Below are 72,089 nucleotides of genomic sequence, written 5' to 3' on the forward strand. Positions count from 1 at the left end.
GGCAAACGTGGCAGATTTCACCGAGGGATCGGATTTCGCAGGACCGCCTCGGAAGCAAACCAATCAAGAGGGCGCTGTTCAGTACGGACTGTGACTTCACAGGGAGACAGGAGGAAGCTATTTCTGTCTCACGTCCCGGATTGCTTTTTGTGCATGAGGCAGAGCGTTGGGGACCCAAGGGATTTCTGGACTGTCATAGAGGGGTTCGAATGGTACTTCAAGCCTCCTTTCCCTTGCCAGGCACACAGCGCTCATGTGAGCGGACTTCGGACTCCAGGAGCGGTACTTACCGAAACAGGGAATCATGGTAGTTGCAGTCTTTCATCACCCGACTGCAGCTGTTTCCAATCAAGTGGAGCCGTAACACCTCCTACTATTGGGAGGGGCCGTAGCATTACAAAGGAAAATGGCGAAGTGGACCCTGATTTTGCAAAGGGCATCTGAGGAAGGCAATATGAAGCCGAAATGCATTATGCCAAGCAATGGTCATTAAAAGAACTCCCAAAGGTTTCCCCATTGTGTCCTCTGGTTACTTGCTTAAGTGATCGTCTGTTGATACTTTTCACACGCGCCGCCTACACGCGTGTTAGAGGACCTGCTCTACAAGAGTCCAGTGGATTGTTGGCAAACGTGGCAGATTTCACCGAGGGATCGGATTTCGCAGGACCGCCTCGGAAGCAAACCAATCAAGAGGGCGCTGTTCAGTACGGACTGTGACTTCACAGGGAGACAGGAGGAAGCTATTTCTGTCTCACGTCCCGGATTGCTTTTTGTGCATGAGGCAGAGCGTTGGGGACCCAAGGGATTTCTGGACTGTCATAGAGGGGTTCGAATGGTACTTCAAGCCTCCTTTCCCTTGCCAGGCACACAGCGCTCATGTGAGCGGACTTCGGACTCCAGGAGCGGTACTTACCAAAACAGGGAATCATGGTAGTTGCAGTCTTTCATCACCCGACTGCAGCTGTTTCCAATCAAGTGGAGCCGTAACACCTCCTACTATTGGGAGGGGCCGTAGCATTACAAAGGAAAATGGCGAAGTGGACCCTGATTTTGCAAAGGGCATCTGAGGAAGGCAATATGAAGCCGAAATGCATTATGCCAAGCAATGGTCATTAAAAGAACTCCCAAAGGTTTCCCCATTGTGTCCTCTGGTTACTTGCTTAAGTGATCGTCTGTTGATACTTTTCACACGCGCCGCCTACACGCGTGTTAGAGGACCTGCTCTACAAGAGTCCAGTGGATTGTTGGCAAACGTGGCAGATTTCACCGAGGGATCGGATTTCGCAGGACCGCCTCGGAAGCAAACAAATCAAGAGGGCGCTGTTCAGTACGGACTGTGACTTCACAGGGAGACAGGAGGAAGCTATTTCTGTCTCACGTCCCGGATTGCTTTTTGTGCATGAGGCAGAGCGTTGGGGACCCAAGGGATTTCTGGACTGTCATAGAGGGGTTCGAATGGTACTTCAAGCCTCCTTTCCCTTGCCAGGCACACAGCGCTCATGTGAGCGGACTTCGGACTCCAGGAGCGGTACTTACCGAAACAGGGAATCATGGTAGTTGCAGTCTTTCATCACCCGACTGCAGCTGTTTCCAATCAAGTGGAGCCGTAACACCTCCTACTATTGGGAGGGGCCGTAGCATTACAAAGGAAAATGGCGAAGTGGACCCTGATTTTGCAAAGGGCATCTGAGGAAGGCAATATGAAGCCGAAATGCATTATGCCAAGCAATGGTCATTAAAAGAACTCCCAAAGGTTTCCCCATTGTGTCCTCTGGTTACTTGCTTAAGTGATCGTCTGTTGATACTTTTCACACGCGCCGCCTACACGCGTGTTAGAGGACCTGCTCTACAAGAGTCCAGTGGATTGTTGGCAAACGTGGCAGATTTCACCGAGGGATCGGATTTCGCAGGACCGCCTCGGAAGCAAACCAATCAAGAGGGCGCTGTTCAGTACGGACTGTGACTTCACAGGGAGACAGGAGGAAGCTATTTCTGTCTCACGTCCCGGATTGCTTTTTGTGCATGAGGCAGAGCGTTGGGGACCCAAGGGATTTCTGGACTGTCATAGAGGGGTTCGAATGGTACTTCAAGCCTCCTTTCCCTTGCCAGGCACACAGCGCTCATGTGAGCGGACTTCGGACTCCAGGAGCGGTACTTACCGAAACAGGGAATCATGGTAGTTGCAGTCTTTCATCACCCGACTGCAGCTGTTTCCAATCAAGTGGAGCCGTAACACCTCCTACTATTGGGAGGGGCCGTAGCATTACAAAGGAAAATGGCGAAGTGGACCCTGATTTTGCAAAGGGCATCTGAGGAAGGCAATATGAAGCCGAAATGCATTATGCCAAGCAATGGTCATTAAAAGAACTCCCAAAGGTTTCCCCATTGTGTCCTCTGGTTACTTGCTTAAGTGATCGTCTGTTGATACTTTTCACACGCGCCGCCTACACGCGTGTTAGAGGACCTGCTCTACAAGAGTCCAGTGGATTGTTGGCAAACGTGGCAGATTTCACCGAGGGATCGGATTTCGCAGGACCGCCTCGGAAGCAAACCAATCAAGAGGGCGCTGTTCAGTACGGACTGTGACTTCACAGGGAGACAGGAGGAAGCTATTTCTGTCTCACGTCCCGGATTGCTTTTTGTGCATGAGGCAGAGCGTTGGGGACCCAAGGGATTTCTGGACTGTCATAGAGGGGTTCGAATGGTACTTCAAGCCTCCTTTCCCTTGCCAGGCACACAGCGCTCATGTGAGCGGACTTCGGACTCCAGGAGCGGTACTTACCGAAACAGGGAATCATGGTAGTTGCAGTCTTTCATCACCCGACTGCAGCTGTTTCCAATCAAGTGGAGCCGTAACACCTCCTACTATTGGGAGGGGCCGTAGCATTACAAAAGAAAATGGCGAAGTGGACCCTGATTTTGCAAAGGGCATCTGAGGAAGGCAATATGAAGCCGAAATGCATTATGCCAAGCAATGGTCATTAAAAGAACTCCCAAAGGTTTCCCCATTGTGTCCTCTGGTTACTTGCTTAAGTGATCGTCTGTTGATATATATATATATATATATATGTATGTATATATATATATATATATATATATATATATATATATATATATATATATATATATATATATATATATACAAATATATATATATATATATATGTATATATATATATATATATGTGTGTGTGTATATATATATATGTGTATATATGTATACATATATTGCCTACTGACGGTTGCCAGTAGGTAGTTATAGTTAGGACCTATTTTCCATAGGAAATCCACAACATTGTATTTGCAATAACTTTGGCGCCGGTTGACGAATGTTCGTGAAATTTTCAAAACTCGTGAGGTGCTCCGGTCCGCTCCTATCCTGAAAGTTTGGGAGTGATTCATCAAGGAGTGCCGAGAAAAAAGTGGGTCCCAAAACGTATTTTCCCAATGCAATTTCCCATAGGAACCTTTAGCCGCAGCTACAGCCCGAACTGCTGAACGGAATTACACCAAAGTTGGTAAAAAGGTAGTCCTTGGTTCAGACTCGTGCCTTTTTGCTAAATGGTGTAAATCCATTCAGTAGTTCCTGAGAAAATCAAAAGTAAATTCACATTTATATCTATGGCCGCGCAGGATCGGCGCACCCTCCCGATGACAAGCTGGATGCTAATTGGCTGCCAACACTCCAAACCAGGAAGTGTTGGCAGCTATCTTGTGCCTCGGTAGAACCAAGGCACAAGAAAGCAGAATAAAAAATGTGAAAAATGCAAAAAGGGGGCAGGGTAGAAACACCCTGACCCCCTAGGCCTGCTTAGGTCCCACAAGGACCCCCAGGGCCAACGCCAATTCTTTTTTTTTTTAAATCGGCAAAATCCACGCAGGGTGCGCTTCCTTGGTAATTAGCCCCAGGGGGTAAATCCCGGGGGCAATGTGTTTTATGTAATGAGGGGCCCAGAGGGGCCCCCCAGCCCCGGGGATCACAACCCGGGGCTTTTCTGAATGATGTGAGGGGGTCTCAGCACCCCCAGCCCTGGGGACCACCACCTCAGGGTGTCTAAGACATGGGTGGGGGGCTCAAAGGACCCCCCAAGCCCCGGGGACCACCACCCCCGGGGCTTTACAAAATGATGTGTGGGGGCCCAGCCCCGGGGACTGCCACCCCCCTGGGCTTTTTGAGAATATATGCCGGCGCTCACGGCCCATCCGAGCACCGGGGACCACCACCCCGGGGCTGTTTTTTAAGAAATGACACCTGTGTGGGGGGGCTTGAGCCCCCCCCACATGCCCCGGTGACCGCCACCCCCCGTAGCACTAAGAGTTTAAATTAGAGGGTCCGTTATGGACCCCCAAGCCCTGGTGACCACCACCCCCGGGGCTTTGAAAATGTTGGGAGGGGGCCGCTCGGCCCCCCTCCTGGAGCCAATGATGGCCCTGGGGACCACCACCCCCCAGGGCCAGCTCCTGCAGTGTCCTGGGGGGCCCACCCCCGGGACACTGTAGTTTGCTATGGCAGGGCAGGAGCCTTGCGGCTCCCGCCCTGCCATAGCAACCTTGGTTTGGATTTTGAAAGAGAGAGCAGGTTTCCCTGCTCTCTCTTTCAAAATGCAAACCAATTTGCTTTTCCACACGGGGAGCTGCATCTTAGCAGCTCCCCATGAGATGCAGCTCTCCATGTGGAAAAGCAATGTCGGCTCCCGCAGGAGGTGGGGAGCCGGCGGGACCATGGGGGGATTGGGGACCCCCCCACAGTCCCCAACAGAGAGGGCTAGCCCCAGGGGATGGGGTCCCCTGGGGCTACAAGTAGCCCGGGAGGGGGGCCACACGGCCCCCCTCCCCAAAATTAAAAAACATAGAAATACAAAAAAATACAGAGGCTGGCCCCCTCCAAAAAGATTATTTAAAAAAAAAGGCCCATGCCCCGGTAGATGGGGTCCCCGGGACCGATTATGGCCACAGGAGGGGGGCCGCGCGGACCCCTTCCTGAATTTAGGGTATTTTTAAAAAGAATTATGGTGCAGGCCATGGGGGATGGGATCCCCAAGACCCAAAAATTAGAAAAAAGGGGGGCTACACAGCCCCCCTTCTTAATCTTTTTTTTTTTTTTAAAAAGACAGGCATTGCGCCGGAGGCATGTCCCCTCCTTTCAGCACTCTGCAAACGCGCCCCCTGGGGGTCAACTAGCCCACCAGGAACCTGCAGTATGCGCCAGGGGGCTGCGTTGCAGAGAGGTGTTCTGAAGCCACGCCCCTTTTTACACCTCTCTGCAACGCAACTCTATGGCGCTTATTGGAGGTAGCTGGACTAATAGTTTGACTGTAGGGACCCTTAGGATTCAAGGGACTCTCAGGATTGAGGAGGAATTAATTTGATAGAGCACGTAGGTCACCCAACTAGAATTTGTACCAATACTCACCTGGGCCCATAATTCCAAATCGTATACCTTAACATTTATTTAGGTATCTCACGCTCTACTACAAGTATATTGTGATTTTAACCTCTAATTCCTATACCAGTAACCTACTAATCTTTGTCACTAGGTACCTAAACACAATGAATCAGGGAGTTGAGTTAAGGGAAAAGGCACTCAAAATATCATAACATTTGTAATAATATAATAACCACAGACTCAGGGTAGGTTCAACATCTTTATCTAATCATCATCATCATAAGTCATAAGCCACAAGTTAAATGCTATTAGACTATCAATAACCAAAATCAGAAACAGCGTATAGCTATGAATAAGATAGATTATATCAACCATTTAAAAGCTTTGAAGTAAAGCGAAGGTGGAAACAAGGAACATACTAAATTTAGATAACGGACTTACACAACTTGATTAAAGGAGGGTAAAGAAAGGGAACATACTAAACCCAAGAACTTTCGTAATTCATTGGCAGTTTGAAAAGCGAACACAATTATGCAATTCAAGAATTCAGATTTAGCACAATAAACTATAGGGAAGGTAAACTTGGAACATACTATAGATTCAGCTTATCTCCTTAAAGGGAGGGTGAGAAAAGGAACATATACTATATAGAAACGATTTAGCATTGACTAAAGGTGGGTTAAAAGTGGAACACGCTAATAGTCAGTAATACATGAAAATCCCATTCACCAAGGGACGGGAAAGAAAAGGAACATATGTAATCAAAGCTTTGCAAATTTTAGGGAGGGTAAAGAAAAGGACGCAATTTAGAAAGACAATTACCCACACAGATTTATATTTACCTAGAACAGTGTGAAGACCAACCCTGGCCACGGGTCAGTTGAAAAGGACAGGAGAAACCCCAAAGACTTCAGTGCCAGTAGGCAAGCAGGTGCAGCTCATGGACAATCAGGACAGGATAACCCCAGATTTTGGATCAGGACCGGACCATCGAAGGTTAAGACCAGCACCCGCAGTTTCGGTTGCAACGCCTGCGCTACTCCCTCTCTTCAAGGAATCTGCCAAAACCCCGATTGGGTTACAGCTTTCACCAGCAAAGTGCTTCCCAGCACTTTCACTTCCCAAAAACCTGATTGGGTTCTCGAACCTCCCGACAGAGTGCTCCGCAGCTCTCTGCTCTTAGTAACCTATTGAGTGCGTTGGGTCATTGACAGGTCAGCTATTCAGACAAGTCAGACAATTGCTCTAGCTAAAACTACGCTAATTATACTGTTTTTCAGGTCAGTGTACCACCCCCCAATGTTGCAAGTGTAAGGATCCCCAATTTTGATTGGACAAAGGAGGAGGACAGGTCCTCACACCACTTAAAATTTAGACTTTTTCCGTCTCTTTATTCAAATTCCGTCTCCGCCCCTTAAATTTCAGGTTCTCATGACATCTTCAGTCCTTCATACAATGGATGTTCTATTTACGAATACAATGTATTTTGTCCGGGTTCAGGAGGGCAGCTTCCCAGGAGCATCTTCTAGTTAGTCAGGTCCTTGGCAATAGTCCTAAGGTCGCAGTTTCAAGAAAGATGGAGTACAGCATTATGCCACAGGCCAAGTTTCACAGTTTAACATGAAATGAAAGAGAAACAGTTTTAGAGTACAAAATAAATGATTATACTGTATACCATGAATTTCTACACTATACCCATTACTTTATAATGAACTAAGCATTAGGATTAAGCAGAACGAACAGCTTAGCGACAGCAGCAATGCAAGCCTCTCTCATGTGAGAACACAGAACAGCCATTTTAGCACTAGTGTGCAGATGCGAAAGGGTTCCCTCCAAAGCTGCGAGTCCGTCATGTCACGTGGGTATGACAGACGCATGCACAGTAGAAATTCCTGCGTAGCAGCAGCCATTTTAGATGCAAGTGTATTAGGATTAGAAAACGCATAAGCAAGCTTTACTCGGATTCCCAATATAGATGAAGAAGGGGTGAATTAGTAAGACAAACATGTTGATTACATAGTTAGGGTTATTTGAGGCTCATGATAAAAGCAAGTTGCTTTACGTGCGAATCCTTGCTCCATCAAATTCTACAACTTAAAACGCGCCACAGGGCGTGTTTGCAGACATGTCACCTCAGGACACGCCCCCTTCCTTCACCATTGTGCAAATGCGCCCGGTGGCGAGTTGTAAATTGGGGAATTAATTCTCTTTTAATACTGGGGGTCCCTGAGGACCAATTAGCCTAAGAGGTTTGTCCAGTATGCGCCAAGGAGCTGCGTTGTAGACAGGTGTTCAGAGGCCACACCCCTTTTTACACCTCTCTGCAACACAGCTCTGTGGCGCTTACTGGAGGTACATAGTGGGCTAGTTTGACCGTAGGGACCCTTAGGATTCAAGGGGACTTAATCTCTCAACTTAGAACGGCCACAAGGCGCGTTTACACAGTGGTGAAGGGAGGAGACAGGGCCTGAGGTGACATGTGCAAACACGCCCTATGGCGCGTTTTAAGTTAGGGAAATAATTCCCCTTCAATCCTGAGGGACCCTGGGGGTCAACTAGCCCACCAGGTGCTTCCAGTAAGCGCCAATGCACTGTATGGCAGAGAGGTGTCGCAGGCTGTGCCTCTTTTTCCACCTCTCTGCAATGGCGCTTACTGGACGTACCTAGTGGGCTAATTTGCCCCTAGGGACCCTCAGGATTCAAGGGGACTTAATATCCCAAATTAATACTGCCACAGGGCATGTTTACACAGTGGTGAAGGGAGGGGACGGGCCTTAGGTGACGTGTGCAAACACGCCCTATGGCGCGTTTTAAGTTGGGGAAATAATTCCCCTTTAATCCTGAGTGACCCTGGGGGCTAACTAGCCCACCAGGTGCTTCCAGTAAGTGCCACTGCGCTGCGTTGCAGAGAGGTGGTCCAGGCTGTTCCACTTTTTACACCTTTCTGCAACGCAGCTCTGTGGCGCTTACTGGAGGTACCTACTGGGCTAGTTAGACCCTAGGGACCCTCAGTATTTAAATGAACTTAATCTCCCAAGCTAAAATGGCTACATGGCGTGTTTACACAGTAGTGAAGGGAGGGGACGGGGTCAGAGGTGACGTGTGAAAACACGCCCTGTGGCGCGTTTTAGGTTGGGGAAATAATTCCTCTTCAATCCTGAGGGCCCCTGGGGGACCACTAGCTCACCAGGTGTTTCCAGTAAGCACCACTGCACTGCGTTGTAGAGAGGTGGACTAGGCCATGCCCCTTTTTACATCTCTTACAGCTCTGTGGTGCTTACAGGAGGTACCTAGTGGGCTAGTTGGACCCTAGAGACCCTCAAGATTCAAGGGGACTTAATCTCCCAACCTAAAACTGCCACAGAGCGTTTGCATAGTGGTGAAGGAAGGGGAAGGGCCTGAGGTGACGTGTACAAACACGCACTGTGGTGAGTATTAAGAGGTAGTTTTAATCCGCCTGCCCTATTATATACTAGGGGCTAACTGAGGAGGTCATGCTAATCACAGGGAGACACCAAAGCTTAGTGTTCCCTAGTGTATGTAGGTGTTTTCACTGTATTCTAAGTGTCTTTTAAGATAGCACTGGCACTAGGACTGGTTAGTCAGAGTCAGTTACCACCAGTACCTGTCTGAAAAAGTTGAGGGTACAGGATGATTTTGCAAGAAGGCTTCTTTCTGCTCTTCTGTTTGTTCTTTCTACACGTTTTCCTTCTTCCTGCACTTTTCTTCGTCTTTGTTGACTTTACTAGTGTGCAGATGCGAAAGGGTTCCCTCCAAAGCTGCGAGTCCGTCATGTCACGTGGGTATGACAGACGCATGCGCAGTAGAAATTCCTGCGTAGCAGCAGCCATTTTAGATGCAAGCGTATTAGGATTAGAAAACACATAAGCAAGCTTCACTTGGATTCCCAATATAGATGAAGAAGGGATGAATTAGTAAGACAAACATGTTGATTACATAGTTAGGGTTATTTGAGGCTCATGATACAAGCAAGTTGCTTTACGTGCGAATCCTTGCTCCATCAAATTCTACAACCTAAAACGCGCCACAGGGCGTGTTTGCAGACATGTCACCTCAGGACACGCCCCTTTCCTTCACCATTGTGCAAATGCGCCCTGTGGGGAGTTGTAAATTGGGGAATTAATTCTCTTTTAAAACTGGGGGTCCCTGAGGACCAATTAGCCTAAGAGGTTTGTCCAGTATGCGCCAAGGAGGTGCGTTGTAGACAGGTGTTCAGAGGCAACACGCCTTTTTACACCTCTCTGCAACACAGCTCTGTGGCGCTTACTGGAGGTACATAGTGGGCTAGTTTGACCGTAGGGACCCTTAGGATTCAAGGGGACTTAATCTCTCAACTTAGAACGGCCACAGGGCGCTTTTACACAGTGGTGAAGGGAGGAGACAGGGCCTTAGGTGACATGTGCAAACACGCCCTATGGCGCGTTTTAAGTTAGGGAAATAATTCCCCTTCAATCCTGAGGGACCCTGGGGGTCAACTAGCCCACCAGGTGCTTCCAGTAAGCGCCAATGCACTGTGTTGCAGAGAGGTGGTGCAGGCTGTGCCCCTTTTTACACCTCTCTGCAATGGCGCTTACTGGACGTACCTAGTGGGCTAATTTGCCCCTAGGGACCCTCAGGATTCAAGGGGACTTTATATCCCAAATTAAAACTGCCACAGGGCATGTTTACACAGTGGTGAAGGGAGGGGACGGGCCTTAGGTGACGTGTGCAAACACGCCCTATGGCGCGTTTTAAGTTGGGGAAATAATTCCCCTTCTATCCTGAGTGACCCTGGGAGCTAACTAGCCCACCAGGTGCTTCCAGTAAGTGCCACTGCGCTGCGTTGCAGAGAGGTGGTCCAGGCTGTTCCACTTTTTACACCTTTCTGCAACGCAGCTCTGTGGCGCTTACTGGAGGTACCTACTGGGCCACTTAGACCCTAGGGGCCCTCAGTATTTAAATGAACTTAATCTCCCAAGCTAAAATGGCTACATGGCGTGTTTACACAGTAGTGAAGGGAGGGGACGGGGTCAGAGGTGACGTGTGAAAACACGCCCTGTGGCGCGTTTTAGGTTGGGGAAATAATTCCCCTTCAATCCTGAGGGCCCCTGGGGGACCACTAGCTCACCAGGTGTTTCCAGTAAGCACCACTGCACTGCGTTGTAGAGAGGTGGACTAGGCCATGCCCCTTTTTACATCTCTTACAGCTCTGTGGTGCTTACAGGAGGTACCTAGTGGGCTAGTTGGACCCTAGAGACCCTCAAGATTCAAGGGGACTTAATCTCCCAACCTGAAACTGCCACAGAGCGTTTGCATAGTGGTGAAGGAAGGGGAAGGGCCTGAGGTGACGTGTACAAACACGCACTGTGGTGAGTATTAAGAGGTAGTTTTAATCCGCCTGCCCTATTATATACTAGGGGCTAACTGAGGAGGTCATGCTAATCACAGGGAGACCCCAATGCTTAGTGTTCCCTAGTGTATGTAGGTGTTTTCACTGTATTCTAAGTGTCTTTTAACATAGCACTGGCACTAGGACTGGTTAGTCAGAGTCAGTTACCACCAGTACCCGTCTGAAAAAGTTGAGGGTACAGGATGATTTTGCAAGAAGGCTTCTTTCTGCTCTTCTGTTTGTTCTTTCTACACGTTTTCCTTCTTCCTGCACTTTTCTTCGTCTTTGTTGACTTCTGTTGCTTCTTTCTGCATTTCTTTTTTTTCTTTCAGTGCGTTTTCTTTTCTTTCTTCACATGCCCTATCTCTGTAGGCATAGTTAGAAATTAGCATTTTAAAAACCTTATAAATTCACTGATAAAGCCATAGGTTTCAGAGGCTTTATAGTTAGCTGGACATTTAACTCGTACAAAACCATAGAAATTCCCACTTTAGAGTTAGTTCAGCTAACTATAACTCCCGTGCCCGCTAGGCACTGCTGATGACGTCACATCTTACATCACTCATGCCATGGTCAGTGACATCACATTGCCTCAGAAAATTATGGTCTAATAAAGAATTCAATACTTTTAGTTCAATAATTTGTTATACATAGTAAAAACTCACCTTTACTAATATTTTTGTTGTTGTTAATATTCAGTAACTGAGGTAAAGGTATATATATATATGTATATATATATATATATATATATTTACAAAACGCAAAACCCCAGACTTTGGGTTTAAAGAAATGAGAGCACTCAAAGCCAATACGGCGTAGGTTCGCCAAGTCTTTTATTATTCAAAGACCTCCTCAGCAGTCAGTTTGCAAACGCGTTTCGGCGTTGCCGCCTTCGTCAGTGTAAACTGACATTATTTACACATTACATTTAAATCAAAGACCGTGATCATCATCAGTCACGTGGTCTACCGTCATGAAAGTAAACATAGAAAACGGTACATAAGGCAATTCATTCATTATTATTGCGGCGGCCATCTTTTAACGGATAGTTTACTATCTTACATATATACAATTGTGAGAGAAATAAGATAACTAATTCATTGTTAAATAGAATCAAAACATGAAATCACATTTTCTCCAATATTTGTTCTCACTTATTGACCATAAGTCTAGATGGTATTTATGCCGCAAGTACCTAAGTCTGCGATTTCCACTTATAATTTTTAGTGAGAATCACATCAGTTCACATAATTACAAGTTACCAAAATGGTGTAGCAGTTGAATTATTAACAATTTAGCCCTGAATGGGCATTGGCATTGTTAACAGTCTAGCCCTGGATGGGCGTTTCTGTTCATGAGAAACTGAACATGTTTTACCCAATTCTTTACTGCATTACATCAAAATTTACCAAATTAATTAAATAATACAAAAAACATTTGTGGTAACAGGTCACACTACTCTGTATATGGAAGAAACTATGTACATGTCTATATTCCTGATTCTGTAGAAAGGAGGTAAGGAAAAACAGGAGGAATGCTCAGATGTGAGTCCACATCTCTTCTTCATTATTCATCCCTCCCGGGGTCTTGGTCTGCAACTGGATAATGAATCTTGATTCTAATGTTCTCAGTTTCCTTATCCAGTTGCCCCCTCTTTCTGTTCTGACTAGTTGGTCCAGAATGAAATAGGTCAATAGATTGCTATTGCTGTCATGTCTCTGCTCAAAATGGCGGGCTACTGGGTAGTTTGGATCCTTTGACGAGATAGCCCTCATATGCTCTAGGACCCTGAGTTTAGTTTGTTTCACTGTACTCCCTATATACCTCTTCCCACAGGGACATGTCAGACAGTAGACTGTGTAGTCAGAATTGCAGTTCACCAGTTTAGTTATTCTGCCTTTCCTCTTTCTACCAGGGATATAGTATTCCTTGACTTTCTGAGAATTCTTACAGGCCTTGCACTTCATACAAGGAAAGAAGCCTGAAACAGTTACTTTTCTCTTTTTTCTTTTTTCATAGTGGCTATTTACAAGATGGTCTTTGAAAGACTTCCCCTTTCTGTAAGTAATCAGAGGATAGTCAGACAATGACTTCCCGATTACAGAATCAGATTTAAGAATCTTCCAGTTCTTGCGTATTATATTGAAGATTTCTGGAGATTTTTCAGAGAAGTCAGTAATTAGTCTGATCTAAAAAAAAAAAAAAAAAATATATATATATATATATATATTCACTGTTTTTATCAGACCACTAGGACTAAAGACAATGGGGACGGATACTTTATGAAACGCAAATGGAGACAATTCTCCAAAGAAAACTTTGTAGGCACCATCCAGAAAGCTCAACTAATAAGTGCTCTGGATAGTGACCAGGCGAATAAGGAATTTAACCTACTTGTCACTGCCACCCTGGATGAGCTAGCTCCTATGTGTAAAGGCAAAGTTAGAACTGGTAGACAACGCACTGCCCCATGGTTCACGATTGAACTCCAGCAAATCAAATCGAAATGCAAAAAGCTAGAAAGAACCTGGAGAAGGAATCCGAGTGAGCAAGCAAAAAATAGCTACAGCTCAGCACACCGGAGCTATCAATATGCGGTGCGTAGAGCTAAAGCCAAATATTTTCAGACTCGTATTGAGGATGCCGAGAGCTCCTCGCGGGAACTGTTTAAAATATATAAAGAAATATCGTTGGTTTCTAGCTCCAATTCCCCTGTAAACTCTTCCAAGGAGGGATGTAATAAAGTCGCTGACTTCTTTTCTAGTAAAGTCAAGAAGATTTATGCTTCCTTTTCCCATATACCAGCTAAGGGCACTGATTTCAGAGCAAACAGCTCATTGGCAGCCCCGGACTCCTCACTCCTAACCTTCGAGGTTCCGGCAGCTGACAAGCTAGCAACCATCTGTCGGAGCGTCAAGTCCGGCTCCCCCAATGACCCGGCCCCTGCCTGGGTCTTATCTGAGGGTCTGACAGCCTTGGAACCTCACATTAGACACGTCCTTCAAACCTCCTTTTCCACTCAACAAGTCCCCAGAGAGTGGAAGAAGGCTATAGTACTCCCAATAAGGAAAAACCCCAATGTCAGCATGGAGGTACTAGAAAACCTCAGACCGATCTCCTTATTGCCGTACGTGGCGAAGGTAGCCGAGAAGGTGGTTAATGCTCAGCTCACGGAGCACTTGGAAAAATGTAATCTACTCCACCCCTCGCAATCAGGTTTTAGGGCAGGCTACTCTACAGAGACGGCCCTCCTAAGAGCCACTGAGACTCTAAGAGCAGGGGCAGATGCTGGTCATACAATGGCCCTGATCATGCTTGACCTAAGCGCGGCTTTTGACACCGTAGCGCATTCCATCTTGCTACGGTGTCTGAACGAAGCTGGGGTCGCTGGTCCTGCGCTGGGCTGGCTACAATCTTTCCTTACAGAGAGATGTTTCCAGGTTCAGCAGGGGACATGCCGCTCAGGGGAGATGTCACTAGACCAGGGAGTGCCTCAGGGCTCGGCCTTGAGCCCCACTCTTTTTAATTTATACATGGCCTCCCTGGCGAAAGTTGTACACTCTTTTGGGGTGGAACTAGTGTCGTACGCTGACGACACTCAGCTGCTGATCTCCCTATCTCAGAGTACCTCCAACACCCCAAAAAATTTTAAATCTTGTATGCAGGCACTAGCAGAGTGGATGGATGCCCATTGTCTAAAACTCAATGGCTCCAAAACAGAGGTGTTGGTGGTAGGGGGAAAAAGCGAAAAATGGTCGGATGAGTGGTGGCCGTCATGCCTGGGCCCTACCCCCATACCATGTCAGGAGGCTAAGAATCTGGGAATCTGGATGAACCCTTCGCTCTCATATGAAGGCCACATAAGGCGCCTGGTGGGCAAATGTTTTGGAGTCCTAAAGACCCTAAATAAAACCTTAGACCTCCTGCCTTTATCAGCCAGAAGAACTCTAACGCAGGCACTGGTGACCTCGCGGTTAGATTATGGCAATATTCTGTTCCTTGGGGCAACCGAGGGCAGCATAGGTCGCCTACAAGTCATCCAGAACTCCTCCGCCAGACTGGTGTTAAGAAGACCCAGGAGAGCTAGCTCGAAACTGGCGCTGGATGCGCTTCATTGGCTACCGGTGAAGAAGCGTGTGCTATTTAAGTGCCTCCTTTTTTGCCACCGTATTGTCTGGGACAAGTCACCAACATATCTGAAGGAGCTAGTCAGCCGTTATGAGCCTACCAGGACCCTCCGTTCAGAGGGTACCGGTCTGCTGACAGTCCCCAGGATTAGGAAGGCGAGAATAGGTGGACGTTCCTTTGCGTTACTGGCAGCTCAAAATTGGAATAAATTACCTCCTGTGCTGCGACTGGAGGACAATTAACTACGTTTCAGGGCTCTGCTCAAAACTCACCTATATACTGCATAGAGGCTGGGTGTTCTAGGCAGGTTCGCTGGTAGCTTAGCGCGGGGACACGCCGTGATGGCGTTACTGAGCGCTCTATAAGCTCTTTATTATTATTATTATTATTATATATATATATATATATATATATATATATATACATTTTCCAAAACCTATACCAAGGTACAGGGGGACCACGCCATGTCTTGCATCAAATACAAATGTATTTACAAAACGGCTGCTGGACGCGTTTCGCCTGGTTGACAAGTGTGTTTCGCCTGGTTTACAAGCCTGTAAACCAGGCAAAACGCGTCCAGCAGCCGTTTTGTAAATAAATTTATATTTGATGCAGGACATGGGGTCGTCTCCCTGTACCTTGGTATAGGTTTTGGAAAATATTTTACGGACTTTTTCAGGTCAGCCCGTGCAAGATGACGCACCCTTTGTTTTGGAGCAGCGGCAGTTAGTGGCTTGGTGTGTGGAGCTGTGATATATATATATATATATAACACATCCAGGAGGGTCCTTCCGGGATCGGCTCCCTCATCAGGTGGCGCAAAAAACTGCGAACCCAAGCCGTCTAATTACAATTCAAATCCACAAGTTGCTTCCAAGCAAGCGCGCACTCAGGGGTTAATTTTTGCAAAAAAGTTTTTATTCTAAGGTAACGCGTTACCTTAGAATAAAAACTTTTTCTCCAAAATTAACCCCTGAGTGCGCGCTTGCTTAGAAGCAACTTGTGGATTTGAATATATATATATATATATATATATATATATATATATATATATATATATATATATATATATATATATACTATTATTATAAAGAGAGAACTGTGTCCTTTGAGCCAGGTAAACTCGAAAAGTACACCACCAATCCAAACACCCAATACATATTTGAAAACATCAGGGCAAGCAGAAGGACATAGGCTATATAAATTTAAAAAATAAACGTTATTTAGAAAGTTTATATTAAAAAAAAAGTAGTCCCTCCAAAGTAGTGCTGGCTCACATCAGGAGCACTGTGAGGAGCGGCGTCCGAGGAGCGGCGGACATGGCTTGGGGGAGGAGCGGTGACCTGAGGAGCAGCGGACAGGCCAGCCGCGGTGCGAGCAGCGGAGAGGAGGACATGGCGCGGGGGAGGAGCGGCGGCGGACAGGCGGTGAGGAGCAGGGAGGCGAGGAGCGGTAAACTGAGGAGTGGCGGATCAGGTAAGCCTCCGGGGACAATGTTGGGGCAGGCGGGTGTCGGGCCGCGGTAAGGAGCAGAGAGGCGAGGAGCGGTAAACTGAGGAGCGGCGGATCAGGTAAGCCTCCGGGGACAATGTCGGGGCAGGCGGGTGTCGGGCCAGGCTGGGGACGGAGATCGGCTGAGGAAAGTTCACAAGATGCACAGATATTCCTGCTACCATTTGGGGTTAGTGCAACACGCTGCAGTATGTCGGACCAGGCGGGGGACGAGATGTTGGGATGCACAGATACTCCTGCTACCGTTTGGGCTTACTGCAACATGCTTTAATAATGAATAGATGCATGTGTGTCTTTATGGAGCACAGAGGCGAAAGTCAGAGTCTCAGGGGCATAACAATCACCACCTCATCTATCTTCCCATTCACTGTCAGAATCTACTTGGTAGTAGACCCCACCACGAAGACAGGTGAACGCACCTTACACTGGAGCAGCCGGGGGTCGGGGCAGGCGGGGGACGGGGGCACAGGCTGCTGGGCAATGTCGGGGCAGGCGGGGGTAGGGGAAGCCTGAATGCTCCCGGACAAGGTCGGGACGGGCTGCTAGTATATATATATATCCCTGCAAATAGCGCAGAAAAGACCGCTTTTTGCAGGGATATATATATATATATATATATATATATATATATATATATATATATATATATATATATATATATATATATATATATATATATATATATATATATATATATATGTCCGAACTGGTCCCACTCCGTGAAGAACAGGAGAAAGGCCACTCAGGGGGTAACTTTGGAAGATATTTATTCAATTACAGCTGCGCATAATGCATTTCGGCTCCATTGCCTTCTTCAGATGCTGCTGCCTGAGCAAAGAGTGACTCTATGGTCGCCACAATTCGCTGTGATACACGAAAATAGACGGCACTCAAAAAAGTCTCTTATCCAGATGAAAATTTTATTGGCAGACCTCCTGGCCCCTCGACAAAAAAAAAATGAAAAAATAAAATAAAATATACATATATAAATATATATATATATCCCTGCAAATAGCGCAGAAAAGACTGGCCACACCAAGCTGCAGTTTGATGAATTTGCTGGTTTATTTGGCCTATATATATATTTATTTATTTATTTGATGAGTTTTATATAGCGCTGGCTAGACCTGAAGGTATCAGAGCACTTTACATAAGGAAAATGCGAGTTACAAAATTTCACATAAATTACAGAATGATTACAAAGTCAAGACAGGAGTTACTAGCGAACAGAAAAGTCAAGACTCAAAAAGACCAAGAGAGCTGGAAGCTCACAGGGGGAAGACAGTAGCAGGGAAAAACAACAAGACATATATTCGAAGTCCGGCTGGGTAGGTGACGACCATAGCGGTGCGCCGGAGCCAATCTTCCCTATGCAGCTCCACCGGGAATCGGCCATGTGGTTCAGGTTCCACAAAGTTAAAATGAAGGTCATGAAGTGGCTGAAAGTCTTGAGTCCAGAAACGGGAGGGTGGAGATGATGAGGATGGCATGATAAGAAATAGTATGTAGCTTGGCTACCATGTTAGAGTAGCTTCACTTCTGCATGTTGCTCCTCTTCTATACGGCGGGCGCCAAGTCAGGGTCAGGCAAGTCTCGTCTTGGGCGCCATATTGAAGTCAGGCAGGTCTTATCTAGATGTCCACACTGTCATCTTAGCCCCCAAGCCCCTACGATCCAATAAATCAGGTATTTTTAAATAAATACATAAATAAATGTGCCCTGTCTATATATAATTACCGGTGCCTGTAGATAGTTATAGTTAGGACGTGGTTTCCATAGGAAAAGCATTTTTTGACTTGCTTATATCTTTGGCGCTGCTTGACAAATATTCATGACATTTTCCAAAAAATTCCTCTTGTGCATGAAAAGTTTCAGGGTGATCCATCAAACAAGGGCAGAGGAAAAGGGGAAGGGAGTCCAAAAATGTGCATTTCGCATGTTAATTCCCATAGGAACTTTAGACACAACTACAGCTTGACCTGCTGGAAGGAATTCCACCAAATTTGGCAGAAAAGCAGCTGTTGGCCCAGAAGGTGACCTTTTTGAAAATTGGTGTAAATCCATTCAATCGTTTTGGAAACATTAAAGTAACTCCAAATTTGTATATATGGGAACACGGATCCTCTGAGATTCCGACAGTCCCTGGACTGAAAATTGGCTGCCAACACTTCAACTAGTAAGCATTGGCTGCCATCTTGGGCTTCAGTTGAGTCCCCGGGTTCTGCATGTCAAAAAACAATTTTTTAAAACAAAACCAGCAGGAGTCATGCTTGATCCGCGGCTCCGGAGTAGGCCAGGTCCCGGGGACATGAGGGATTATAAGAATATGTGGGAGGTACCCGTGCAGGACTTGCCACGCCCCGGGGGACCCCACCTCCCCGGGGTAAATGTTTATAATAAATGCGAGGGATGCCCATGTGGCCCCCTTGCATCCCCGGAGATCGCTGCCTCCCCGTGGCATTTAAAAATATGTGTGCATGTGGGCCCACTGGACCCGCCCGTGCCCCAGGGACTGCCACCTTCTCAGGGCTGAACATATAACATTAAAGTGGCGGTCCACGTAGCCCCCCGACAGCCACGGGGACCGCCGCCTCTCCGGCCATTTAAAAATATGTGTGCTCAGATAGAAGCTGTGCCCAAGGTGCCAGTGGCATGGTCTGATCATTCCATCCTTCCATTTAAGATCAGGAAATCTTGGAAACCTTCAGGCCAGTCGAAACAGCATACTGTGCCCATATTGATCTGAAAATGGTCACAAATAACTCCAGACACCTTTACAGCCAAGCTGACATTGAGCCCCACAAAACTAAAGGGTTGCCCTCAGATAGCTAGCAAACAAATCACTTCTTGGATTAAGGAAGCAGACGACTCCTTAGTGCCTCTGAAACCCTGTAATAGTTCCCGCTTTAATCCTTCAGCGGAATGGGTTTCAGAGGAATTATTAACTCTTGAAAAAGAATGTAAACGTCTTAAACCTCTTTGGAGGAGGAATTATCAACCTGATGACAAAGTGAGATACCTCTCTAAAACACTACTACAAGCTGATCAGGAGAACATGTTGGGATTTTTATGTGCATAGAATTGAATTTGCTAAGGATGCTCCCCAAGATATTTTCAGTATAGTTAAAGAACTCACCTTCTTGGAGTGTATTACAGAACTGATGCCTTCTTCTACTGATTATTGTAACAAAGTGGCTAGCTTCTTTGCAGAAAAAAATCGAGAAGATCTTTGCCACTTTTCCAGAGGCCAGCAGAAATTTAAATTTCATCCCTCCTAAGGATGAATTATCTCAAAATTAGCTATTTAACTTCCAAGCACCTACGGTAAGAGATACATTGCAGCTTCTTTCAAAAGAAAAATTGAGTTCTCCCATGGATACTATCCCCCCCTAACATGCTGTTACGAGGGAAGGAAGTTATAGCGCTGGTGCTAACAAATCTGATGAATTCCTCCTTTATCTCTGGGCAAGTCCAAAGCCACTGGAAACAAGTGATGGTGGTCCCTTTGGTGAAGAAACCCTCCTTGGACCCCGCGCTCTCAGAATATTTGAGACCAGAATCACTGCTCCCTTTATTTACTAAAATGGCAGAAAATGTTCTCAACCTTCAATCGACCAAGTTTATTAAAGAAAACCATGTGCTTCACGAAACTCAATCAGGCTTCAGAGCTTTTGTAAAGCATTGAATCTGCCTTACTTTTAGCCTCTGAATCAACTAAAATGGCCGCAGATGAAGGTATGACAACAGCGTTGATCCTGTTGTATCTAAATGCAGCTTTTGACACGGTTTGGAATGGTTGTGGGATGCTGGAGTCAGAGATGGTACATTTAAGTGGCTCAAGCATTTTCTTCAATATTATATAGATCTTTCCAAGTCCTCCAACCCAACGTCCTTTCATGCCTGAAACCCGACCCCTGTTCCAAGGGGTTCCACACGGCTCTGCCCTTATCTCGATGTTATTTAATGTCTACATGCAACCTCTAGCTAGAACAGAATGAAGTGGAGGCAGCGCCTCAACTGAAAGCTTGCTTAATTGACCTGGCCATCTGGATGAAATTCAGTTGTCTTCAACTAAATGCAAGCAAAACTGACATTATGGTAGTCTTTTGGCTTTTCTAGCAGCAAGATTTTGGAACCAACTACCGATGGATCTCAGGATGCAGGCCTCAGAAGTGCTGTTCTGTAGGAAACTTAAAACATGGTCCTTTAGGTCACCCCAATTAGACTGGTGCCAAGGTACTTTTTGGACGGAGGCTATCTCGAACTAGAGGAAGAATTCTTACCGCAGGGACACTCCGTTGGAGTAATCAGGCGCTCTACAAACTACTAATTTAATCTAAAAGCAAATATAACTCCGCTTTCTGCAGGCCAGAGAGTTTTCATTTGTTTCCCGGCATGCAAATATCAGGGTAATGGCGGCTCCCGCAGTAGGCGGGAGCAGGCAGCGATTGCGAGGGCCTTGAGGCTCCCCCTGCAGTCCCATTGCACACTGGGCTCCCTAGGTGCACCTAGGTGGCATTACTGGGCCACAGGGATCGGGTTCAAGGAGCTGAAATCAGCCTAGGGCCATACAGGCCCCCTCCCCAATTCAATAATGGCTGGGCCCCGGGGGATGGGGTCCTTGGGTTAACAATTGGCCCAGGTAGGGGGGGGCCGCGTGGCCTCCCTCCCTATATTATAATGGCTGGGCCATGGGGGATGGCTGAAATAGGCCCAGGGATGGGGACCAGGCAGCTTCCCTACCCATGGTCCAAAGACCAGGCCCTGGGGAATGGGGCTGAGGAGGGGAATCCTGCGGCCCCTCCCCTAGGATGGGGTCCCCAGGGCTAAAATCGGCCCAGGAAGGCAGGGGTGGCTCCTCTCCCTCATGCTACTGTGGCTGGGCCAGAGGGGTGGGAACCCCGGGGCTGAAATCAGCCTAGGGAGAGCGGCCATGCAGCTACCCTCCTCCATTCAAATGTGACCTGGCCACTCACACCCATACTCATAGGCCCACTTACCTACTCACAGACCTACACAGACATTCACATACCTACTCACAGACACACTCAGACATTCCTGCAACCTCTCACAGACCATTTCAGAGACTCACACACCCACTCAGAGACTCACCCACACACACTCACTCACAGACCCACTCAGACATTGTAACCTTTGTTTTTTCCAGTGAATTGTTAAGGTTTTTTTAAATCTAGTTCCTAACTGTAACGTCCCTGTAACTTTTGTTTTTTCCAGTGAATATATATATATATATATATATATATATATATATATATATATATATATACACACTGAACATATCCAGTTATAGTTCAGCGAGCTAACTATAACTTGCCCCATGCCATGCACTATTTATGACTTCACACATTACATCACTTATTACATGTTCAATGACATCATCACTGATTACATCATTGATGACATAACTGTGTCAATGTTATGTTCTGTTTTTGTAGCGAATGTCCAGTAGATTGTTTAAATTTTCAACTTAATGACTATTATTTTTTTTTACTTTCACCAAGCCCTGAAGTACTCCAGCGGATCTCTTAGTACCATGGGAGGATCCTGCTAGAAATTCCTGTAGGTTCTACTTCCTGTTCCCCATCCCCCAGACCGGCAAGCAGTAAAAAAAAAGAAATTCTAGTATGAAAGAGTGTTTTTCTAAGTTTGAGCCTAGAGCTTGTCTAATTGGATAAACTAAGGAGGATTCCTGGAGTCATTTTGTAAAATTACCTTGTTTTGTGTATCACGGGTCCAAGGTACCTTCAAATGCTATGCAGGAGGCCTATGACACATACATAAAAGACACCTGATGAAAATCAGTGTCTTGCTCCATTTATTAGAAGTTTCCGCTCTTTAAACCTCATTAGAAATAGCACTTGGGTGTGATAACTTCTTGTGCTGGGCTCTCTATGTTTTTTTTTGCATTTTTGTGAATGGTTCCTGTATTAAATATTTATATTTGCATTTGGAGAGGAGAGGGAAGACATTGAAGAGCAACAAGAAGAAACTCCACAGAGGAGGCACTTGTAATGCAGTTTTACACACTCCCACCAGGGGATATGTTGTATCCAAAATTGTGACCTGCTGCATCTAGGGTAAGGACTTCTAATGGGGGTGTTCTAAAAAGTACTCCCATGAGACATGAGATGTGGAAGCACATGTGGTCATGTCATCCCATATGCCTTGCCATAGAGCGGCTAAGTGATGCCATGGAGGTATCTACATCCACCCCAGGACCCTCTATCACATCTGGGAACAATATCTTCATCAAGTGGTCCAGGACAAATAGGGGTTGCTAGCACATGATAATTTAATGTGTGAAGTGCAGTAAAGTAGTGATGGTCAGAGAACTGAATAAGTCAGCAAGAGAAAAGTTAGTCTCAGACACCAGGGTGTGGATAAAGTAGTGTTTTTGTTTATCTCATACTTCAGATGCCTTTATTTTAAAAGTGTAATCCTTTAAAAAAATGAAAATAGAAAAAAATTAAAAATGTCAAAAATGAAAAAAAAGGTTTAATCTTTCTTGGATTAAAAATAGAAAATGTTAATATTGTTTGTCATGTGTCTCACTTCATGCTAGTGTATGGTAATAATCATATATCACATTCTCTACAGACTAATAAAAGGTAAGTCTATTGTTACAAGTGTAAATAAAATTTAAACATTTATAACAACAGATTTGTGCCAGATTGACATATATTTTGCTGCAGGCTTGTGTTACTTTTTCTTTGTAGTCTTGACACAAAATTCAGATTGGTATATATAAACCAGCACAAATCACAAATTGTGTTTATTTGTAACAAAATGTATTACAATGTAGTTCAATGCACTACCTTATGTTACTTTGCATCAAGTGTGCGTACCCTGCGAGATGTATGGGTATTCCTGTGCTTCCAACTATGGATTTTCACGCTAACCCATTTCTACAAAGACTTTGCGTGTGTTTTGCATTTTCAAGGGACCCTTTCTTGTATACAGCCTATCCTGACCACAAGTGTTAAGAGGAAGGGGCCCCAATGAGAGTGGGGAGCATATAATACATTTCACAAGAATTGATACAAAGCAATTATTTTGATCCACAGAGTTTTATTCACTATGGGAACCAGTGTAATTAATACACATAGCAAGAAAAATAGTCAACTGTATTAAAGGTCATACAGTGCCCCAGGAAGGAGAAGGAAGTGATAGTGAAAAGGTAGGGGAGTGATGGGATTATGTGACAGTAAAATCAACAGTTCAAAACATTTTTCATGCTATAAATCATATAGCAATGGGTGCCATAACCGTATGGCGACATTATTTGTAAACAGGTATACAACACATAGTACAATGTATATGCAAATTTTCGCATATGTGGTTGCCGCAATTGGAAAAACCGTCGACGTTTCGACCCTCTAAGACTGCAGGAAGATTTAACCTTGCTGCGGGGTCTTCATCAGGACCAGGGAAGGGGCAGGGGACCTAATAAAAACGGGTATAATGGACTTAGGTTAGAGGGGTATGGCTTCAACCTCTAATTATCACATAGGTAGGTACGAGCGTGCAATTACATCATCTATACAAATAATAACAGTTAGATTGTGATATAAATCCAAAAATTAGATGAAATTCCTTCGCATAGAATTGAATTAGGACATTATTACCAAGGTCTGGGTGCCTGTGTAGGAAACTAGCAGAGTACAAGGCGGACAAACACTCGCATGATGAGGTATACGCTAGAATACCAATAGGAAAAAACATAAAATTGGCAGTAGAGGTCACAAGGAGCCTTAATATTAGTTAAAAAGTGGCTAACATTTAGAGCAACGTGAAGACATAGATTGGTAAAATATTAGATAAATTAAGGACATACCACATGGTCCGTGGTTCCCAATGTGGTCTTGTAGTTACTTATAGCATTGGTGGTTCTGAGTCGGCATCTAAAGTAATTAGCATCATCAATTAGGGGAATGCTTACATGAGGGTGACAAAGTACACCGATGAGGGTAAAATGAGAAGCTTACCGAAAAACGGCATTATGTCAATATTCGGTATTCAGTCGGGAAAATATCACGGGGAGTTAATCCACAGTTAGGCTGGGGAGGCAAAACAGTGGGATTATAAGACATCCATTCATTTGGCGAATTATATAGGGCAGGAGACAGAGTGGGTGGGGGATTGTACTCACTCGTTCGTATTAGTTCTCCGAGCTCCGTACGCGGGCAGCCGATAAGCGCGGCATTTCCTGGTTTAGTGAAGTAGCTATGGAAACAGGTCACATGGTGACCGTAAGAGTCATGGAAGCTGAAGACAGACTATGGGTCACGGAAATGTTTGGTAGTGAAAGTTTAACGCGTTATAGACGGAAATACGGGCAAAACAGTTGTCCATTATAGTAGGAATTTGTTAAATTGCAAGCAAGTATTCACAGCAGCATATTGGGGAGAAATTGAAATCACAGCAAACAAATTGTTATTGCAGGGCGTACCTCTTCGACTTGAGGGTAAGGCCCCTAAAATGGTCATTACAATATTCACAATTACTGATCATGTAGTACACACCAATTTAAAAAGTAAAGAATGGATGGTGACGTACCTCTCACACATGAGGGTAAAGCCAACATGACCAGATCAGCCAGCAATTTTAAACCGGGCCCCTAAGATGGTCATTTCAATATTCACAATTACTGATCATGTAGTACACACCAATTTAAAAAGTAAAGACTGAATGGTGGCGTACCTCTCACACATGAGGGTAAGGCCAACATGATGAGATCAGCCAGCAATTTAAACCGGGCGTTATTGGGAAAGGGGAACCCTTCATAAATGGATACCATGGCGATTCATTAATAAGAGTAGTAGATCTAGTATTAGCAGATAGAACAATCATGGTAGCGTGGCCAGTTGGGAGAAGGAACTGTCTTGTTCATTGAGGCCAGTTTCAATTGAATTGAAAAAGTATATCCATTTCAGTTCTCGAGTGTTTAAAATGTCAGAAATGTTACCACCTCGTGGTCCTAGCGTGGTTTTCTCGATTACCAACCACTGTAGACTTTCAGGTGGGTGGGCATGCAGCTTGAAATGTTCCACAAGAGGTGCGCCAGAGACATCGCATCGAATACGACTCATATGTTGTAGGATACGTGCTTTAATTTTTTGCTGAGTCTGCCCAATATAGATCTTTTGACATGGGCATATGATTGCATAGATGAGGTTGTTGGAATTGCAGTTACTGAAAGATTTTAGTTTGACATTTAAATGGAGATGTACAAATTCTTTAGTCTGAATAGTCAAATCACAAGCCTTACAGTGGCCACATCTGAAATGGCCAGTAACTGGTGGTAGATTCCACAAGGTGTTGATGGTGGGTTGGTTGTCAGACGATAGGAAGGAGCACACCACATAATCCTTGATGCTCTTGGCCTTCTTAAAAGCATGGAGAGGTGTCTCTGATTGTTTGATCTCATCCGATACCAGATGCCAGTGCTTATTAATGATCCTTTTGATGTTATTGCTTTTCGTATTATAAGTTGTGACACAGACAATGCCGCTCTCATCACAGTTGGTTCTGTCTTTGGGAGTTAGAAGTTCCTCACGTGGATAAAACCAAGCACGTTTACGTGCTTTTTTTATCAAACATCTTGGGTATCCCCGATTGAGCAGGCGATTGGAGAGAACCTGGGATTCCGAGAAATAGTCGTCTTTGTCTGAACAATTTCTTCGTATCCTCAAAAATTGCCCGAAGGGCAGATTATCACGGAGAGCTCGAGGATGATGACTATTGTAAGCCAGTAAAGAGTTTCTCTCAGATGGTTTGCGATATAGTTTTGTACATAGTCTTCCAGAGTGATGATAAATGGTTACATCCAAGAAATCAATGGTGTTACTATCCAATTGAGTCGTAAACTTGACATGCTGGGATTGTTGGTTTAACCAGGTGAAGAAACTGTTCAGTTGGTCATAGCTGCCATTCCAGATCATTAAAATGTCATCTATATACCTCATCCAGAGGTCAACGTGCTCTCTGAATGGGTTAAGTTGGTTAAGTACACTGTCCTCTTCAAAAGCTGCCATATACAATATAGCTACATCTGGAGCAAATGGAGCGCCCATGGCTACACCGGAGGTTTGCAGGTAAAAATTATTATCAAACAAAAAGAAATTGCGAGTCATGGCTATTTTGAGAAGAGCCACAATAAACTCTGAAGGAATTTGGACAGGTGCAGGACGTTTTTGGAGACATCTGGCTATCACAGTAAGTGCCTCTTGTTGTGGAATGCAAGTAAGAGGGAAACTACATCACACGTGGCTAGTCTTTGCTTTGTTGGATCATATGGTATGCTTTCAACTATGTTGATGGCGTGCATTGTGTCTCGAAGGTAGGACGAGGTGGATTCGGCAAGTGGTTTGATGAAAAAATCAATATATTTGCCCAAAGGTTCCAGTATGGAGCCGCAGCCAGATACTATTGGGCGACCAGGAGGCTTGGACATGTTCTTATGGATCTTGGGCAGAGTGTATAATGTTGCCAGACGAGGATGTTTGTTGTTCAAAAACTGAAATTCATTTTCAGACAGAAATCCTAAGTTAAGGCCTTCCTGGGTTATTTCAAGAATCTCCGTTGCAATTGAGCTGGTGGGATCAGATCTCAATAGTTGGTAACAATTATCCTCCTGTAGTTGGCGAAGAATCTCCGACTTGTAGGCACATAAATCCTGTATGACAATGGCGCCGCCCTTGTCTGCAGGCTTAATCACGACTTGATGGTTATTAGCCAATGATTGTAAGGCTGTCTTTTGGGATTTACTGGTGTTGTACCGAACAAAGGTTTTGTCTTGAAGGGCTCGTTGTACATCACGCCAGACAACAGTCTCATATTCAAGAATCTGATTTGACATGGTATGGGCATATGGAACAAAGGTTGAGGGAGGTCGCAGGCCTGTAACAGATGACTTGAGCTGTGTTTCAGAGTTGCGAAAAAAGTACTTCAGTCTGATTTTTCGAAAGAATTTGTAAAGTTCGCTTCTTATGATGAAGTTGTCTGGATTATATGTGGGCACGTAAGATAGTCCTTTGCTGAGTACTCCTAGTTCTACATCGCTGAGTGGTTGTTTGGAGATATTCACCACAGGATTTGGAGTTTCATCCGGATCTACCAGCGGTAGGTCTTGTTGCGAGTCACTCTCTCGCCATGCTGTTCGGGTTGGAACCGGACTTGTTTCGAAGATTCACCTCGTCCTGAGTCCCAGTTGGTTTGATTCTGCTGGGAACCACGTTGATTTTGCCCTCGGGCCATGAATTGCCTCGTCCTCGTGGGGGTCGCCAAGATCCCCGGCCTGGTCCTAAAAAAGGAGAGAATTGTTGAGGTGGATAGTTGTACTCGGGATATTGGTATTGATAGCTAGGACCTGCTGATTCCTGTTCGCCCTCGGAACTGTAGGACGAGTCCAAGAAAGTTGGAAAGTTGCGTCTACCTCGGTAAGTACCACGACCTCTGTTCGTGAATCGACCCTGTGTATCTTGTCGGTAGTAGTCGTCTTGTAAATATGGATAAGTCTTTTTTTATCATAAAGACGAATATCACGAGCCAATTTTTCGAGTTTCCGAGTTTGAGTGGTTAAGTCGAAATCCTTCAAGGTGGCTTCCAAATTTGTTAACGTATCCTTTGCACTGGCAAAGTTAGTGTCAGCGGTAATTTCAGCCCTTAGTGTCTTGATTTCAGCAGTGAGTAGTTGAACTTGATCCGCAGCTGTTTCAACGCCCAGCACCATCCAGTGGCGCGAGCAATTATTGGAGATGTGGCTGAAACCTTCTCTAAATTTCGGAACTTCAATAAAGATAGCCGGTTCAGTTTTAATTTGTAGTCCAACCGGAATTATGTTCTCCTTGAGATATCTAGTAAGCAAGTGGCCATGCCACCGTGTCCGTACCAATTTCTTCTCCAGGCGCTCAAGACGAGAGATTTTATCCTTTAGTGAGAAGTCAATTGATGTGATATCAGATTGAAAGAAAATATTATCGGAATTTTCCAATAATTTGTCTATGTAGTCCTCTGAGTAGGACAAAAGTTCTCTTTCTACCATATTGTGATGTCGAAGAAATGAATTCAAAGAACGGGAAGGGGAAGGAAAACCTCGCAGACGTCCGTCTGCTCGAAGTAGTTAGTATACAAGGGGGTTACCCAATAGAGTCACTGGGACCTGGGTTCGATAAGTGTTAAGAGGAAGGGGTCCCAATGAGAGTGGGGAGCATATAATACATTTCACAAGAATTGATCCAAAGCAATTATTTTGATCCACAGAGTTTTATTCACTATGGGATCCAGTGTAATTAATACACATAGCAAGACAAATAGTCAACTGTATTAAAGGTCATACAGTGCCCCAGGAAGGAGAAGGAAGTGATAGTGAAAAGGTAGGGGAGTGATGGGATTATGTGACAGTAAAATCAACAGTTCAAAACATTTTTCATGCTATAAATCATATAGCAATGGGTGCCATAACCGTATGGCGACATTATTTGTAAACAGGCATACAACACATAGTACAATGTATATGCAAATTTTCGCATATGTGGTTGCCGCAATTGGAAGAACCGTCGACGTTTCGACCCTCTAAGACTGCAGGAAGATTTAACCTTGCTGCGGGGTCTTCATCAGGACCAGGGAAGGGGCAGGGGACCTAATAAAAACGGGTATAATGGACTTAGGTTAGAGGGGTATGGCTTCAACCTCTAATTATCACATAGGTAGGTACGAGCGTGCAATTACATCATCTATACAAATAATAACAGTTAGATTGTGATATAAATCCAAAAATTAGATGAAATTCCTTCGCATAGAATTGAATTAGGACATTATTACCAAGGTCTGGGTGCCTGTGTAGGAAACTAGCAGAGTACAAGGCGGACAAACACTCGCATGATGAGGTATACGCTAGAATACCAATAGGAAAAAACATAAAATTGGCAGTAGAGGTCACAAGGAGCCTTAATATTACTTAAAAAGTGGCTAACATTTAGAGCAACGTGAAGACATAGATTGGTAAAATATTAGATAAATTAAGGACATACCACATGGTCCGTGGTTCCCAATGTGGTCTTGTAGTTACTTATAGCATTGGTGGTTCTGAGTCGGCATTTAAAGTAATTAGCATCATCAATTAGGGGAATGCTTACATGAGGGTGACAAAGTACACCGATGAGGGTAAAATGAGAAGCTTACCGAAAAACGGCATTATGTCAATATTCGGTATTCAGTCGGGAAAATATCACGGGGAGTTAATCCACAGTTAGGCTGGGGAGGCAAAACAGTGGGATTATAAGACATCCATTCATTTGGCGAATTATATAGGGCAGGAGACAGAGTTCTCCGAGCTCCGTACGCGGGCAGCCGATAAGCGCGGCATTTCCTGGTTTAGTGAAGTAGCTATATTGGGGAGAAATTGAAATCACAGCAAGTGACCTAGTGGCAAGTTGGCTAGTGGGGCGATGCTCCTCCACATTACCAGAGTAGTTGCCCCTGCTTGAGACATTGGGTACCCTGGAAGGGCTCAGCATAGAGTAAAGGCTGTGCATAGTAGTGTCGTGGCCACGTAAGAGGGCTATAATGTTTGGATGGATGGGAGCCGCCATGAACCGTTGAGCACGAGACAAAAGCTGTGCAAAGCAAAGCCTTGGCCACCTAATGGGGCTTACTTGTTTGGGGGGGAATAGGCCCTGTGTGAAGATTCGTACACAGAGAGAAGGCTTGAGAAGTAAGTACTGTGCACCCTAATATGTCTTTAGGGAGTGGGCTCTCCATGAAATTTCTGTACCTAGCAAAGGCTGTGGATTGTAGGGTTTGTCTGACTGTTTGCTCACCACAGGTCATCTACCTGTAAAGGGTTTGATACAGAGTGAAGACCGTTTGTATAGTAGCTTGGCCTCCCAATGAGTCTTGTATGTCTGGAGGGAGTTGGCTCTCTGTGAAGACTTCTGTATAATGAGAATGCTCTGCATTGTAGGGGCTTGACCACTCGTGTCTCATTGAATGCACGCAAGATGCCAGCTGCCCACAAAGACTTTGGGAAATTGGCCCTATCCCACCCCGATCCTGGTTCCGGAGACAAGGTGTGCAAGGAAGGACGATGAGAGCATCAATAGGGAATGGCATGCATGTGAAGGATTACATATATGTGAAGCAGTGGCTGGGGAAAGCTGTAGTGGGGGCATTGTGGTGGAATGCAGTAGACAGATTTTTAGAGTAATTATTATGTGGCTTAGCTGTTGTATTTGCGGGGGCTATAGCCATTACGTTTTTGATGCTAATCTTTAAGTTGACACATGTATAGATTATTTACATCTGATATACTGATGAGAGGTTTCTCAAGTTAGAGTTTTGAATTGTTAAACTTGTCTGCTACGGTGAGTTGTACCGTAAGGTGCTATTAGTCACACCAAGATAGGAAATTAACTTTCTCTTTGCACAGTTGTACTAATTGAACTCAGTGGCAGTCCATTCCTTGGTACATGGGAGTGGGCATGCTCAGTACGGTCGCCACTGCCGGTATTGGACCTGATACTCTGCAGGTAGCATTTCCCTAAACTTTTTGCTTGCCTGGGTTTTGCTGATTCTCTTGTGTGGCTCCAGGGCACTTTCCCACTGTAAATACAGTGTGAAGTGCGCGTACCCTTCCTATCCATGTTTGGAAGTAGTGCTGACTTTATGTTCTGAGACATGGGCCGGTCTGTCATTACAGACCAATATGTGTGCACTGGCATCTATCATGATTAAACTCACGAGCAGCTTGACATAGCAGGCCGCTGTTTGTGCGCACTTGCATGGATGGTGCCAGTGACTGCATGTGCCAACTGCAATCATAGGCTGGTGCATGCGCAATGACACCCCTTTAGTTAAACCGGTCACCTGTCTGCTGTTGCAGACTTGTGCGGACACAGTTGCACCCCTGGTGCTGGGGACTACGTGTCCAACCTGCAATTGCAGGTCTATTTGCGGATTAGCACACAGTCGCCCAGGTAGTGAGGAATACCTGTGTGTGTTTTCACTACCTATGAGGCTTGCTCGTCCCATAAGTTAAAATGGGAACTAGTTGACATTACTTCAGGCTGCAATAGCAGATTGCAGTGGAGCAGCCTCATGTTGTTTCCTATTAATGGATTTGCCGTGTGAAACCCTTTTCAATGGTAAAGGGGGTTTTGGCATAACTCACTCAGAAATGTGACTTATAGAATTTGAACATTTCTTTGCTCTAATAGTCTTGTGTGCCATGGTGCCTTGCTCCGAGGGACACCAGGGGTCGGTGGAGCACATCTGTAATTCCCCATCGACTGTCATAAACCATTGGCATACCACTAGAACGACAAGAGCTCTGCCACTTGAGGGCCGGATCATGGCCCCACTAAAGATTAAGATCTACATTCTACGTTCCCATGGCATAGAGGCCTACAATTTAGTGGAGACATATGTGGTTAAAAGGGAAACCCCTTAAACCACCCCTAACTACAAAGACACACAACAGTATAACTACTGGTGCCATCCAGGGGTGGCTCCTCCTCTAAGGCGGAGGAGCGTTGCCCCACTGCTTTGCAGCAGGCAAATAAAGGAAAAATAAACTGATAACAACTTGATGTTATAATCATTTTATTTGTTCCTACTGCAGCAGCCTTGCAGGGCAGGGCGGGCTGCTCCAATGACTGAGGATCAGGGGGAGTGGTGAGCACACTCTGTAAGTGAGCAATGACTGTTTGGCCGGCTCTCTTGTGCAGGCCAAACAGTCATGCGCACTTTGCATGCTGCATTACAGCCTGGGTGGAGAACAGGCCCAGGCCCCCATTCCCTAGCTCAGCGCCGAACCACAGTGCTCAGACCAATTACAAAACTGCATTGCAGCATTGTGATTGGTCAGGGGAGCCTGGATGCATCCTGTTCCTGGTTGGGAGAGACGCAGTGATAACGGAGGAGAGATGTGGCGAGGTGGTAATTTTTTTACCTTCTGTTCTCGTGTCATGGTTTTACATATCTTTAATATTGTTGTGTACTATATAACTGTTGGGGACTGTATTATCAAGATTGCTAGGATGGGTCAGGGGTGTTGCACAACATAAGGTGCTCTAACGCTGTGGTGGTGGGTTATATTAGGAATTATCCACAGTGTGCCTAGTATTGATAGCATAACAACACAAGTGGGCCTAGTACTGTTAGTAATGTTTTCAAATGTGTTTTATGCCCTGAAGTATATACTGTGTTTGTTATAATGATTGAATATGTGTGTTGAATATAAACGTTATTTACATAAATCCTGTGTGAAGCCCCTTTTGTGACGCTCAGGGTATTTATTGCGAGTAACTGCTGTGCCAATGCTTTACACATTGGCTCTGAGGAAAGCCTGACTGCTCAGTGCCAAGCTACCCAAGGGTAAGCACAGGTTAGACAGCAAGTGTAAACACCTGTCCTTGATGGGAGCGGTAGGTTTTGCCTTGCTGGGGCATCTCTTCACCCACGTAGAAAGTGCCAGTCCCAACAGCCAGTTAAAGGTCTACCTTTGTGTGAAAGTAAGTAATATTCTTGCCATTGTAGAAATGTCTGTATAGTTGGAGCAGGCAAACAAAGAATTATAGTGAGAAGTGGTTCAGGGAGTCTCAACAGTATTCGTGCATTGCGTCATCGGGGTGCGACAAAGAGATTGACTGACACACGCTGTAGCCGCGCTGCGATAGGGTGGCCTTTAAGCAACATGCGCAGGATTGCTGGACGGAGTGGAGCAAAGAGTGTGGGAGATTGGAACGAAGAGTGATTGAGAATTTTCTAGCATGGGAAATACCTTGTCAACATTGGAGGAAGATGTCAATAAAGAAGAGAAGTTTCTCCCGGGAGGTACACCAGCTAGGGAAAAAGGGAGCCAAGAAAGGGTTAAACACATGCATTTAGCCAATGGCACAAATACACATCCAAAGATGGGGATTGCGATTCCCACTAAGTAGGCCTTTCAATAGTCCTAGAATAGAAAATGTGAGGAGAAGAATGTACGACTTAAAACCTCTGCCTAGGCCCACACAATATGAAGCCCTAAATCTTTAGGATCAAATGTCTAGTGAAAAGATAAGGAAACATGTTGAATTAAAAAATTGCATTAAGGCTCATTCATGGAGAAGCGTGCTGGATGAGGAGAGGCAGAGAAAATAGAGGGAGGAAGTCATTGAGACCATTGGACCCTATCCCATGATAGAAAGCAAAGAGATAGATAAGTAGAAACCTAAAAGGGATTCAGAAACAGAGAGTGAGGAGGAGGATGCCATTATAAGTGAGCTCCTCAGCATAAGATCACACCCATATAATGTGACAGCTATTACACCGAGTGCCACAGCCCTGATAGTAACTGAGACCAGGAAAGTTGTAGGAACACTCATGTTAAATCTTGTGCACCTCCAAACTATACAGAGACTATTGTCTCTTCACCTGCTCAGATCCCCAACCCTATAACAAGTACACCACCTTTGTCAAATAGCATAATGGCTTCCCCGATAGAGGCACTTCTCAGCATTTTACAGAATCAACCTATTCCTAGTGCACACCAGGACCCTGCACTGTTACCGGAGAAATGGCACCAGGACCTCTACTACAGTAGGATTTGATTTGTACTGTGACAGGAGGTCAGATAACCATTGCAGCTTTACCAATCATCTCACCAAGCACAGGGCAAACCCCACAGTGACTTAACGTCACCCAGCTAAAAACCAAATGTGAAGAAATCGTTAAAGGAAATGTGGGAATGGATTTCTAGGACACTACAATGAGAGCGAGCTGCTCTACATGAGCAAGGAAAATACACAAGATGATGGGTGGAATGTTGCACAATGGCAAAACATTCATCCCCAGTCACAGATCTGGGTTTAATCCATCGTTATTTTGCTCACCAAGCCACCCCAGTTCAGACATGGCCATATGCAAATTAGCCTTGACCCTGTGCCTCATGGGAACAGTCCAGCACGAACTGCCAAACCATGTCTTCCCTGGACCGCAATCAAGCATCCTAGGACCAGTTTCTGGCTATCAGCCGTCTTCAGCCACTGTTCCCATGAGGCACAGGGTCAAGGCTGATTTTCATATAGCCATGTCTGAACTGGGGTGGTGTGGTGAGCAAAAAAACAATGTATTTAGTCCCGGATCTCTGTACTGGGGTGAATGTATGGCATTGTTCTGCATTCTGTCCATCAATTGTTGTTTTTGCCTCTGTCACCCCGAGTGGGACAGGTATGCTCAGACGTGAGTCCCGTGCTCTCCACGCCACTGGAGTCAAGCTATCCTGGCTGAAGACGGCTGATAGCCAGAAAACGATCCTAGGATGCTTGATTCCGGTCCAGGGAAGACATGGCTTGGCAGTTCGGGTTGGACTGTTCCCATAAGACACAGGGTCAAGGCTGATTTGCATATGGTCATGTCTGAACTGGAGTGGTGTGGTGAGCAAAAAAACGATGGATTTAGGCCCAGATCTCTGTACTGGGGTGAATGTATGACATCGATCTGCATTCTGTCCATCAATTGTTGTTTTTGCATTTGTCACCCCGAGTGGGACGGGTGTGCTCAGACGTGAGTCCCGTACTCTCCACGCCACTGGAGTCAAGCTATCCTGGCTGAAGACGGCTGAGAGCCAGAAACCGGTCCTAGGATGCTTGATTACGGTCCAGGGAAGACATTGCTTGGCAGTTCGGGCTGGACTGTTTCCATGAGGCACAGGGTCAAGGCTGATTTGCATATGCCATGTCTGAACTGGGGTGGTGTGGTGAGCAAAACAACGATGGATTTAGGCCCAGATCTCTGTACTGGGGTGAATGTATGACATCGATCTGCATTCTGTCCATCAATTGTTGTTTTTGCATTTGTCACCCCGAGTGGGACGGGTGTGCTCAGACGTGAGTCCCGTACTCTCCACGCCACTGGAGTCAAGCTATCCTTGCTGAAGACGGCTGATAGCCAGAAACCGGTCCTAGGATGCTTGATTCCGGTCCAGAGAAGATTTTGCTTTGCAGTTCGGGTTTGACTGTTCCCATGAGGCACAGGGTCAAGACTGATTTGCATATGGCCATGTCTGAACTGGGGTGCTATGGTGAGCAAAAAAACGATGGATTTAGGCCCAGATCTCTGTACTGGGATGAATGTATGACATTGTTCTGCATTCTGTCCATCAATTTTTGTTTTTGCTGCATGAGCAAGGAAGCAGCAAGAGTTGTGAGATAGGCCCATTCAAGAATGGAAAAAGTGGCAGACGACTGTAGGATTGACATAACCCAGAAAAAGAAGTTGCAGAAGAATGTTAGGATGACAATGGTTAAGAAGGAGTAAAAAATGTTGAAGCTAATGGGGTTAAAGACTCATGTAAGGCAGTTGATTGAGAACATTAGGGAATGGAGCGAGACTGAAAAATTCAGAGACCTGTGGTCCAGGAAAGAGAAAGTCACAGTTAAGCAAAAGAAAAAAGGTGCTAAGGAAGACGGGAAAGGAGCCACAGGAGGGGCGGTTAAGGAGTTTTCTTTGAGTGAATTACATGGAGGAGCAAATATACATGTCCCGTGGTCATGATCAGATTTTTTCCATTTCACAAACTCCCTTCCAAAACTTAGAGAGAATCCTTATAAGTGGTATACACAAATGGAACAGATTGGTCCTGTGGGAATATTTAGACGTGCTTTTCAAGGTAGGGCTCCCAAAGGACTTGTGGGCAGAATGTAAAAGGGCAGTTGACTGGATACCACAAGAACCCCCTTGAGTGGCAAGGACGAATGCATCTTCACCAATAGTCAAAATTGAATACAAGTGGTGGGTGGTGGGGGTTGTTGGTTTAACTGTGATACTGCTCCTCAAATGCTACCCACAACAGCAGTTTCTATATCTGTAATTCGTAACTTGCATGACCATTATTTGCCGGGAAACCTCCCTATTGGTTGTAAAATTTTAATAAAATGTATTGTAAAAAAATAAATAAATAACTGAATACAACAAACTCATAAAACATCTGTAGACAAAAGTGCTCCAAAGAGAAATGAATTGGCCTAAGATTTTCCATACCTCTCAAGAGCCGAAAGATTTGGTGCGTGGTAAATGCAGATGTATAGGGAGCATAGCAAATGAACGACCCACTTGGAGACAACATGAGAGAGTTTCTTGCCTCTTTTGTGTAGGGCGTTAAACCCCAAATTAGTAACCAGATTATCCAAGGTGTCCTGTGTTGGCAGAGCAAACCGAATGATAAGATCCTGCAGTATGCAAAATGTTGTAGTGACACGTTGGAAGCCGAGCATAAGGGGCTTAAGACGAGGTATATTATAGCTCAAACCCAGTTAGTTCTGAGTGGAGGGACAAAGGGATTTGAAATTACACTTCAAGGCTCTGAAGTGGATTCTGCTTGTAGGTTGACAATGCCAGGAATTTCCATGACATATGGAGGGAATACCCCAGGAGGGGGGAGAGGTTGAGGTAATGTGCCAGGGGCTAGTATAAGTGCTCTAAAAAAGGTTACCGCTTGCCACATTTGCACCAAGGGTGGGTACTAGAAGCTGGAGTGTTGTTATAGTACAAATTCAGTTGTGATTGATGCCCAAGCCGCAAATCTTGTGGCGCCGGGAAAAGATTCCTCAAATACCTAGACCCCTCATATGTCAGCCCTGAAGATTCCAAAGTCTGGCATGCTACAGAACCCCTCTAGCCCAAAGCAGATAGGGATTCCACATTTCCAACTGAGTAACCAAGTACCGCACAGTCTGATGATGTCTCAAATACTGAAGCAAATCATCTGAGCCACAGGTGAGAATAAGTAACAGTCTCTGCGGTCAGAAGATATGCGGGCACCCGCTCCTAATTCCCTACTACTTGGTACTTAAGAATTTATACTCTTTGCCATGAAAGAGATGGGTTGCATCGGGAAGACTAACCCCCCATTGGGTACTTCTCAGTCACTCTTGACCCGGTGGCAGCAGGGTTACCTGGCTGTCTCAAAGCAAATACGTCAGTGAGCCTTAGCATTGAGCAAAAAGAAAGGATAGTAATGGGTTATACACTGATTGTTATGTCACTTCACTCGATTGAGATTCTCATTACCAGCTCCCACACACATTTAACAAACAGCTATTTAACCTTCTATGAGATAATATTTTGGCAACTGAAAATATTTCCATCAGGTGTAACACGCTAAACCCTGCTTTTCTGTTGCCTACCCCAGGGGGAGATGATGACAGCAATTTTCACCATGACTGTGTTAGTGTTAGAGAGTTGTGTACGAAACCAAGACCCGACATACTGGGTGTACGCCTTCCTGAATTTGACCATACCTTTTTTGTTGATGGGGTCCTGCTTGAGAGACCGATGAGGCATTTTAGAGCTGCCTATGCTGTATGCACACTAAGTTGGGTGGTGGAAGCATCCTACCTGTACCACGCAACATCTGAACAAGTAGCTGAATTGATTGTCCTTACTAGAGTATGTTGTACCTCAGAAGGTTCACAAGTGTGTACAATTTTGGGAAGTTATGATTGCAAAACTGTAACTGCTGGTTCTTCCAATATAAATTAACAATATGTATCCAATTTGTTGGATGCTTTATAAATGCCATGGGAAATTGCAGTAGTGAAATGTGCTGCACACAAGAGTGGCAGTGATTTTGTCACCAGGGGAAAATGTAATTTTGCATTACCATATTGGAAATGCCACTTTTAGAAAGTGTGTTACTAGGGGGGTTTTGTCCAATGATGTGGCCGGGTAGGACAAGTTACAATTGAGAGAAGAAAGAGGAAGACCCGGTCACTCGTTTTTTTGTTCTGCTCACTTTATATTTAGGGCAGAATCATACACTAAGGTATTTAATCCTTATGTGCAACCATTGTATTTTAGAAATTTAGGAAAAGAAATTGCAATAATTTTTACAAATTCTGTGACAGTCCGAAGAATTACTTACTGTCCTGCACAAGAACACATGTATTTACAAGAACTCAAATTGCACATTACTCAGAAAGACAAAAAAGAATTACACATTCATATAATTCTACACAAAAAAACATTTAAACATAAATTGCTCATTGAAGTTGAGAGTACCCTATCCACATATTTTATGTCAGGCCACTAGAATAATTGTTTTTCTCTTTCTTTTGGCCTGATTGCGCAAGAGGCGGCTAATACAATAAGCATTCAATATATTTATGGAAAAAACACAAGAGCCTTATGCGCAGTGAAAGAACATTCGGATTTAAGACGAATGAAGGGTCATAAGCCTGTAAGCCGACGCGTTTCTGAGCCTGTCTATATACTTGTTCAGGCTCGTCTTCAGGGCTTCGGGGCTGGGTACCTATATGAATACAAATAGAGGGCATGATAAGTTTTTGACCCTCTTTTGTGCGTCACTAAGACTGTTCGGCTTACGTTATTGTTGCCTTTTTACTTTGCAGTGTCACTTAAAAGTGTTCATCTGAGCGATTTCTTTTAGGGGGACTCCTTGGGTTCTGTAATGGAAACAGTAACATGATATGTGTTTCCAGAAATTCTTATCTTACATTATTTATTTGTTGTCATCATGTTTTTCACTCACGTGTTTTGCAGCCAAAGCGTTTTCTAGCAGGTTGTGGATCTCCTTTTTTAAAAAAGGATGATTGACGCTGGCGCTATAAAGTCAACAAACGCGTATTTAGCGATATGGAATTATTTTGAAAATCAGTACATGAATTTAGAGGTATTACACGGGCAGCTGATCGTATCGGCACTTACTTTTAAACGTACAATGGGCGCGGAGCGCCTGGCTTCTCTAATGTGGGACGCCACCTCTTATTCATTGGCAGTAGTCGGCGCTGAAAGTTTAAGAGGGTGTTGTATTTTAGTAAATCCTATTACACGGTCTTCAACTGTTTTGAACGTTTTTATTAAAAAAGGAATGAAACACCTACTTGCACGGTGTTTCCGGGGGTGCCAGACGCCGAGCCTTTGTTACAGAAGGCGTTGCTCGATCTCGGGTTTGTTTGTAATGGATGCCGGTAGCGCTGCAATCAATTAGCAGAGCGGAGAATAGTTAGAATTTGGATGCTTAAGGAATGTTGGAACGTTTCCTATTTTTACGCGCATATATTCATTTACCTGTGGGTTAGTCGCTAGGCGCTGCTGTTTGCTTCAGAGTTCCTCGGATGAGTGAAAGGCTGAAAACACGCGAGGGTTTGAGGCTATTACATGTGACTTGGTGCTTCTGGGACATGTAGTCCAAACAATTCAGAATAATTATTGTGGGGTGGTCTGTACCACCTGCGGCCCAGTTATTGGTTTTGGCTTTCTGTATGTTCGTTCAGTCCAGCATTCACGCAGTCATATTTCAAAATTAAATATGCCTCCCTTTTTGCCAATAGTGTTTCTACACTTTTAGAAAGTGGACATATTTTTTTCCCTTCCAAGACCTTTATTGTACCTTTTGAATCATACACAGCTTCTGGCCTATAACCCAGGGGGCGGCCGCAACTCGTTCACATGCGTTCAATACTATCTGGATAACACAGCCCATGTGCCGACATCCCGGGGGTATGGCGGTGCTCTATAACAATGTGTGTACATAACTCGCAGTGTGACTACGGAACTGTATAGGTCTTTTTTTTAAATTTATATTACAATAACTAACGTAAATAAGAAGTTACCACCTTTAGGTCGTAAGGCTAACTAGGAAATGAGTGCACAGCCACAGTCCCGTCTCGTATGTGTGGAATGTCTGTTGTAGGTAAGCAGTGCCGTTACCCTGGGATCGGCTGTTACCACGGTCCCTTGCAGTTGGGTGCCTCCGTATATTATTCATGAAATCAGACTAGCCTGTCCACCAGTCCCACCCCATCCTTATCCTGAAGCTGAGTTGGGCTCAAAGGTCACTACACCCGCCGCCCCTCCTTCCAATCCTCCTACTCGTCCTCCCCCTCCTCATCCGATGTCAGTGGGTCGTCTTCCTGCAGGGGTTCACAAATCTCCCCCCTGAACACGTTCCACGGGGTCCATATCTTGTTCCATTTATGCGGACAGGCCCTACTGGTGTATACTGCCCTCTCTGTTATCATCACCCTGTCCATGTTCGTACACCATTGTGTCAATGTGGGGGCCTCTACCACTCCCCACTTCTGTGCTATATCCCGTTTTGTTATCATCATACCTAATATGGTCCACTGTTGGCCGTGTCTGGAGAGATTGTTCCGTTCCCAGATATTTAACGTGGCTCGGGGACCAGTGACGCCCCCATTGTTTGGGATATAGTGCGCATTGTTTGTCTCCAATACTCCTGGACGCGTGGGCATTCCCATATCGTGTGGAATAACGTTCCCTCCTCCCCACAGCCCCGAAGACAATAGGGATGTTGTGCCCGCTGTATTAAGTGTAGTGTCGTCCACGTATAGTACACCCTGTGTAAAATCTTAAGCTGCACAAGCCCAAATTTTGCCTATATGCCTACCTCCCTAGGAGACGCCAGTGCTTCGTTCCACTCGAACTCATCCATTTCTCCTAAGTCCCCCTCCCATTTGTCTTTCAGTTTTATAGTTGGGTCTGATAAGTTGTTAATCAATTTGCGGTAGGTGAGGGACGTAGCACGTTCTTGCATGTAATCTGTGAGGAGGCGATCCTCAAGTGGAGATGCCTCTGGGACCTCTGCTCCGTTTGGGATGGCTGTAAGTAGGGCGTGCCTGATCTGTACCTACCTGAACGATTCCGTGGGTCCCAGCTCGTATTGCTGTCACAGCTGGGCGAAGGGGATCACTGTACCTTTTTCCCACAGGTCTCCCACTGTGGAAATACCGATGTTGTCCCAGTGTGCAAAGCCCTTGCTACGTCTCAGGTTTCCCAGAGCCCGGGTGTCCCACAAGCGGGTGAGCTTAGTAATTCGCCCCTTCCACCCCAGTGTTGCCTGCGCCGTGTGCCACAGCGCTGTGGTAAGTCTCGTGGGTCCCACAAGTTTGTGCACTAGACGGTGGTCATAGAGAGGTGCCAGTATGCCGTTGGTGCCCAATCGTGCTCTGTCAGCTCTGTACGCCGGGTCTTCTTGTGGTGCATGCAGCCACTGGTTGATGGGCTTTAGCTGCGCGGCCCAGTAATATAGTTGCAGGTCCGGGAGCGTAATCCCCCCCGTCGTACCACCCCCTGTGCAGTTTAGCCTGAGCAATGCGCGCTGGGCGATTACTCCACATGAGACCAGATACCAACGCTGACACCTGCTTGAAGTACCCTGGTGCCACAGGATATGGTGTATTTTCCAGGATATATAACAAGCGTGGCAGCGACATCATTTTATAGAGTGCCGCTTTGCCCAGCAGCGTCAAGGGTAGCGTAGCCCAAAATTTAACATCCTGCTTTAGCCGCTCCAACGGCGTTGTCAGATTTTTCCTGAAGAATTCCGTTGGATCCATGGAGACATGGATGCCCAGGTATTTAAAGGAAGACCCTGCTGTTCTCAGGGGGCAGTCGTCGCCCAGAGTTGGGACCGGGCCCTGCAGGACATACAGTTCCGACTTTGCCCAGTTCAAGGTGTATCCTGATACTTTCCCTTGTTCGTAACACAGAGCCAAAAGAGCCGGTATGCTATGTTCCGCCTCCGTTAGGTATACGAGCATGTCATCCTCGTATAGCGAGAGGCGATCTTCCCACCCCTCTGCCCAGGTGATCCCCTTCAACAGTGGAGCAGAGCGTATCAGAGTCGCCAGTGGTTCCAATGCGATCGCAAAGAGCAGCGGTGACAGGGGGCATCCCTGCCGGGTACCTTGCTCCAGGGGGAACATTCAGGAAATGTGGCCATTCGCCACTACCTGTGCTACTGGTTTAGTATAAAGTAACCGGACCCAAGCTATGAAGTTAGGACCGAATCCCAGATGCACCAGGACTTTGAATAAGTATTGCCATTCCACCATATCGAATGCCATCTTTGCATCAAGTGCCATTATGACCGCGGGCTCCGAGATCGACCGCGCCCTAGCCAGCACACCCTGCACTCTGCGTAGATTCAGCGCAGTGTTTCTATGTGGCATAAACCCTGACTGGTCTGGGTGTATGAGGTGTGGGAGGTGTGCAATCAGGCGGGTAGCGAGGAGTTTAGCCAAGATTTTAACCTCGGCATTGAGAAGGGATATGGGGCGGTATACACTCCTCCGCCGGTTTCCCGGGCTTTGGGATCGCAACGATAGTCGCGGTCCTTTGATCAAGCGAAAGTTCGGCCACCGCGAAGCTTTCGGTGTACATATCTAACAAGGACCCACTGAGCCTCTCCGATGCGGCCTGATACCATTCTATCTGGATACCGTTCGGTCCCGATGCCTTACCGGACTTCACTGCATGTATAGCCGTTCTTAGTTCCTCCCCTGTGATGTCCGCCTCCAGTTCCGCGAAGGCCTCTGGCGTCAGTGTCGGAGTAGGAATGGGACCTAGCGCTGCAAGGGCCATGTCCGCTGACACTGCCCTAGCCGAAGTGTATACTCCTTCGAAGTAGTCAGAAAGGGCCTCCACTATCGCCTCGGGGCTTGTGTGTGTTATCCCCTCCCCGTCTCTCACTCCTTGTATTCCCCTGGTGCTACCCCCTCTGTTATCTAACCAGGTCAGCATTTTACCTGCCTTATCCCCTATGTCGTATATCCTATGTGTTGTCTCAGCTATCTGATCAGCCATCTGATGCCGCATATGCTCACTATACTGCTGCTGTTTTAGGAGTAAGGCATGGGACGTGTCTGGCGTAGGGTTCGCCGCATGCTCCACTGTTGCGTCATGCAGAGCTAATTCAAGCTCGGACATTTCAAGTGTTTTCTCTCGTTTATAGCCTGTTATTGATGTTATAGCCCGTCCCCTTAAAACTGCCTTGTATGCCTCCCACAGGGTAGCGGAGGAATGTAATGAGGCAGTATTTTCAGCAAAATAATGCGAAGTCGTTGCTTTGAGCTCCTTTCTAACCTCGGGGACCTTAAGATATGATGCTTGTATGGGAAAGATTCTTCTACGCGATTTCTCCTGAGTGGACAACGCTAGAGTGACCGGAGAGTAATCCGATATCCCCCTTGGCTGGATTTCAATGGTGTCTACGTGTTGCAGGCCGTCACCCAGTGCCAGGAAGTAGTCGATCCGGGATAAACTGTTATGCACTGTGGAGTGGTTTGTGTATTGTCTCTCAGTGGGGTGCGTGTGTCTCCATATGTAAACTAAACCCATGGCGTCCAGGAACCTTTGGAAACGGGAGTTACCGCCGGGAACCTGTCTACCAGGGTGTCTACCGTGGCATTGAAGTCTCCTCCGAGCACTATATCCCCTTCAGGTAGGGTTAGGAGAAAATCGCCTAGCGCTGGAAGCGTGACTGAGTGGAGTGCCGGGGGGATGTATACCGATACTACATTAAGGAGCCTCCCCTCCCACTGCCCCTGTAGCGCCGCAAAATAATCCTGATCATCTACCTTGGAGCTCAGTGTTATGAACTGTGAAGACTTCTTAACTAAAATGCCTGTGCCCCTGGAATTCGAGGTAAATTCCGAATGGACCTCCATCTTGTACCCCCTTCTGTCAAGAGCCTTGGACGCCTCACCAGTGAGGTGTGTCTCCTGGAGAAGCACCAGGGCCGGTCCCTGCCTCTTCGCCGCGTTCATTACCAACCCACGCTTTATCTTGTCCCCCAGCCCTCGCACGTTCCATGTCAGGAGTCGGAGAGGTGCGGTCCGTGACTTCAATGTCCCACCCTCAGGTGTGTGTGGTTGTGAGTCGTGCTTGTTCAGTCCTGTACCCAATGTTGTGCCAACTGGATCCTTACGCCCGGGGTGTGTCGACCGTCCCGGTAACCTAAGCAGTGCGTGTGCATATTAACGTGATGTGACCTTACTTGTGGAACTTCAATAACATCAAAACAAACCCCCCTCCCCACCCCCCCTCCCTGCCTCCCTGCTTGATGGACTTCCAACAGCCCTCCCCCCAACTTAGAAGAGTGCTTTACCCCTCCCTTTAACAGTGTACTTGTTCGCTGGGGTAGAGTGTTCCCCGGAGCAGGTGGCCTCCCTGCCCTCTTCCGAGCTCCCCAGGCCAGTGTCCAAGCAAAGTTCTTTAACGGACACCACTCAGGATAGCACCGGGTGTTCAGGACTCCACTACTCCTTCCGCTCAGAGTTGTTCTTGCGTTGGTGACCTGGCCACGTTTCCTCTGCCCGATGTCTGTGATCCCGCTTGGCTATCCCCCCGGTGGTTTTGGTTAGTCCTGTGGGAGTGGCGGGACTGCCAAGCAGTTCTCCAGCCCTCCAACCAGTCTTGGGCCGCATCCGGCGTGTCAAAGAACCAGACCTTATCGTCCGCGACCACTCTAAGCCGGGCCGGGAATAACATTGAATAAGACAGTTCCTTCGCCCGCAACGCCTTCTTGACCTCGAGGAAAGTCCTCCTCCGTCACGAGACCTCAGCTGTATAGTCCGGGAAGAAGGCCACCGTGGAGTTTTGGATCTGGACGGCCGGTGAAACCCTTGCTGCCTGCAAAATGGCATCTCAGTTGCGAAAATTGGTCTCGGGGGGGGGGCCCCGGTTTTGGTCTCCCACCGGGTACTCGGTGAGCCCTCTCCACCGAGAAGAAGTGCGAGAGTCCCTTGGGGTTCAGTTGCATCTTAATCAGCTCCTCCACATAGAGGTCCATTGTGCCTTTACCTTCTGATTCCGGAACCCCCAGTATTAGGACATTGTTCCTCCTCGAGCGCCCCTCCTGGTCATCCAGCTTCTCCCTGAGGGATTTATTTTCGGCCTCCACTCTCTCCATTGCTACTTGCAGTTCTGACACGTCCTCCACCAATGATTTCGTCACCACCTCCACTTGTTTCCCTCTTTCACTCATTTTTTGAAAGTCCGCGTGTATCAGGGTGACCTCCGTGGCCGTGGTCCCCACTGTGGCTTGTACCTGTGCCAGGGCACGCATTACATCTTCGAGCGTTGCCTTCTTGGCCCTCTCGCCTTCCGTCGTCCTCCCCGTGGATGTACGGGGCTCCGCCTGGGGGGGATTATGTTTATCATATGTAAATTTGTAGAGTTTGGATTGTGTTGAATTATGTTTGGGGCCTCTGCCCGCCATGATCCCCTCTGAAATAGTCTTGCCCCTTCGCTGGGCTTTTGCCGTGCGCCGAGGGTCTTCCCGCTCCCCACCGGCCTCGGACTCCGACTACAGCCCCAGCGTCTTGCAAAGTTCTTCACGCGTTGAGTGCAGGGCGTAAGTCGAGTGAGCGCTATGGCAGTAGGGCAGTGCTGCCAGAGTACTTGCCCCACCGTATGTTGTGCCTGCGCTGTTGTGTCATGCTCGCGGGTATCTCCCCTACAGGTCTATGTGGGAATGGAGGCCCTTTATTGACAATATCCCGTTGGTGTGCGTCTCTGCACGGTATTTGTAGGGTATACAGACAACTGAGCGCCCTTGCGCTGTATTCCTGCTTGATTGGCCAGGCTTCGTCTCCCAGTGCCTAAACCTGCCTTGAGGTGCCGGTCAGTAGCATGCAGGCGCTTTGCATCTCCCTGTCGGGTGTTCGCTGCTCGCTGGTTCGCCTCCCGTGCCTTCTTCAATTATTACGATACTGCGCTGGTTATATCAGAGTCCCCCAGGCCGCCTCACTGCTCTTGCCTCTCGCGACAAACCCCCGCTGACGTTCACTCACGTCGCCAGGCTGCTGATTAGGGTTGGACGGTGTTCCCCCTCTATGCCGCCTGCCGTGCTTGTACCTCCTCAATAGCTCCGCACACATGGGTATCACCCTTGCAGTCCCCGATGGGGAAAGAGGCCCCTTAATGGCAGTAGTCTGGTAGTGTGCCTTTCAGCGCGGTGTCTGAGAGTTCCAGAGACGACTGCGTGCCTGTACGCTTCGTTCCTGTGGTGACGGGCCAGGTCGCGCTCCCCCACACCAGCGCCTGCCTTGAGCTGCCGTACGGATGAGCGAGGGTGCGCTCGTCTTCCCTGCTGGGTGTTGGCCGCCCACTGGGTCTCCTCCCGTGTCTGATGCAGTCAGTGCACCACTACGTCGCCATTACCAGTGTCCATCGGGCCGCTTCACCACACTTTTTTTCTTCACCGCTTGCCCCCGTTGATGTCCGCTCCCTCCGCTAGGCTACCGATCAGGGGTAGATGGTGTTGTTTGTCGTTTTCGACGGCCTTGTCCATATCTTCTCCGCCCCCGCTGGCTTCCGGCGTCTGGGCTCTGCTATGCCTCCACTTCCGCGCGGCCGCCGACCACAATTCAGCCCGCTGCTTGCTTCCGTTGCCAAATCCTGCCGATCGGGAGCTCGCCCTGACGCTTCCCGGTGCACTGCAGCGTTTGAACCTGCCCTGCTGGCCGCCACTCGGTCCTCGACCCTGGTTCGCCCCCTCAGAGGTATTATTATGCCGGATTTGTTAACGGATTGCAGGGGGAAGCCGCCTTACTCCCGGAGCCTCTCTGTTATGCTGCCGCCATGATCGGCTGCTAGCCACGCCCCGAAGTAGACATTTTTCTGATCTCAACTTTGCTCTATGTGCCTGCAGCCTGTTTTTATTACACGTCTGGGCTCGGAGACAGCTACACTTTGTGGATTCCCTTTAGACAGCCACAATACAAGACAGGCTGGATGTGACAAGGGATTCATCTGCAGTCATCTGCATACTGATATCCTTCCTGGGCAGCAAGGGGGAGAGGTGGCTCAAATTTACATCTGAATAAGTTGTGTCCTGCCCTCACACAAATCGGCTGACTTAACTCACTACTAGTAGACTGGAGCCAAAGCTGGGCCGAAGGGGTTTCCTTGGGCACATCAGAGAGTTCCTTTAAAGTCAACCCTACATCAAAGGCACTTTTGGGTAGAAGCACTAGGGCTCTGGCTTTACCAATTGAGTGCACTAATGGACCTGCAAAGAAATCTGCTGGAGTAAAGGCTGCTGTGCTGTAAGGCTTGCACCTTTGCTGTGACTGACTGTTCTGAGGAATTGCTTCTCTGCTTTGCTGAGCTGCACTGCGGCCTGCTGATCTTTGCCCAGCTGAGAATAAGGACTGCACCCAGGGTGACTCCAAGGGCTTGTGGCTTGCCCCCGTTTTCCTTGAAGACTCACTGCCATAAAGAACTTCCTGCCTCCCCTGACATTGCTGCAAGACTCTACATTCTGTGAATCTCGCTAAGGCAGCCCAAACACTGTCTGAACTGCACCAGGGGCTCTACAACAGTCCAGTGCCATTTATGTTGTATCTGCAAAGCTCTACAACAGCTCGGTGCTTCGCTTTTGGACCTGGAATACTCTACAACGACGATCAGCAAATAGTGCCGATTGAGAGCCCTGTGTTTGTCATTTTCCAGATGCCGCAGCACCAAGAAAGTCCTTTCAGCAGCCACAGCGGGTTGCTGTGGTATCAGGAGTCAGCTATGTACTGATGCATCAGCTTTGCTCACGTGAACAGATTAAATGCTGCGTGCCGGCAGCTTGCATATGCCCCGGGGGAAATCCCTGCAGCATTTCAAACCTGCCCGTATAGCGTGTCACCGCACCGCCTTCTTGTCTGGAAGCCCCAGTGACACGGGCTCCATTCCATGTGGCCGTCACCCCTGTGACTCCTGAATTAAGGCACTTTGGGCCAGACCTGCGAGGTCTTCCAACTCAAGCTGTGTGCTTTCAGGTGGCTCAAATTCTCCCAGCTCCCCAATCCAGAGGGGCCCGTACCGTACTGCCCTACAGGTGCCTCCTGTTAAAACACTTTATTTTGCCACAATCCTGCAGGGAAACAACCACTCTACCCTTCTTTGCTTTGTGTCATTTTTAGCCAGTTTGAAAATGAAACCTAATGATCATAAGTGCTGCTTAGCACTGTGTTGACTTGGATGCATGAACTACTTTTGGTCTTATTTTAATCAATACTCTCTATTTTTCTAAACCAGTGTGGAGTCTTTTTGTGGTGTATTTATTGTGTTACTTACTTTGTGTGTTGCACAAATACTTTACACATTGCCGTTAAGAGATATGCCTGACTGACAAGCTACCAGAGGGTGAGAACAGGTTATCTTATTGTGAGCCTACACTTGACTAGAGTGGTAGTTTCTGCCCGGCCTGGGTGCATACCTTAGCCAACCAGGAACCCCACTTCTAACAGATTCGTAAGGAGACTTTGAATAATCATGCACCAGACTGAGCATTGATATTGCTAAGAAAGGATCCAGTGGTGTCTTGAGCCCCGCTCTGTAGGATCTTAAGAGGTGGGTAATTTCTAAATGTCTCATTAAAAGTTAGTTAATTTAACAGTTGCCTCTTCGAATTGCATGGCTGAAGACAAAAATGATCTTGGGGAATAGTATGGCATGACAGAGAAGTCAGGGGAAACTGTTATGTAAAGTTTTGAAGGGGGTAATGAGTGTGTTTGATGTCAAGTCTTAATGTCCTTAGGCTCAATCCTTGCTTGTATAATCAAAGTCAGAAGTCCTTATTTTGTAGAAAAGTTGCTCTTTATTTGTTTAGGTAAAAGCATGAACAGCCGGCACGTGTTTCGTCAGTAAAGCAGGACGAAGTGATGCAAATAAGGAAAAATCAGACAGAGAGAGCAGCAAATAGTGGGAGAGAGAAAGGCAAGTAAAAAAAATAATGTCAGAAAATAATTGTAAAATGTATACAGATGAAAGAGCAGGAAAGAAGGGTGAAAGTAAGCAAAGGTAGAAGGAAAGCACTATGAAAAGGAGAAAGGAAATGTGAAGGGTAACATGGAAGGAAGAGTGGGTGAAAGAAAAAATGAAGGATGAATGCAAGTACTGATGGTTCAAAGGATGAAGAGTGAAAGGATGAATGGATAGCAGAGTGAAAGTATACGTACATTTATTTATGTGTGAGGAAATGACCATAGGATGGATGGACAGATAGATAATTGAAAACCTGTGAAGGTGAAAGGATGGGTCAATGGAATCTCAATGTATGGCTAGAATAATGAAAGGCGGAATGAAGGATGGAAAGATAAATGATAGATGGGTTGAATCATAGCAGGGTAGATAGATAGATGAATGGATGTACGAGTGATGGTACGTATTCAAGGAAGGGGCGGATTTACTTGCTTCACATCTCTTAATGGTTTGGTGGTGGTGGGTATTTTAATTTTCTGACTACTCCCTTGAAAGGATCTCTATGTAAAATGAGAAAGCAAGAGAGAAATGAGACAAGAAATTGGGATGGAGCGAATGTGGGCATAATTATTTAGTCAAGGACAGCACCTTTTCTGAATTAGTGGTAAGTATTAAAAGCATCGATTATGTGTGTGGTTAGTCAGCTTATTTCCAGTTACCACATAACTGGGTAGGTAGTTGTTATGCAGCTTTTGTCTTTACTAGGATCTATCAAACTAATGAACTAGATTTCCCTTTCAAGTGCTATAATAAGCTAAGTAAATGTAGTTTTGTATCCTCATTGATGTCTTTGGAGCACGCATCCCTCCAATAGGAATTACATTGAATAATGTTAAGATTAGAAAGTTCTCAACATCAGTAGATTGGTTTTCGGAAGCCTTAACTGTTATAAATAAGGAATTGCTTGCTCTGAAAGCTATAATTATGCATTGAATTTGCTCCTCACAAAGGAGGGAGGAATTTGCAAAGTCATTCACGCTCTGGAATGCTGCACATACATACTGCGCATAGATATGATGCTTGACACCTACATCACTAATATTGTATTGTATTGTATTGTATGTGGATTTATAGAGCGCGATTGCTGCCCGGGGGCGTCCAAGCGCTAAGATCCAACAAATCGAGGAATGGTGCCGGGGGATTTACTGAGGGGAGTTGAAGAGGAATGTTTTAAGCTGTTTCCGAAATGAGGAGAGATTGGGGTTGGCTCTCAGATGAAGGGGCAGGGTGTTCCATAACTTGGAGGCATTGTGAGCGAAGGTCCTACCGCCAGTTCTGGATTTCTTTATTCTAGGTGTTATGGCCATATAGGCCTGGTTTGAGCGGAGATTCCTGGTAGGTTGGTAGTGAGAGACTAGGTTGAGGGTGATGAGGGGGCCCGTTTTCCAGAAGGCCTGGTGTGCGATGCATAGGGCTTTAAATTGGATTCTTTGGCGGATAGGTAGCCAGTGTAGTTTAATCAACCCGGCTTTGGCTGATTGACGCCGAGGGAGCTGAAGTAGTGTGTGGGCTCCGCAATTCTGCACAGTTTGTAGTCTCCGCAGCGTATATTCTGGGGCAGCAAGGTAGAGGGCGTTGTTAAAATCCAGTCGGGACTGGATAAGGCCCTGGATAGATACCTGTTTTGCCTCCATAGGTAGAAGATGGAGAACCTTCCTTAGCATCCTAAGGAGCCCAAAACAGGTAGCTGCGAGTTTGGTGGCTTGGGTGCCAAAAGACAAAGATCTGTCCAGCCATACCCCAAGGCTCTTGATATTGTCCTTGGGGGCCGGGGGGATACCTAAGCAGGATGGCCATAGAGCATTGAAAGAATTGGGGTCGGCAGGGCCCAGGAGCATTAGCTCTGTTTTATCCCCGTTCATTTTGAGTGATGAGGAGGACATCCAGCTCTTAACCTCCTCTAGACATTTCTTGAGCCCTCCTCTCGTTGTCAAGTTAGCTTCCTGCGCCAATGAGACCACCAGCTGAGTGTCGTCAGCGTAGGAAATGATCTTAACTCCAAACTGACGAACAACCTCAGCCATTGGCCTCATATAGATGTTGAAGAGCGGCGGGCTTAATGAGGAGCCTTGTGGTACTCCACATCTTAATGGTCTGCTGGTAGATGATGATTCTCCGCCAAATACCTGGAAGGATCTGTCCTTCAAAAAGGATTCAAACCAAAACCATGCTTTGTCTTTTATGCCGATGTTCGACATACGGTCCAGCAGTATGTCATGGCTGACCGTGTCGAAAGCCGCACTTAAGTCAAGGAGGATCACTGCCACTGACCATCGGTAACCATGAGGAGCGCGGTTTCGGTGCCATGTTTTGGTCTGAAGCCTGTTTGAGTGGGATCCAGTAAGTGATGGTTTTCTAGGTAGTCGACCAGCTGGCTGTTGATATGTGTCTCCAAGATTTTGCTCAGCCAGGGCAGTAGAGAAATTGGCCGATAGTTACTGAAGTCTAAGGGATCCAGGCTAGGTTTCTTTAATAAGGCTCGAACCATGGCTTGTTTCCATTCCGGCTGGACTATGCCGGTAGTGATGGGAAGCTGACATAACGATGTCTGGCGGGGCTGGGTCGTCAGGAGACCCTGATTTGACTTTCCGAGCCACGGATTCCAGAGTCGTAAGGTTGAGGGGGGGTGAAGTGGTCTAGTGTGGGAAGAGGCTGAGAAGAAGGGGGTGTCAGGTTAGAATTGATCTGAGTAGAGGGGGTGGTGGGCACGGAAGGGAAGGATTCATAGATGTTAGTGATTTTTTGGAGGAAGAAATCTGCCATCTTGTTGCAGTGTTCTGTGGACTTGGTCTCACACAGGCTAGGTGGCAGTTTAGTGAGACTTTTCACTTTTCACGATCTGGAAGATTTCTCTAGGTTTAGATTTGGCTGAGATGATTTTTTTAGAGAAATATGCTGCTTGGCTGGCATTGATTTGTTCTTTATACTCTTTAAGTAGCTTTCGGTATTGAGTTTTGTATTCTGGTAAGGAATCCAGACGCCATTTCCTTTCTGCTTGCCTGCACTGGCGTTTCTTTATCCTAAGGGATTCTGAATACCAGGGAGCAGATTTATGGGAACGTTTAGTAGTGGTTTTCCTTTTGGGTAGGGAGTGGTCAAGTGATTGGGTGATCCATTCTTCGTATATCAGGTTTGCGAGGCATGGGTCCTCATTATGAGGTGGTAGGTTGCTGGCCAATTTAGTGGTCCATTTCTCAGTTGAAAGGAGAGACCAAGGTCTGGCAATTCTTACAGTGGGTCTGACGGCTAAGGGTCTAGGTGTAGACCAAGAGAGGGGGACCAGTAGATGGTCAGTCCATGGGAGAGGGATGGGTAGACCAGTTTTCAGGTTAGGACAGTTGCTGAATACTGGATCCAGCAGGTGACCTTGAACGTGGGTATGGGAGCTGACCGATTGGTGTAATTGCAACGCTGCAAGGTCATCTGTAAGTAAGGTTGCCGTATGGTCTGCTTTAGAATCGAAGTGAAAATTAAAATCACCTAGCAGGGTGAAGTTAGAGGAGGTACTGGCTCGTTCGGCCACAATCAGTGCCAGTTGGTTGTGGAATTGCTTAGGGTGGCCGGGGGGACGGTAGATGAGAGTACCTGAAAAGCAGTTGTTTGGAGAGAGCTCAAGGCTAAAGGCTAGGCTTTCCCAGTCCGGGATGGTTTCTGGGATGACTCGGCAACGGAACTGCTCTTTATAGATGATTGCTAGTCCTCTTCTTCTACCTTTAGGCCGGTCTTGGCGAGAGATTTGAAAGCCAGGTGGAAGGGCTGTGACCAGGGCCGGGTCAGAGTCTGAGGTGAGCCAAGTTTCCGTCAGGAAGACAATGTCAGGCATACGTTCTTCCATCAGGAGTGAAAATTCGTCCTTATGTTTGGGCAGGAATCTGCAATTTAGCATGAACATGCAGTACTCATGGGGTTGGTCTGAGGGTGGCTGGGGTTTGAGGATCGATTTGCAGAGGTTGCATGTATGTGGGAGGCTTTCTACATGAAGCGGATGTTGGCTGCACTTCTTTTGAAGGGGCCTTAGTTCTTGGAGGTTAGCGGAGCTGTACTGCCTGGGTGTTGCAGTTTGGGGTGTAGGGGGGTGGCCCTAGGCCCGGACTCGGCGTGGACGAGCGCAGACGAGCTTGCCTTAAGCACGCCTTCGGCGCGCAATCGTCGCGCCCGCTGCGCTCGTCCGCTGCGCTTCCTCCACATACACATGATTTATTGGAGGTGAGGGATGTTAGGGGGGTGTGGCCTCGCTGGGGGCGTGACCTGTTTGCACGCCGGTGATGGCGGCAGCTGAGGGGTGTTTGCCGGAGGGCCGCGGCTGCGATAGGATCCGCAGCGCGGTGTGCCAGCGACCGTCAAGAAAGCTAGTGAGTGCTTTTAAAATCAACACCACACGCAATTAGTGACTCGCAAGTGAAAACAAATTAAAATTTCAGACAGTTTTAAAAAAGCTCCCGGCTGTTACAAACATAATGCATGTACTAACTGAGCTGCAATAGTCAGGTGCATGGGAAGGAATAGGTTCCATATTGGGATCTATTGGAAGAGGGTTTTCTAAGATAGGAGAGTGGCTGGGTAGTGGGGTGGAGGAATTTTAAAATTGCTCTTAACTCATCTTTCAGTTATACTAATTGGCATTGTATGTGTGCTTATTTTAGGGGACAGATAAATATTCTGTTCTGCCCACAGAATTGGCGGAATTTTGGCAACTCCGGTTATTCCTGTAATGCAGAGTTTCCAGCAAATTCTGTCAATCTCCGCATCATGGAATGTTTCTCACGAGCGGCTCCAGAACGGTAAGTTGGCGAGTGAGATTTGGAGTCCCCTAACGTAATTTCCATTCACTAAGAGGACATCTAACAAGATATTTCTAACACGGGTGGTTGTAACCATTTTTGGTCAGAGGGCTGTAAATTATCTATTCCAGCGGCAGCAAAATCAACTTGAGTAGCTGCACTCTGGCGCATCACGTGGTGCCACCCATGCTGTTATTTTGCTGTGGAATGCATTCCTGGCACTAAATCACAGGACGAGCATCGCAACATGGCTATTTCTGCCTATTGGCAGAATCTCTGAGAGTGTTCATGTAACTCCACGAAGTCAAATTCCGCGAGTTCCGTCCACCCCTACTTATTTTCTGAAAATGTTGCAAAAGAATTTCATCAAGCAGGAAAATGGACTGTGGGCTTAAGAAGTTTTCAGCAACTAGAGCAAGAAAAAGAAAGAGACTTGACGTAAAGGTTGAAGAGGTGCAAAGTTATCTCTATGATGCTCTGAAGGATCTGGGAGAATCAAAGAAGAAGAACCCAAAGTTACTGAATTAAGGATTTAAGGTGATGATTTAGAAATCATTAAAGGGGGGTTGTGAGAGCTGTTTTCCCTTTTTCACTTAGAATAAATTAGACACTGAGCTTGCACTAACATAAAACTGTGTATACACTGTCCTCCATCTTCAACCACTGTCATACTGCACAACTTGATAACTACTATTGTTGTTTTCGTGTTCTAAATAAAGAATTGCAAGGTTCACACTAATAGAATGAGAGTGTTTCCAGAGATTTAATCTGCAGTGTTTCTATCAAGGACACCCCAACTGTCCCAGGCTATTGTTGTACAATGTATCTACTCGCATGCTTGAATAAACTGGAAGAACAAGTAAACCCAATGTAATACTACCGCAAGAGAATACTCAAATGTATTCAGCATGGATGTCATCTGAGGGTAGTCAGGGTTCACAGCAGTGACCTCTAGCTTGCTCCCTGCTACTCCTGGCACTTCCTTTGCAACCCCTGGCCTCAGAGGAGGCAGCTTTGCCCAAATGACGTCCATGGGATTCAATAGCAAAATGTTTCTTCTAGTTTGTGCAAACTCCGAGACCCGTGCAATTGTGTAGTGATGTATGAAAACCATTGTCTACAGTCCTATAAAGGGATATGCTCTTAACTGTACACCAGTAACCACATATTTCCCACCCTTAGAAGGTGGATCTATGCCAGATTTCTTATAGAACTTTACTAAGTTCCTTGTCCTCATGAATTGTATTACTTTGCTATTAAATCATTTGAAGGCATATTTCCTGTATATTACTAATTAATTTCTTACATAAACCTACAAAACTTTAACTTGTGTTTATCATTTTTATTGGGAATGTTTCAGAACTATTGAATTTATTCTAAAAGTATTAGAGAGGGTCAAATCGGGAAGCTCCAAAGTCTGTATCGGGGCTACACCGCTCCCGGTCCTAGCTGTTAGTGCGCTACTTGACATGATCAATACACAAACGATTACATGCTGACCCTAGGCTGTTTACACATTATTTGGCACTTTTAAGGTTGTAGTAACTTTAGAAGTGTACTTTGTAAATTTCAACTGTTTAACTCTTTTCCTGGTGTATGTTTTTATTACTATATCAACCCCAAACCCAGTCCTTAAATTTTCCTAAACCTTCTCCATTTAGCAGTAATTATTCCCCAATTTCTGGTCACTTCCTCTGGGGAATCATATGCTTAACTGTGCGGAGATTTCCACCATCATGGACCAGTCTTGGGGGGGGGGATGAATTGCTAGAAATCCCACAGCAAAATGGCCGCACCTTAGTGCAGCTCAGCCGGCAAGACATCCAAATCTCACATTTATCCTGCAATCCAACATTTATCCTGCAATCCAACATGACAATGCTACAATGTGTCTAAATATGTCATGCTGAAGATGGGTGGAGCCCCTATATCTCTTTATTTCAGTTTAAACAGCTGACCTGACACTGCTTGGTGGCCCCGTTGTCGAGCTGCATGGACTGTGAGAGGGCCTGGGCTGCCTGTCAATGTTCTAGCGATTGAGGCGCAAGAGGCCCTGATGCTGTGGCGTCCCTTATGGTGCTCAGTGGTGGGGCAGACTGCCTGTGTCATGCGCTGAGGTCAAAGGGGCCCCCTGTTACCATGAGGAAAATGCTGATGCCTCCTGCTGAGTAGACACGCCCGTGGGGTTAAGGCTAGTGCAGACGAGTGACAATGGCCTGGCCTGGACCCGGGCAGCTGTCGGGCCACCCTAGGTCTGGCTCTGCTGCCTGGCCAGCAGGGAGCCGGGTGCCATCTACACCTACCAGTGTGAAGCCATGCGGAGGCAGCAGTGGGTGGCAGGTTCCTCCCCCATCCTTATGCGGGCAGACGCCCACACCGGGACTGACCCAAGGCCTATGCGCTGAAGAGTGCCTCTGATGAGGTGGGTGATCAGCCCTGACGCCTCTGTCTCTGATGCTGAGGGATGTGGGCAAGTGATGGCCCCCCACCATGGGCATCAGGCTGCTGCATGCCTGGAGGCCTGGGGCACTGCGGCTGAGATCAGGCAGCTGTATGCCTAGTGACATCTGCTGCAAACCTGTGCTTAACCCGCTTGGGGCCTGCAGGAGATTCCAACTCTCCATAGCACAGCGACACTCAAAGTTAGCCATATCACCCTATCCCAAAGGTCTTCAAACTTTTTTAGGCCAAGCCCCCTTGACAATATTTTTTAGGTGTGGAGGCCCCCCAATCACTTACATTTCTGGAAGTTGGGATTTAGCATTTTTGGTAACCATTTTTACCCTGAGGTGTTATCTGACAACTAATTTTCACAATAGCGAAACAACATTATCAGTGTTTTGTAAATTTAAGATTTGTGAGTTGTAAATCTGGCCAAAAATAACAGAACTCATGCAACACCATTTGATGGGAAACTTTCTTTTAAGTGAAAACTGCCACAAGGTCAGTGCATGCAACCCCAACTTTCAGGACCCCTTCTAGTACTGTGCAGCCCGATCCAGCAAATAATCAGAATGTTGGCAGACTTGGCAACCACATCATTCTCTGGGCAAGGTCTTTGCTCTGAAGATACAACTCAATCTATGGAAATTCCCCCTGCCATATATGTTTTTTTGTATTTTCGCACTCAAGCAGTATATATGCCTTGGGTCCTGGTGCAAGCAATGCAAATGGCCTTCTGGACCAAAGCTGGGATTGGAATGCACAGCAATTTTCAGGGTTTAATGGGCTGGATCTAGCTGTGGTCCTTGCAGGTAAAAGCGGTTGGGCGGTTGGGGCACGGGAGGGGTGGTGATTTCGACGATGACAAGGGAAAATTAAATAAATAATTAACTTTCCCTCGTCATCGTCCATCGAAATACCCCACCACTCTTACCTGCACAGGCCGTGGATGTCAGATATAAATTAAGGCTGTTGCAGGCAGTTACTTGACAGCACTATCACAAATGAACAGTAGCGGTTGAAAAACTGCAACAAATGGCCTAAATTTGCCTTGTTATTATGGGAAATATATTCACAAAAGATAACATAAAATGTTGCCTAAGACTCTGAGTCTGCATCACAGCAGATTTGCAGAATCCAAACTGCTGTTACCTAAAACGCCAGGACCCACAGAGATAAGACTCTCAACCGAGGCGTCTTGATAGCAAAATGCAAGGACACTAGGTCATCAACATTTGCACAGCGCAAATATATTATATGTAAGACCCCAAAGCGCTCTATTTTTTCAGCTTGTTTTCAGTTAACGGTTCCATTTTGTCTGATCATCAGGGTGTTGCTCTGCCTTTTAGATTCATTCTCAGGAAAGACAGCATCACCTGGACCATGAGCGACAGAAGTGACTCAGAAGCACCTGTTTTTAAGTTAATAAAATGTCCTTAAGCAAAGAGAATGCAGGCACCTCCAGTATCTGCCACCATATAGTGGTTGCTTGCATGATTTAACATCTATAAATAGATTTTGACTGGCTGATGACCACTTGAGAGCTCTAGCACCACTTGAGAGCTCTAGCTGGGTTTCTGGGTGACTATGAGGAACAGAATGATACGTTTTATCATCTTTTAGTGCTTGGCGACTGCAACATACATGTTTGTCACATGCACTGTTTCCAGAATATGGATTCTGATAACGACCCTGTTGGGAATACCCACTTCGAGCATACTAAGAGTGGGCTGTTTTTGGAGAGTATTTTATCATACCATTATCTGTTTGCACCAGATCAAGAGGAATCTCAACACCCTGTCCCCATGTTTAACGGGCAAGGCAAAAAGTCTATTATAGACTATATTTTAGTGTTATGTCTCATGAGAAACTTAACAGGCTCTTTGACTGTCACACAGAGAGGATTTAGTGATCATAACCCACTCAAGATAGACATTAATATCAGGGCCCTCAAAAAAGAGACTGTTTCTGCCCCTATCTCAAATCTAAGTATAGACTCTAAATGCCAAGGCCGAAGATTAAGGTGGGAGATGATCACTCCTACTGATTTCCTGGAATGTCTATACAGGAGTAAATCTGAGGACCTGACTATTTGTTTAGGTGCTAGTGCAGACCCAAGGGATATCCTCTGTGCTTTTAACCGTATCACAGAACAGGTAGCAACCAATCTGACTGGGAAAAGTAAAGTTAGGCCCAAGAAATTGGAAAATTGGTTTAATCAAGCCTGTACTGATACCCACAGGGTGCTCCTTGAAGTATTAAAAGAATCAGATAAGAATCCCCAGAGGATTGCTGAGGCAAGAAGGGCCTACAAGAAAGCTATTAAACGAAGGAAAATCGAGCTCAAAGATATGACTTGGGAGGAACTTTCCAAAGTGAGTGTCCTGAAAAGTAGCATGCAATTCTGGAAAGTGATTAACAGTCCTTTGTTTAATGAGATAGAAAATACAAACAAGGATTGTATCAACCCTCCAGAAAAGTGGGTGGAGCATTTTGGCGGTCTTTATGCAGACATAAATAATTCATCTCTCACGATTCAAGGTGATTCTGAATGGGCAGGCAAAAATAATTTTATTGAGGAAGAAGTTTTGGATGCCATTGAGTCCACGGCCCATGGAAAAGCCCCAGGACCGGACGGGGTGCCGGCAGACCTTTACAGAGCAGATCCGCAATATTGGGCAAACATTTTAACTTCTGTTTTTAATGCAGCTACTAAAGTGGGCCCTCCAGTGTCCTGGGCCGAAGCGGTTGTTGTCCCAATATTTAAGAAGGGTTCAAGAGAGGACCCGACGTGTTACCGGCCGATTTCTCTCTAAGACTCGGCGGCCAAAATGATGGGAAAAGTCATACTAGAGAGGCTGACAAACTGGTTGGAAGAGAATGCCGTCATCTCTGATCTGCAGTACGGATTCAGAAACGAGAGAGGTACTGTGGGTCAATGCCTCAATTTACATCTTGTGATAGGGAAGTACTCGGTCGCAAAGCAGGGGGACATACATCTAGCTTTTATGGATTTGTCCACTGCTTTCGACCTTGTAAACCGGCAAAAACTTTGGACTTCCCTGTTTGACCTAGGGTTGGACCCCGTACTGATATCCTTCCTAACTGTTATCCATGAGAACACCACCGCAGCAGTTCGTTATAATGAAAACGGGAGCCTGGCGGACGCCTGGCCAGTAAAGCGAGGGGTAAGACAAGGGTGTATCCTGGCTCCCCTGCTTTTTACACTTTATATTAATAAGCTGGGCGATGCTCTAACTTCAGCATGCAAGGACATCCCGAGAATTGGCCAAAAAAAGATCCCCGCTCTTCTTTATGCAGATGATGCTGTGTTAGTGGCTAGGACAGCAAGAGGATTACAATCGCTTTTAGACTGTTTTATTGATTTTATGGACTCACTGGATCTGAAAACCAATTTTAAAAAGTCACACACCATGTCGTTAGGCAGCGGACAGGCAAAAAAGGCATCATTCTTTTGTAAAGGACAAGCGCTCATTAAAGTCCCCACCTTCCCATACCTGGGCATTGTGTTTGATGACCGAAGGACATGGGCTACGCAACGAGTTTTGAAGAAAAACACACTAGCGAGGGCCACTGGAGCCCTGCTGGGCTTTGCGAAACGCTTAGGCTGTAAGCCTCTCCCGGCCCTCATGAAAATTTACAACGCTAAATGTGTGCCCATGGTGTCATATGGGAGAGAGGTATGGGGTTATACCAAAGCAAGGGAGATCCAAACTGTTGAAAATGTCTTTTTTAGAAAAGTGTTGTCGCTTCCTCAATCCACAGCCATTTTTAATATACATGAAGATCTGGGGGCGGGTTACATTTCAGATCACATCGCTGTGGCACCGATATTAGGGTGGCTTTGAATCTGGGCACAACAACCCCCGAATTTAAACCAACTAATTATCCAAGATTGTCTGTCCCTAGACAAGGCCCTGGCTATACCTTGGATCCGGTATATTAAAATGCAAATGGATGCAATGGGTAGCCCTGATTTGTTCACAAACCCTAGGGCTTTAAGTAAAATTGCAATTGGGGCAGTGAAATCCCAATTTTTAAGCAGGGCGATGCTACGAAGGGAGGAAGAGGAATTTGGTCAAGCCCTTGGTTAGAAATTTTGTTATGCTAAGTATAGGGAGAGAGATACAGCCGTACCTAACCTTTGTAAGCAAGCCATTCCATCTGTTTGTCTTACTAAGGTTTAAGCATAACATGCTACCATGGCTCTTGTCTTTTCCCAGAGGGTTTGCTAATAGTGGGACTTTGGGGCCGTGCCCATGTGACAATAATTCCGAGCAAAACGTGCTCCACATGATCTTTTTCTGTAAGTTTTACGTATCACTACGTAAGAAATTCATTTTGCCACTGTTAAGAGGGTATAATTTTGAGCAGGTCAGACCAGCGTTGGTCTACCTACAAATGCTTGGGACCACTGTGGTATGTTTTGGGGTGTCAAGTTAGATTATTGGGACGATGAGATGCAGAAAGAAATTATCGATACTTTAAAGCCCCTCTCTCCACCCCATCTGGAATGCTGTCCCCAGTATTTTAAAGATCTTTTATGCTGTGACAATTTTTATATGAATTTTAGATTTTTTTAGGTAGCTAGCAATCTTCAGTGTGTGACAACTTTTTTATCTTGCTCATGTGTCTGCCAAATGTAAAGCACTTTTATTATCATAATGTATTTAGATGTGTCACCATTGTATGTTAATAGGATCAACTGTGAAATGTAATATTTGTAGTGTGCTTTGATGGTTTTAAACTTTTTAACCGAATAAAGCAAATCTTTGACTTTGACTGGCTGATGCTACAAAAATCTGTTTAGCAAGCCCATCTACTGCTGCCTCTGTGACCAGCGTGACTAGTGGCATCCAACCTATAGTTCTACCGTGGACTTTGTGGCACATGGCACAAGTGAGTGTCAACTTACCATAACTGCAGGACTGGAATCATCTGTAGTAACAGAGACCAGATCTAATTTTTCAATCGACAAGGAAGAGACAAAACCCAAAACTTATTGGATGTTTCAGAGTTGAGGGGAGATCCCTCTCTGAATTCTAAGGAGGGGGGGGGAGTGTTGGGAGACTCAGTCCGTGTCAGACTGGAGTAGAAAATAGGCCCGGATACCAAAATAAGAGGCCACACTTATGAACTGGGTTCATGAAGCAGGGATGAAAAAGAATGTGCAAGACTCGGAGAAAGAGAGAGAAGTGTAAGGTGGTGAACAGGAGATGCGTGAGCTGGAATCAAGAGTAAGCAGCCTTGGTATTTGGCCACCCTGAAGTTCAGCAGTGCTGCTGGTCGCTTCTAAGAAAAACATTGGGTCCCTAAACCTATTTGTTTACTTTTTTACAAATTAAGTACTGGAAATAGCACTGAAAGCAGTACTATAAGAAGACCAAAAAAGAAAGAAAGAGAGTGGGAGGGTCGATCAGAAACGTGTTCTTCCTGGTTTTGTTTCGTTTGTGCACATAGTACAGTAATTAGGCCAGATCCAGTGCTGGGACTGAGAAAAGTACCCCTGAATGACTCTGGAAAGTAGACACCTCTTCCTCAGAAACACAGACAACAGCTGTAGTTTTTTGGCCCTTATGTCAGCACACTCAGAGCAGTGGATTCAACAAAAAGAGAACACCGACTGAAAGCTTCGGTATGGAATCATTGGCAATAGTAAGCAGTACACAAGATAGTCTCAGATCATCGTGAAATGCCTGAGTACATCCACTCGGCTCTCAAGTAATGTTACTTGCACTTGTAATCACAGACATACTCATAGCTGGTTATCCTCACATACAAAATTCCAGTGATCAGTGGTGTACCACGCAAGCCACTCTCTGACTTGGTAGAAGCATCAGCATTAGCTTCAGTTTCGGAGCGGATTCTGAGCACAGCAGAAGCGGTGGTGAAAATATATTAAACAGACATCATCGGCTAACAGCCACCCAATTGTTCATTGCAATATGTGAAGATGTTTTAACCAGTCCTTAAATCAGGACCGATTGCATCTCCAGTAAATCAACACACATCTTATCTCAAACAATAGAATAAAGCAGTGTCCCTTCTTCTTTCTGTGGCTCTGCCTCTATGCAGCACTGTCTATGATTGGAGGGACGTCCAAGTTGAGATTCCATATAGTGATTGGCTACTCTGACTGCTGCCTCTTATCAGAGAGAGTCCTGCTTGCGATGACCACAATTCTGTAGAAAAAATGGAAGTAAATGTACTTCAGACGTCTGAATGAACACTGTAAAGGGGAACACTTTCTGTGGAGCTTGCGCCCCCTAGAGGTGTTTCCATGCCCCCCCTGGGGTTCGCACCCCCCAGTTTGAAGAGCTCTGCCCTATCCTGATGCAGGATGGCACAGAGACCCACTCTGAAGCTCGCCTGCCTCCGCTGGGACTCATAGTCTGTGCTGAGACTGGCGGCGCCTATAGCAAGGGACTACTGATGAGCTGTGCACTGCACAGGGTGATGAGCTTTGCTCTGAGGTGAGCGATGACCAAATCCCTCCCTGTACCTGTCCTGCAGGCTGTGCTGCATCATGAACCCTGGATTGAGGCCCTGTGGAGCAAGGAAATGAGCCCGGGCAGCCTCCCATGGGCTGAGCATGGTGTGACTGCTTCCCCCGCACTGAAGTGCTGAGCCCTCATGGGAGCTCATCGTTGGTGGGAGCATTGACCCTCTTCCCCGCACCATACTTGTCCTTGCCCGCTAACCTTCCTGGGAGCTGGCATCACCCTGCTGCTCTGGGAAGGGCACCTATATCCAACCTCCTGAGGCGGGGGCTGCCTGATTACATACCAGGGTGCAGGAGCACTAGCACCCCCACCATGGGAAAGTAGGAGCACACCAAGACTCTCCTCCCATTCAAGACGCAGCGCTCCACTAAAGGGGCAGAGGAGGACCATGTGGAGCAGACCCCCGCCGAGGCTGCACCCCTGAGGGACACAGCCTTGACGGTGACACTCCAGGCTATGAAGAAGAGCCAGCCCTCTACTGGTGGCAAAATAGACACCTTGAACATTCACGTAGATCATATCTCTGCAAAGCTTGACAAACAAACAGCGCACTAGACGGCAGCTGAACAGCGCATCTCCGGCACAGAGGATAACCTGAAGCAGGTGACAGCCAAATGTTTGAATATGGAAAAGGTGCTTGTTGTGATCCAAGGCAAAAATGAAGATTTGGAGGTGCAGTCCCAGCACAAAAACTTGAGGCTCATTGGGGTCCCTGAGTCAATGAAAACTGCTAGAGTGGAGCAATACGTGGAGAACATACTACCCTCCTTGTTCGGTGCAGAGCACCTCTTCATTTGCTGGTGGTGGAACGCATTCATTGCTCCCTGGCTGGCAGTGCGACCCCCTCCTGGGACCCGACCGTGCCCCATCACAGCATGCCTTTTGAACTGTCTGGACACCGATTTTGTTCTTAGGCTGGACCTAGACTGCACAGACCTCACCTATCAGGAAAAATAAAATTGCATTCTACTCAGACGATGGCAGTCCAGGCAGCCAGAAGGGAATACCAACCTGTCAAACAACGGCTCCAGAAGGCTGGGATTATATATGCCATGCTATTCCTGGCTTGCCTGCTGGTTGACTAGCGTGACAAGCAGACAATATACACCAACTATAAAGCTGTGACATCATTCCTGAACACCCTGCCCTTGCGCCGAATGTAGCCTGAGATGACAAAGAGGGAGTGCTGTCTCGGGGGGAAACCTAGCATTTATTTAATTTTATGTTATTTAAAACATTTATAAAGCGCACTATGATCATACTGGTACCCTGGTGCTGGTAGAGACTCACAGGGGAAGGGTGAAAAGGAAGGGAAAAGGAAAAAAACTGCAACTGAGATGATAGCAAGAGTGATAAGTGGTGAAGAGGAAGAGGTGTGGCGCCGTGGCCAGAGTGACTGACTCCAGAACCCGGGGGCTCACGGTTCAATCACCGGCGGCAGATTAGCCCAGCACCATGTGACTCTGGACAATAGCTTGCTTAATCTTCCCGACGGACCCCAGCGCCTAGAGACCCTTACGGGTGATTGTTCGCGCTTTACAAATGTGGAATATATTATATTATATTATATTATAAGTGCTACAATATAAACATAATTACTTCAAGAAAAGCCAAGTTATTAGGGCTTTTCTAAATTGCAGAAGATCCGTCCAGGATCTGATGGAAGCAGGAAGCTGATTCTAGATTTGGGCTGCTCTAAACATGAAAGCGTGTCTGCCGTGTCTGGTTTTCCTAAATTTCTGAATTTGGACGAGGTTGGCAGTGGCAGAGCAAAGGCACCCCCCAGGGGAGTATCTTTTTTGTCTGGAGGGCTTTAAAAACAATACAAAGTTATCTAAAAGCTATATGTTGTCGCAGCAATAGCCAGTGCAGATCTTTCAAGGCCATGGAGCCAGATGACTTCCTGGGTCTATTTAAGGTCAATTTGGCAGCAGAGACCTGGACTCTCTGCAATCTATGTAGAAGAATCTCTGGTGTACCTAACAGAACAGCATTACAATAATCCAACTTGCTCAAAATAACATAGAGAACAATGAGTGTTTTAAAAGTAGGAGGCAGCAGAGGGAACATCTTCTGAAGACATCGAAGTAGTGAAAAGCAGGTGCCAGCACCTTTATTCACATGTATTTAAATTGGACAGTTTATCATCAAATGTAACCCCTAGGTTCTACTGGGTCTAGCCAGGTCTGGTGGCTTAGTGTACTAATACGTCCACTTCAGGGGTCTTTGTTTGACCTCATGGTCACAGGTTCAAATCCCGGCGGGTCCATTCAGTCTATCATCCTTCTGAGGTTGATAAAAAGAGTACCATTGAGTTGTGTAACAAGAAACATCTGTTATTCGGCACCAAGATGCACAAGGGATCCATGTGCGCTTTACAAATACACATGTTATGTTTATGTTATGGACAGATTCGGAAGGAAATAACTACAACAGAAGGCACAGGCTGGAAGTTCAAAGGAATTACAATCGGGACTTTGATTGCAGAGCAACGCAAGACCTCATTTTTTCCCGTTAAATTTAAGGGAATTAAGATTGAGCCAGATGGTGATATCACTAATACAATTTTGAAAAGCAGTGACAGACGCAGGTTTAATTAATTGAGTGTCATCCGAGTAATTCACCACTCTGAAATTTTGAGATTTAATGAGAGTGATCAGATAGATGTTGAACAGGTCCGGACTGAAAGCTGAGCTTTGCAGAACTCCGTGATCCAAATTCTTAAAGTCTGAGCAGTATGGGGAAAAAGCAACTGCCTGAGAGATTTCAGCTAGATAAGAACGCATCAAATTGAATACAGTGCCACACACATCGATCCAGGATCCTATTGTGGTTCACTGTATCAAATGCATGAAAGATCTAAGAGGCTGAAAGATCTAAGAGGACCGGGGCAGCCGATTGGCTGCCATCAGTATGCATTCTGAGTTTGGCCAGTGCCATAAGCAAGGCAAATTCCATGCCATTTCAGCCTAAAGCCAAATTGCTCTCCTTCAAGGTGAAGATTGTCTTCCATGAATTGAGACAGTTTCCGGCTGACAAAACATTCCAGTATTTTGACTGGATAGGGCAGGAGAGATATTGACCTGTAATTACTGATGACCCCTGGGTCAAGGGAGGGCTTTTTGTATAGAAGCAACAGTAGCCTTCTTCAGGCTAGATGTACAGAGCCAGTTACGAGTGACTGATTCCAGAGTTGCTTTAGTGGCGGAAAAAGTTCATTCGCTAGCTCTTTCCAGATCCTATGAGGTAGAGGGTCGACAGGAGAGCCGGAGGAAGTAGACATTGCAGTGCTATGCAGTGCATAAGGCTGGGTCCAAACTGGGGTGGCGTACTGAGCAAAAGAACAATGGATGGGGCGTGGCCAACTGCCGAACATGGCGGCCGCAAGTTAAACGAGCTCCGGAACCGAGCTTTCATTATCCTGATGAAATCTGCCTCAAGACGAGAGTACAGCACCTATGACTACGGTGCTGGGTGGAGAAACCGAAACTACACTTTTGGAGTTGCTCTCCGGTGTTGGAGGTGCGGCGGTGACTGAATCCCGGACGACCCTGTGGTTCTGGCTTCGACTGAGGAGGGGCCCGCACCACTGCTGCGATGCTGCCGCCTGCTGTGGGTGTGATCGAGGCTCAGGGTGCCGCGGGCAGAGACTGGAGGGCAGATCTGGAGTGCTGGACTCTGAGCGCCCGGCAGCGCTGTGTTCGTTGAGGCGCCAGCGGTGACGGGGGCGGCCGAGACGGGGAGCTGAGCTCAGGCGAGTCCGGGAATGCGGTTGGGCCTCCTTCCTCCTGACGACGTCCTCCCTCCCCAGTGAAACAAGCGCTCCTCGTGTGGAACGAACGATCATCCGGCCAGATTGGCGGCGAAGTCTGTGAGCTGTACCCGGCTATTGTGTGGTGTGCCCCCTTTCCTAATAGCCTGGTGTTGGGACTGGTAGAGGCCATTTTCCTTTGCTCAGCAGAGCTTTGTGAGCAATACTAACCTCCCTGAGGCCTACCCTGCTGCACCTGGATGGACTTATTCGGGCAATGGCCCGTTTGTGAGCATGCCTAAGTGGTTGGGGCTGACCAGTGACCTGGTACATTGATACACCTCCATCGGCTGGGACGGGACTGCTGACGGTGCCGCTGCGACAGCGACATGCGTCCCCGGGTCCTCTGGTGCGGTGCAGATCACTCCTATTTGGATTACAGGTAGTGGGATTTGGTTCCTGTTGTGACTCCTGTGATATCGCTGGACAGTTCCCAGGTGGCTTGCTGTGCGAATGAGGTTACCACAGGTGACCTGCTGAAATTACTGAGTGACAGTCAGTGCGTGTGTACGGTGACTGGGACGCTGGTGCCACTCTTCCTGTGTGCCACCCGCGCAGATACATCTACCCTTTGTGCATCATGGGCAAAATAGGATGCCCTAAGCAGAAACTGGTGGAGCAGCAGGGGTCGGACGCACCGCAGGAGGATCCGGGGGGCATGGATGAGGCGATGAGTTCTGGTTATGTGCCCCCTTCTAGAGAGCCGAATACAGAAGATAAACTGGACCTGATCCTTAAAGAGGTACGTGATACGAGGAAGACCCTGGAGCTACAGATAGGGTCACTGTCCACAGGTCTGACCCTACTTCGAGCAGACCATGCTAAGACGGCGGAGACAGTCAAGGAGCAGGGAACAACGCTGGTTGAATTATTGCCTAAGCAAAAACAGACGGAGGCGGATGTCAAGCAGTTGCAAACCCAGGTGGCAGCACTGATGGATAGGGTGGAGGACGCAGAGGGAAGGGCGCGCCGGAACAACATCCGAGTCATAGGCCTACCGGAGAAAAGCGAGGAACCGGATGCAGTGGGGTTTATGGAACAGTGGTTTAAGGACAATGTCACCACAGAGGGCCTTTCTGCTCAATACTGCATAGAACGAGCGCATAGAATTCCAACTGGCCGTCCCAAACTGGGCGCCCCCCGAGACCCCTCATAGTTAAATTTTTGAACTTTCGTGATCGGGATACTATATTACAAAAGGCCAGACAGGCAGCACCGCTCAACTTGGAAAACAGAAGGGTCTCTCTTTTTCCCGATTACACGATGATGGTACAAAAGCAGAGGGCCTCCTTCATGGCAGTGAAGCGTAGGCTTAGAGATTTGCACCTTCAATATGCCTTGCTATTTCTTGCCCGCATAAAGATAATCCATGAGCAAAAATCCTACTTCTTTGAAAGTCCTGGCGATGTTGAAGACTGGTTGGAGGTGATGGAACTGGAAAAGGAATTGCTCGCAGAGGAGAGACGACAATCAGGCGAACCATCATTGAAGGGACGCAGGGCCGTAGGCTGCGGTAATGCCCGGAACGTGTGCGGGTATCCTTGCAGATGCAGCAGTCCCACAAACAGGCGTTATTGACTAGAGCAACCTTCACGAATGTGCCGCGACCAGTTCACTAATCCTCAACGGAGGAGGAAGACTCTCATGCATCGGACTCTTGAAGCAGTGTGGCTCTGTTCCCCTCAGCTACACCACGATTGATTGCAGACCTATTTGGTTGATGGGCACACACAAGTATTGTAACTTCCTTTCCCTCCTGGGCGTACCCCCCCGACCCAGCACTATAGCTCCTTTCCACTGGCATGAATAATCAGAGCTGTGGTACCGTAGTAGCTCGTTACAACAGAAGTTGTTTAGGAACCGACATGTGTTCTGCGCTTGCACACCCCCCAAGATGGCGAAGGCGCTGTACAGCTTTTCTTTTTCCTTTATTGCTTTTGCTTGATCTGGTTCTTTTTGTGGAGGCACTTGTTTATGTGTCAGACTGTTTTTGGGGAGTTTTGGTCCGATATTTTTTTCTAGTTGGATCGTGTATTGAGGAGGGTGGGCTGAGGTACGGTCGCATATTTCTTTTACACATGCATACACAGGGGAAGTATAAAGTACTAACATGGAATATAAGGGGTATGAATACGATACATAAACAACACAGAATACACGCCCAGCTACAACGCCGCATACGCACATAGTCTACCTACAGGAATCACATATGATTGAAAGCAAAATGGTGAAACTCAGGAAGAAATGGAGGGGCCAAGTGTTTTCTACTGTATACTCTAATTAGCAGTTCGGGCTGGACTGTTCCCATAAGGCACAGGGTCAGACTGATTTGCATATGGCCATGTCTGAACTGGGGTGGTGTGGAGTGCAAAAAAAACGATGGATTTAGGCCCAGATCTCTGTACTGGGGTGTATGTATGACATTGTTCTGCATTCTGTCCATCAACTGTGGTTTTTGCATTTGTCACCCCGAGTGGGATGGGTATGCTCAGACGTGAGTCCCATGCTCTCCACACCACTGGATTCAAGCAATCCGGGCTAAAGACGGCTGGAATGCCAGAAACCGGTCCTCGGAAGCTTGTTTCCGGTCCAGGGAAGGCATGGCTTGGCAGTTCGGGCTGGACTTTTCCCATGAGGCACAGGGTCAGACTGATTTGCATATGGCCATGTCTGAACTGGGGTGGTGTGGAGTGCAAAAAAATGATGGATTTAGGCCCAGATCTCTGTACTGGGGTGAATGTATGACATTGTTCTGCATTCTGTCCATCAACTGTGGTTTTTGCATTTGTCACCCCGAGTGGGATGGGTATGCTCAGACGTGAGTCCCATGCTCTCCACACCACTGGATTCAAGGAAGCCGGGCTGAAGACGGCTGGAATGCCAGAAACCGGTCCTCGGAAGCTTGTTTCCCGTCCAGGGAAGGCATCGCTTGGCAGTTCGGGCTGGACTGTTCCCATGAGGCACAGGGTCAGACTGATTTGCATATGCCTATGTCTGAACTGGGGTAGTGTGGAGTGCAAAAAAACGATGGATTTAGGCCCAGATCTCTGTACTGGGGTGAATGTATGACATTGTTCTGCGTTCTGTCCATCAACTGTGGTTTTTGTATTTGTCACCCCGAGTGGGATGGGTATGCTCAGACGTGAGTCCCATGCTCTCCACACCACTGGATTCAAGCAAGCCGGGCTGAAGATGGCTGGAATGACAGAAACCGGTCCTCGGAAGCTTGTTTCCGGTCCAGGGAAGGCATGGCTTGGCAGTTCGGGCTGGTCTATTCCCATGAGGCACAGGGTCAGACTGATTTGTATATGGCCATGTCTAAACTGGGGTGGTGTGGAGTGCAAAAAAACGATGGATCTAGGCCCAGATCTCTGTACTGGGGTGAATGTATGACATTGTTCTGCATTCTGTCCATCAACTGTGGTTTTTGCATTTGTCACCCCGAGTGGGATGGGTATGCTCAGACGTGAGTCCCATGCTCTCCACACCACTGGATTCAAGCAAGCCGGGCTGAAGTCGGCTGGAATGCCAGAAACCGGTCCTCGGAAGCTTGTTTCCGGTCCAGGGAAGGCATGGCTTGGCAGTTCGGGCTGAACTGTTCCCATGAGGCACAGGGTCAGATTGATTTGCATATGGCAATGTCTGAACTGGGGTGGTGTGGAGTGCAAATAAACGATGGATTGAGGCCCAGATCTCTGTACTGGGGTGAATGTATGACATTGTTCTGCATACTGTCCATCAACTGTGGTTTTTGTATACTCTAATTATGCCAGGGGGGCTCCGATCTGGATAAAACACGGGGTACCATTTGTTGCACAAGAACAGCGTGTGGACAGACAGGGTAGATATGTCCTTGTTAAGGGCTTGCTTGATGGACTAGTTGTGCTGGGTACATTCTAATCCCCTAATTACGAGCAGGATGTTTTTTGGAGCACATTGAGTGGAGCGCTGGCTGGATGGGAAGCGTACCCTTGGATACTAGGAGGAGATTGTAACATAGTATTGGATGTTTTGCTTGACAGATCGCATCCACCATTACAGGGCGCTACTGTGTGGAAACAGGTGGAGGCACTGCTCCGATGGATGGAAGGGTGGGATATGAGAGATGTATGGCGCATGCGTCATTCTCTCCACAGAGAATACTCGTACTACTCTGCAGTGCACGATCTCCAAACGAGAATAGGTAGAATAATTTGTTCCGGTAGGATAGCTATGCAGGTGCTTGACTCTACTTACCTTCCCAAGACATTCTCGAACCATAACCTGTTAGAGTATGTATTTGCATGGGGTAGGATACCCACGCCTTTCCCACCTTGGCGCCTTTGGCTGCAACTGCTGGAGGATCAGTTCTTTCGTGTTGCACTCGCTGACACTATTGATCACTATTTCATAGACAATGCTGACACAGCCTCGAGCAAATTAGTGTAGTGGGACACTTTTAAGGCGGTAATACGGGGGAAGGCCATTGGTACGACGGTAGGGGCACGACAGGAACTACATAACTCACTAGTAGAGGAGAAAACGGGTACACTCTGCAGGAGGTGTATGCATTCGCCACGCAGAATTACTAGAATCCCTGAGGGTGATAGATCACGCAACATACACAAAGCTGGCCCATAGCGAGGCCAATAAATCGGGATCATTACTGGCTCACATTTTGCGAGCTGACCCCCCCGCTGTGGTCATACCTCAGCTTGTATTAGACAATGGGGACACCATCACTATGCAGGGTGAGATAAACGAGGCGTTCCGTGATTATTATGCAACTTTATACAGGGCGCCTGAGGGACACTTACTGCACCACACGGAGACATTCCTTTCTGAACTCACTTACCTGATGATTCCGGAACAGCTACGTAAAGGGCTAGTGGGCCCTATCACCTCACAGGAAATTAGAGAGGCAATGAAAGGGCTGCCGCAAAACAAAACGCCCGGTATTGACGGGCTGCCCATTGAATTCTACACTGCATACGCCAAAACCTTAGTGCCCCGCTTAGTGGAACTATATAAAGAAGTATGGGACAAGGGCTCTTTACCTGCTACAATGGCACAAGCACTGGTCATAACACTCCCGAAACCGGGCAGGGTACACACTGACATGGCTAACTACCGCCCATTGTCGTTGTTATCAGCGGAATATAAAATACTGAGCAAAGTATTAGCGAACAGACTGCTCCCACATTTGTCCAAATTAATACATGTGGACCAAACTGGTTTCTTGCCTGCACGTAGCACATCCCTCAATATTTGAAAATTCCATTATGTACAGTCGGAGGCACCAAAAAGGTACACGCATGCGGGTTGTATTTCCCTAGACCTACGACAGGCCTTTGACTCTATATATTGGGAATAGATGTTTCAGGCCCTGGAGAGGTTGGGCATCCCGAAGGACTATGTCGCTTGGATACGAATATTGAATAATGCCCCTACGGCACGTACTAGAACAGGAGGTCACATATCCCGAGAATATAATATACACAAAGGTACTAGACAAGGCTGCCCATTATCGCCCCTCCTATTTATATTGCCG

The sequence above is a fragment of the Lissotriton vulgaris genome, unplaced genomic scaffold (assembly GCF_964263255.1).
Source record: "Lissotriton vulgaris unplaced genomic scaffold, aLisVul1.2 SCAFFOLD_287, whole genome shotgun sequence".
Classification (NCBI taxonomy): Eukaryota; Metazoa; Chordata; class Amphibia; order Caudata; family Salamandridae; genus Lissotriton; species Lissotriton vulgaris.